Here is a 72,089-nt window from a genome sequence, read left to right on the forward strand (position 1 = left end):
TGTGGTCGCGGTTTGTATAATTTTTTTAGTTCACATGGAATCAAAACACTTCTGATCCTTGTTTTCTTTTCTGACTCGTGTTTACAATTCTCAATTAAGAAATAGTGAATACAAGAAGCAAAAATAAGTTTGCCTGGACTGTTCAAATGAAGTCCATCTGAATGAAATAGTCCAATATCTAAAAAGTCACTGTTTGAATCAAACAAAGTACAGTCTGGAAGTGTTTGACATAATCTTAGAAGTTCGGCATTAAAAAAACTAGATGTAATATAGATCATCACAGTCAAAACGAGGTAAAATTGTAGAAAAGATTTTAGATGATGTGCGAAATACCTCCTTGACAGTATTATACAAATCAAATGTTTTCTCTCTCTCTCCCAAACAAGACTTTCAAGATTGTTTGTTCCTACATGGATAAAAAACATGCGATATATTATGATCGTAAGTGGCTCCCTGCCCGATGTTGACTCGACACATTTTCAGCCCTTCTGTCCAAGACGACCCTCCAGAAAGTCTAGGTGGAAATGGCTTTCCACGGTTAGAGGTACAGGTGGCTTTGCAGTGACCTCTGAGAAAGAAACATGCCCAGCCTCCGGGTTAAGCCCATGGGTTCATTTCCTAAACGGGGTCAGAGCCGAGCCCATCGGTGACTCCGAGTAGCAAAGTCACACATTAAATCACCCACTGCACTCCAAATACGATAATTGAAAAAATGTATTTTCCTACCTTTCCTTCCCCTTGTCAAATAAGCTCTACAAACAATGATTTTCGTCCGAAAAATGAGTGGATATGTATCCTCTGATGCCTGTTAACCCTCGTCCCGGTCGCCTCTTGGACAATCCGGGAAGGGGCATTGGAAGTATGTCCATCTTGTTCCCGTAGGTGTAATACAAGGACTTTATTGGAAGCCCCGAACCTGCTCCAGGATGGTCATGAAGACCAGCAATTGCGTCGACCAGGTCTTGGACGGAAAGGAGTGATCCAAGCTGATTTCCCCAAGAGCGTTCATCTCAGAGTCACAGGCCAGTCGGCCCAGGGTATCTAAGTCTACTTCTTCAAAGTTGGAGGTGAAGCGGGGCAGTACCCATGGATCTATGCTCTTGAATGTGCTGCAGTGGAAAATGCTCTTTTCCAGCAGCCTCCAAATTATCAAGGATTCTTTCTTTTGTGATTGTAGGCCTACTTATAAAACTTTGATTTGTGCTTTGCTGCACCTTTTCCTCCAGTTGACTTCTTCATTCATTCCCGGTCTCTTTAAGGGGTTAAAAATTCATGAACAATGATTTTTATTGATTACCGGTAGTTTGTTTTGTGACAATTAAATGCAAAGAGTTTAGTAGCCTATCAAAGTTGTCACCCAACTTTAAAAATCCAGTTTCTAGTATTTCTTTCATTAGGTAGTTGTCTTTTGTTAGATCACTTTAGATCGATGTACCTCATTTTCCTTGCCATAAAATCCTGGGAAGGCGTCCGCCATTTCAGGAGTTCTTGCACCTATAAGATGTATAGATATGAACCATGAGTATCAATATGAATTGGATTGTAATTTTCACATCTTTCTCAGATAAAAACGAATCATTTGTAAAAAAAACTCAGGTTTCATTAACATTTTTCATCAAAATACAGCCAATTCAAATTGCGAAAATCACTACAGCTACGTGACTCTTGTATTGACAATTCATTGGGTTCTTACTTGTGCTTCATGGATGGCAAGTATTCATTGACTAGAACTGTAACCATGCCTGATATGCTATGGTCATTCTTCTCCAGATATTTGTACTTGAAGAGTTTGTTTTGTCTCTCCAGACCATTGTTAGTATTGACTTGAAGTCCTGCGTCTGCATGAAAGGCCCAGACCCAGCGCTGAAATAAAAAGGCAGTTTATTTCAGTCAGTGATTGACAATGAAAAAAAAATTATAGATATAAAGGACTTTGGATTCCCTAATGATGATTCTTGCGATACGGAGAATCCATCTCCAACAACAGTCTAACCAGATGGACCTTCCTAAAAGCATCTATTTGCTCCCCGGTGAATGCTTCACCTTTGAGTCAAAGCTAAAGTAGGTGTTGAGAAAGCTTTCACCGAACCTCCTCCTCTTGAGGTCTGAGGTTGCAGCAGTGGATATGTATCCTCTAATCCCTAAAGAGGAAAGTCCTTATTTACTGCTAGGGAACATAATTTATGCTGTATAACTTGATGTATTAGTAGTTAATAAGCACACTATCATCCGAGTGGGTCTACATTACAAGAATACTCTGCTCACAGGTGTAACATAGGAACGGGGGGAAGGATGCTGAGGGGCTGGTGGCGTCTGAAATCCATTTGTTCGAAGTGGTGATAGAAATTGCTACTGGACTAATTGGATGCAGTCCCTGTGACGTACCTGTGCTTGGTACATCCAAACCAAGTGGGTCTCTTGAACAGATGTTCTTCTCATGCACCAACATCATGTGGCGCCGGAGGTTGGAGGATCTTGTGGTTCTATATTTACATCGTTCACATCTGTGTTTCTTCTTGTCTGGCTCCTCTCGTCCCATGTCCTCTTGTCTTTCTCAGATGTGCTATCTCAGTTCTTGTCCATCATAGAATATTTTCCTGCAATCCCTGCAAGAGATTGCCTTCCTGCATGGAGTCATCTAGAGTAAAAGAAAGAAGACACAATGAGAAAATTAAGAATCATCATACTCCATCAGATATTTGGGTTTTCGTTGTAACCTTAAAGGGTAACGTCTCTCACTGTTTATATCAACATGTATAGAATCATTAAGGTTATTTGAAACTATGTCATCTGAATTTAAGGTAGTTGGAAGTTCATTGGTATTAATGACATTTGATTCATTTCCCCCCACAACGGTTTTCACTGTGCCTTCCCCCTCTACATCTTGCATTGTATCTTTATCATCAGTTATGTTCTCTGTAAGGACAGGAGTATCAGGATGCTTCCATGTCCACTTTGGGAGATCCAGTTGTGATATGGCTTAAGCCCGTCAACATGAACCACTGACGGCTTCGCCCGCTGACTGGCCCGTATCCTTAGCATAACATTCGACAGATGACTGACTATTAAAGGACAAGTCCACCCCAACAAAAACTTGATTTGAATAAAAAGAGAAAAATTCAACAAGCATAACACTGAAAATTTCATCAAAATTGGATGTAAAATAAGAAAGTTATGGCATTTTAAAATTTCGCTTCATTTCACAAGACGGTTATATGCACATCTCGGTCGGTATGCAAATGAGGAACTGATGACATCACTCACTCACTATATCTTTTGTATTTCATTATATGAAATATTTTTATTTTCTCGTCATTATCATGTGAAATGAAGTTTCATTCCTCCCTGAACAGGTGGAGTTCCATTATTTTAACATTTTGCGCCTCAGGCAAGGAGGTCCTAATCGTCAAATTCGTAAAAATTGAAATATTGTATAATTCAAACTAAAAAACAAAAGAAATAGTCAGTGAGTGACATCATCGACTCTCTCATTTGGATGTAACTGGCTCATTCATATAACTGTTTTGTTAAAAATAAGCGAAACTTTGAAATGTCATAACTTTCTTATTTTACATCCGATTTTGATGAAATTTTCAGCATTGTGCTTGTCTGATTTCTCTCTATTGATTCAAATCAAAATTTTTCTGAGGTGGACTTGACCTTTAAGTACGGGCCTTTCCAACGTAGTTGAAGTTTGGGTGATACACCCTTCTTCGTCAAAGGATCATGAAGCCAGACGAAATATCCTACTTGAAGACCATGATCTTGAGAAGTTTGATCATAATTTTTCTTCTGTCTGGCTGCAGACTTCCGCAAACATTGCTCTGCCCATTCATAAGCTTTTCTCATTCTACTACGTAATGTCATGGCATAATTTTTGTCTCACCTGCGAAGCAGAGTGAGACTATAGGCGCCGCTTTTCCGACGGCGGCGGCGACGGCGGCGGCGTCAACATCAAATCTTAACCTGAGTTTAAGTTTTTGAAATGACATCATAACTTAGAAAGTATATGGACCTAGTTCATGAAACTTGGCCATAAGGTTAATCAAGTATTACTGAACATCCTATTAAAGTTTCATGTCACATGACCAAGGTCAAAGGTCATTTAGGGTCAATGAACTTAGACCATGTTGGAGGAATCAACATCGAAATCTTCACCTGAGGTTAAGTTTTTGAAATGTCATCATAACTTAGAAAATATATGGACCTAGTTCATGAAACTTGGACATAAGGTTAATCAAGTATCACTGAACATCCTGCATGAGTTTCACATCACATGACCAAGGTCAAAGGTCATTTAGGGTCAATGAACTTTGGCTGAATTGGGGATATCTGTTGAATTCCCATCATAACTTTGAAAGTTTATGGATCTGATTCATGAAACTTGGACATAATAGTAATCAAGCATCACTGAATATTTTGTGCAAGTTTCAGGTCTCATGATTAAGGTCAAAGGTCATTTAGCATTTTAGGGTCAATGAACTTTGGCCGAATCGGGGTATCTGTTGAATTACCATCATAACTTTGAAAGTTTATTAGTCTAGTTCATTAAACTTGGACATATGAGTAATCAAATATCACTGAACATCCTGTGCGCGTTTCAGGTCACATGACCAAGGTCAAAGGTCAATGACCTTTGGCCGAATTGGGGATATCTGTTGAATTCCCATCATAACTTTGAAAGTTTATGGATCTGATTCATGAAACTTGGACATAACAGTAATCAAGCATCACTGAACATTTTGTGCAAGTTTCAGGTCTCATGATTAAGGTCAAAGGTCAATGAACTTAGACCATGTTGGAGGAATCAACATCGAAATCTTAACCTGAGGTTAAGTTTTTGAAATGTCATCATAACTTAGGAAATATATGGACCTAGTTCATGAAACTTGGACATAAGGTTAATCAAGTATCACTGAACATCCTGCATGAGTTTCACGTCACATGACCAAGGTCAAAGGTCATTTAGGGTCAATGAACTTTGGCCGAATCGGGGGTATCTGTTGAATTACCATCATAACTTTGAAAGTTTATTGGTCTAGTTCATTAAACTTGGACATTAGAGTAATCAAGTATCACTGAACATCCTGTGCGCGTTTCAGGTCACATGACCAAGGTCAAAGGTCAATGAACTTTGGCCGAATTGGGTGTATCTGTTGAATTACCATCATAACTTTGAAAGTTTATGGATCTGATTCATGAAACTTGTACAAAAGAGTAATCAAGTATCACTGAACATCCTGTGCGAGTTTCAGGTCACATGATCAAGGTCAAAGGTCATGTAAAGTCAATGAACTTTGGCCATGTTGGGGTTTTTTGTTGAATAACCATCATATCTCTGTAAGTTTATTGGTCTAGTTCATAAAAAGTGGACATAAGAGTAACCATGTATCACTGAACATCTTGTGCGAGTTAGAGTAGTATTCAAAGTCAGCACTGCTGCTATATTGAACCGCGTGATGCAGGTGAGACGGCCAGAGGCATTCCACTTGTTGTCATTAGCTTGTTGCTCGTCATCAAAGGTGGGTGTCTTCAGATCAACTGGAATCCTCACCTCCCTGCCCAACGTCATGATATTTGGGCTTTCTCCTGTTGACTCTTGTGGTATGGCTCGATAGGCACTTGTAGCATGTGCCAGATTTTGATCCCAATTCTTCTTTCCTGCATCGTCTTCAAGGAGCATGGAGACAATATTGATCAAAGTCTTGTTGAAGCATTCTACAAAGTCCATCAGATTTTGGATTATAGGGCGTTGTCCTAGTCTTGGTGACCTTTAAGATTTCACACTCGTCAGTAAACAACCGGGATTCAAAATTGGATCCTTGGTCGGAGTGGAGCTCCAGGGGAATTGTTGTCATTTGCATATCTGCATATATGAATCTGCATATATGAATCTGCATATAAAATCTGCATATAAAATCTTAAATAAGTGCCTTTGCTCCCGTCTCCACTCTAGCATCAGGAAGAGGGTATGCCTCCATCCACTTTGTGTGATAATCACTGACAACCAGTATCCACTGATTACCTGATGCCGTTTTGGGAAATGAGCCCATCAAATCTATGGTGACTCCATCGGTGGCCCTACACGACTCTGCTGCAATGGAGCACACCGTTTCTTTGAAGGTGATTATCTTCTCTTGCAGAGGGTACAAGTCCTCAGATAGGATCTCACATCAACAGCAACTCCGCACCAGTAAATCCTTGCTTTTATCTTTGCCAGGGTTTTCTTCAATCATAGGTGTCCTCCTAATGGGTTTCCGTGTATTTCCGCTATCACTTCCTTGCGGAGACTCTCAGGCAAAATCACTTGCCTCTTGACACATTCCCCATTATCTGACTCCCATCTTCGGTACAGAACGCCTTCATGAGTCTCAATCTGTTCCCATTGAGCCCAATATGTCTTAATTGCTGATTGCTTCTGAGCTATTGTACTCCAATCTGGTCGAGATTCCTGGTTATCCTTCATCACTAGCATCCAATTCAGCGTGTCATCTGCCAGTTGTGCTTGTCGCAACTCAGCAAGTGTTAGTGAAGGCCGAGAAGATATACCCCTGATGCTACATTCTTCCTTAGCAGGAGATATTGTAGGATCATTCAGGACACTAGTATCCACGTTTACTTCTTCTCTTCCACATTGCTTACATTGCATACGAGACAAACCATCAGCATTTGTATGCTTTCTGCCAGGGCTATGCTCTATTGTTAGATTGTACTCTGATATTGCTTGCAACCATCTTGCCAACTGACCCTCTGGACTCTTAAAATTAGTCAGCCATTTCAGAGTGGCATGATCTGTACGGACAGTGATTGTCCTTCCATAAAGGTACTGCCTGAAGTTCTTCAGAGATTCGACTAGAGCGAGAAGTTCTTGCCTGGTAACACAGTAAGCTCTTTCAGCACGGCTGAGTTTTCTATTGTGATAGGCAATAACCCTTTCTTGTCCTTCCTGAACCTGAGACAGGACTGCTCCAATGGCATTTGCACTTGCATCTGTGTCCAAAATGAAATCGTCCTGGGGAATGGGGTATGTGAGGATTGGTGCACACTGCAATTTCTCCTTCAGCTCCTGCAATGCACGCTCACAGCTATCACTCCATTCAAACCTAGCGGATTTCTTTGTCAAACTATGGAGGGGACTTGCTAGAAATAGTGTCAGGGCCAGCCAGAGGTGTTATTTATGTACAGGGACTGTTTGTGTACTCAGTTCAGTTAAAAGTTCAATCATTGCAGGTGGTTGTGTTACAAGTGGTCAGTGCATGCATGCTGCAGTGCATTCGAGTCAGAGTTTATCACATTGAGACCTCTAGTTCAGGGTGCAATTCCCACAGTTCTGCTTAATTTATATTTGTTGAAGACCTCGACTTTTGAGTAATAACGACAAGTTGAAAGGTATAAACTATTTCATACCGTTGCGCGCGATATAAAAGGCATGATAGTAATGGTCAGATCATGCCAAGAGGACATGCACCACTGCGTATTGATCAGTAAGATTATGCATTGCATATCATGTACGCATTGGCATTTAAGTGCAACTTAAGTCATACTTAAATCTTTGTGAAACATCCCCCTGGTCAGCTTATAGGGATTAACGATGTAGTGGTTGCGGATGAGAGTATATGGATAGATAACATGAGTTCCATGAATTTTGAAGAACTCATGAGGAATATAGAAAGAAGGACGAAAACGTGGGGTATTTTTCCCAGCATTTACCATGCAGGATGGGCAGTGTTTTGTACACCTTGGCCTCATGATAATAAAGCTTAACAAATGTTTTCTACAATTTATGCATTGATTATTGTGTATGATCAAATCATTAAAATCAGCTCCACAATCAATTACTAAGCTTTGTGTTGACATGAAGTCACTGTCAGGCATGAATTTACATAAATTTATTATATTACTCTATCGTACTGTATGTAAATATGGTATTATGAGAATGTATTCTTCTTTATAATTTCTTTACAATGTTATTTGTTTGCTTTAATAATTATGAAGTTGTGCTTTACAATATGCTACAATGTAAACAAATCAAAATGAATTTTTGAGGGTTGACGATTATACATCCTGTATTTTATGTTCTGATTCATGAAATTCCAAACTCTGATAGCAGGTTTAACTTAACCTCAAGTTTAAAGTTGTGGTTTAGGTATGGACAGCCAATTGTTACATAAATCACTAACGGTAGAGATATCATATTTCAGCTCATTTGGCTCTCAAATCATTCATAATTGTCTAGGAAGTATAAGTAGATCATTGTCTTCACCATCAATGAATCGGGAAAGAGCACAGTAAACATAACAAATGTACAACTTAATAAACAATTTTGATACTTTTGGCTTCCCATACTTAAACCACACCTCTTCAAACCTGAGTTTAAGTTAAACCTGACTTCAGAATACGGGCCTATATAATCTCATTACATCACGGATTGAAGATGCAAGGAAAAATATTCCACTTTGGTATTTAAAAAAAATTTTAAAAGAGATGTTGAGATGATGGTTTTTATTGTATGTTGAACATTTCAGAGATGAAAGAAAGGCATTAAAGCTACACGTTCCATGGTTAATGTACATAATGGTATAAGATATAAGATGGCACCTCATTGAATAATAACATTGTGTTAACCAGCTTCAGTTTACTTTTCCTTGTTAAGCAGTGAGCACCCAAAAAGATGTCCTTAAAACTTGCGAAACTTTTTAAAAGGTTTATGTATATTTTTCTCATTTTCTGTGCAATATTTATGTGAAAACTTAATATAACATTTTGTCAAATTGATGTATCTTTATTGCCAATTTTTGGTGATGTACGATTCTTATTCATATGTTGTAAACTGATTATAGTGTTCAGTATTGTAATAAATATTTTACTTGTACTTTACCTGCGATTGATTCTGTGGATGGGGTCACTTTTTACAAGAGATTGACAGAGGATGAAAAAACAACGAGCGTGTGTGAGTGACTATGAACCTGCAACAATAAAACTATGTACCTTATTACTTATCAAGCGGGGCATGTTAATAAAAATTCCATTTAAAAACAGATTTTGTCCAATAAACCAGTTTTATCCATTTAAATTCAATTATTCAAAGCTCTTTAAATATACATCTCCATTTATCTGCAGTGCTCCTAGCATGGACCCTACTACAACCTCGTTGTAGGGTCCATGCTCCTCTCTACATTATAGCAATCAATTTCATGACCAGCTAGATTAATATAGGGGAATTAATGGAGAGACACTGTATAGAATTTCTATTTAGAAAAAGGAACATTCTTGTCAATATTAATTTTATTCACTTGAATGTGAAGACTTGTCAGTTTGACTGTTTGACAAACAATTTGTCATTTTCTAAAAGAAATTCTATAAAGTTATGGTGCCTGTCTTAAGGTATCTCTTTGAAATTGAGGAGATAGTAAGGATATCTTGGCATTAATGAAGAGAGGGGAAACTTGCAGGAAAGTTGAATGAGACTATAATTGTTTTGTAGCCTTGCTGTTAGCTACACTTTCAAAACAATCTCCAATTTAAATGAATATATTAAGAGAAGGGCTCTTAATAGAATTTCTACTAGAAAGTAAAAAGTTTCATATGAAAAAGGCAAGCAGATCTTGAAATTTTGACGGAATAGAGAATCTACTAATTTTCAGATGAATCTTAAATTTTTCAAAATGGAAATTCTAATAAAGTGTCCCTCCATTAATAGGATCTTCCAATAATGCTGAGGTTCTATGACCCTATTTTTTGTTCTCATTAATTGTAATTAACTGCAACTAAGTCAAATGGCCCAGGGAATATTTAAGTTTACATTAAAGAATATTGGGTTGACGACAAGTCATTTTATTAAAACACCTTGCCAAAAAAGGAAGTATGATATGACAAAATTAATTGGCCTCATGAGCCCTCAGCCTTATGGATCCGCTCTATAGCTGTGGATTCCATGACCCTATGATGAGATAATGAAATTTGAATACATTTTGTGCAGAGAGATTTTAAAAAGTAGATTTAAGAAGAAATTGGAGATTTCAAAGCTGGGAATGGGGTAAAGAGGGGGTGGGGAGGTGAATGAATGAATGAATGAGAGGGAGAGAGAGAGAGAGAAGACTAAATAAGAGAAGAAAATGAGATTGGAGAACAAGGAAGATTGCGAAAGGCCCAGAATCAAGCGTAGGTGAGATAGATGGAGACAATCGTGGGGGGGGGATGACCTAATGATAGAAGGAATTGAGAGGGAGAAATAACATTAAATGAAAGAGGAAAGATTGAGATTTGGAATAGAAAGAGATAGGAAGATGGAAAGCTGGAGGAAGAGTAGGTGAGAGAGAGATAAAAGGATTAAAAGATGGATGAAAAGGTACTAGTATGTGTGTGTGAGAGAGAGAGAAAGATTGAAATTAGGAAAGTAGGTGAGAGAGAGAACGATTGAAAGTTGGAGGAAGAGTAGGTGAGAGAGAGACACACACATCCACATATAAAGGAAGAAGTGAAGAGAGGTCGATGGGGAAGGCTGAATGAAAGAGGGACAATGATACGTGTAGTTTAATTGTAAATGTTAGGGGGTCAATTAGTTTTGGAAATGAAGGAACTTGAAGACAAAGAGACTGGGAGCAGCGGCTGTCGCTGCAGCTAGAGATGGCAGCCCAAATTGTGTGAGAGAAGTGACTGATGAAAGTGGAGAAATAGGAAGTCATGAGAGAGAGAAAGGGAGAAAAATAGTAGCAACAGCTACTTTTTTCGATTTATCGTCAGAAAGGGAAAGTGATTTGGAAAAGTTTGTAATCAACGACAAATTCTGCAGCAAAATTGGAGAAAATCCTTGACTTATTTTGTATCATGCAAGATACCTTACGATTGGTGCTGCAGAAGAGTTTCTTTGTGACTGAGGACAAAAATCTATCATTTTTCAACATCAAATAAGGGTGTAAGGGGTGAATTCCTGTGAATATTTTGACGGGGTATGTGAAGACAAATCTCAATCTTTTATTATGATTTACTTTTGACTCCATAATATTATTTTTATGTCGTAAAATACGCCGGCAAAATGCCATTACCACACACAGATTGAATTTATGCAGTGCGCTCGTGCTGTTATGGCCGGCTGGTCAAGGAGCTCTGCAGTTTGCTCCACCAGCCTCGGCGCCGCGGCGGAGCTCAACAGAGCCAGAGGTCGATGCGATGTACTCGGTGGACACAGTCTCAGTCACAGACGTCAGTGAAGACGGAAAACTCGCGGTTTGGCGGTTGTATAAAAACTTGTAACTAGTCTTGAGGACGCAATGATGATGTTTTTTGATATAATGACATATACTTCTTCATCATTGACGTCTTGACACTGTTGTAATTATTATGGGTCATTCCATGCCAATTCACCCAATGTCAATGAATGTGCAATTTTGCACCCGACCGTCTCAGAACTCCATGAACTTGTTGTAATTTGGTATACGTAAAATTCAACATGGCCCAAGGCCAAGCACAAAACAAAAAAAAATTAGTCCAATTGGTCCATCAGTTCTCGCACTACGGCCCGCCCTTTTCTCCTTGTTTTGACAAAAATGGGCGTGACCTTCAACTTTCAATGGCCACTGCATCGTTACGTGTTGACCAATTTTCATGAAACTGGTACCATTTGAATTTGATAGGAAATTCAGAGAGGAATCCAAAACATGCATCGAATAATGTATTGGAGCAATTTATAAGGTCATGACCTTTGACCTTAACTTTGACCTTGAGTTTGACCCCCGGACAAATAATTTTTTAACTTGATTTTCGTATATGTTAATTATTGGTATGATATTGACAAAATATGTTAAAATCAATCCAATGATGATATTTGATTTCTTCACCTTTAAATTTAAAAACTCTTCCAAAGATACCATGAAATTTCACTCTAGTCCCACACACTGATATTCATGTTAGTAAAGTGTTTACCAGTTACATGATTTCTTCCAATCTTCAGTTACAGCATGCAAACACATGAAAAGAAATTAAGCTTAATCAGTTTACAAATAAAAGACTAAACCTTTATGCTAATGAATAGGTATCTGTTTAGGCATTTTATGATTCAGCAATATATATCATATACATATATATACATGTATATATTTTGATGATAAAAGTGAAGACTTTACTACTATGAATATATATGATATATATTGCCGAACATCAAAATGAATATATATTGATGAACATCAAAATGCCTAAACAGATACCTATTCATGAGCATAAAGGTTTAATCTTTTATTTGTGAACTGATTAAGCTTAATTTCTTTTCATGTGCTTGCATACTGTAACTTAAGATTGGAAGAAATCATGTAACTGGTAAACACTTTACTAACATGAATATCAGTGTGTGGGACTAGAGTGAAATTTCATGGTATCTTTGGAAGAGTTTTTAAAGGTGAAGAAATAAAATATCATCATTGATTTTAACATATTTTGTCAATATCATACCAATAATTAACATACATTTGTCCAGGGGTCAAACTCAAGGTCAAAGTTAAGGTCAAAGGTCATGACCTTATAAATTGCTCCAATACATTATTCGATGCATGTTTTGGATTCCTCTCTGAATTTCCTATCAAATGGTACCAGTTTCATGAAAATTGGTCAACACATAACGACGCAGTGGCCATTGAAAGTTGAAGGTCACGCCCATTTTTGTCAAAACAAGGAGAAAAGGGCGGGCCGTAGCGCGAGAACCGACGGACCGATTGGACTAATTTTTTTTGTTTTGTGCTTGGGCCATGTTGAATTTTATGTATACCAAATTACAACGAATTCTGAGACGGTCGGGTGCAACCACTGGGTGAATCCAGATGGAATGACCCAATAGTGTCTTAACCCTAAAAAGACTGGGGGGGGGCTGATTCAGCCCCCCCCTCGACATTTTTCGTGATAAATCCGCTGCGCAAAATTTTTTGACCGCGTCGCTCGCTGACTTTTTACTTTCAAGTCTCGCGCAACTTTTGAGACCAAAATTGTGACCCCCGGGTACGCGGTTCCAAAATTACGCAACATTTCGTAAGTGCATGCAGACCCAAAATTACTCAAAAACGTGAATTTGTGTACAAATCCAATGCAAATAGTGTTCTTAGCCAAAATTCATAAATGTTTCATTATTTTTCCTTTTACTGCTTAAAATCAATTGATTTTATCTTGTTTATGGTCAAAATAAAATTGTTTTTTCAATTTCCATTGAAAAAACAATAAAAAACAAAAAGTCGAAAAACAAAGAAATACATAAGAAATTTAGAAAACAATAGAATACATAAGAAAATAAATTTGATTTTGAAATTTTTTAAAAATCAATTTGATCAGATGCCTATCTAGAGTATGTGAAACAAAAATTAGCATTTCAGGGGCATTATTTTATTAATTAGAGCAAACTTATGATTTTACGCATAAATTAGCATAATTAATGAGATATGAGATTTTTTGCCGAATTTGATGTTATAGTTTTGTAGATAATGCCATGGGTAATGCGTGTGCCAATTTTCGTCGCGATCGCGCGATCAACGGCCGAGATCATAAGGGGGGGCTGAATCAGCCCCCCCAGTCTTTTTAGGCGTCGAAATAGCCCAGTCTATTTAGGGTTAAGCGAAAGACCTAAAGCAGCTGGGGTCAGTAAATGAACACCACTGCTCGATGATTATAATAATTAATAGAAATGGGGGTGGGATCGACAAACTCACCAGGCAAAATATGACATCTGAGGAGCGTTGTCCTAGTTCAAGTTCTGCCAGTCAGCCATATCAGTCAAATCCACGGCAGCATGGCCGGTGACGTCACAAGTAGACATTTGGGGGTGGGGTAGGGAAATACGTCGCTACTACAGGCCCCCCCGTTTTGAAAAATTTTGGTCATATTTTCCAAAATAATTAAAAATCTGGACAAAATTCGGCCACCCAATTTGGAGCGACTATTTCCCGTTGTACCCTCCATAAATTTCCACTGGAGAGCACTAAAAAAAAATATTTTTTTTTATTTTTTTTTTTAAGAAAAACCTTCCCCCAAGAACACAGGGTCCAAAAACTTAAAACAAATGTGGATCAAAACGATCCAATAGGCCATATTAAAACAAATTTGAAAACCAAAACAACACCAATTTAGTATCCAAAAATGGCCAAAACACATTGGGAATTTGGCGAATGAATAATATTTTCGCCTAAACATTCCCTCATAAAAGGGAAAATTTTCTAATGGGCAATATTTAATCGACCGCCAAAAACCAAAAACCTAACTTTATCTAGGCGGTTGCCCTAATGACCAGATCACAACGCCCGGTAGCGTTGCTCCGAGTCTCCCAGACAATTTCCGGGTATTTTCCTCAGAGATAATCTATCTCCGAAGCAATCCCCGATCCATGTCAGGGTTTCCCAAGGATTTCGTCTTGGGAAATCTGCTAATTCCAGGATCCCATAGCCTCCTCTGCCGGGTGTCAGGCAGTGCCTCTGGCTGCCCCTTCCAAGAAGGGACTCCTGCTGAAATGCAGGACGAATGCATATTGGCTATAGCAGTATGTGCTGATCCTGGATTACAGAAATCTAGCTGTATCATGGGGTCAGCTTGACCCAACAGCTCCAAAGCTATGTTCTTATGCTTAATGAGCCGCCTATCCTGGGAAACCGCATCCAGGTTTTGTGGGGCGGACCCAGGAGTTTCTGGGCTAAGCATACAGCTTTGTTCCTGCCCTACATTATTAGGCATGCTTAGAGGAAATTCCTCCAAGTCTTCACTTCCGGATTTTCCAGAATGGCCTCCTGATGACATAGGAATAGAGGCCATGGAACTGGTACCAAGGCGGCAGACAATTATGTCTTCTAGATCCGCCTCCAGTTCATTCTCATTCTCTGACGTAACCGCCAAAGATTCACCGGCTTGTATACTCTGATTTAGAGTAACCGATGGGATTGATTCGAGAACTGTTGAGAGATCCATTAGATCACCAAGATCTGTATTGAGATCTATGAGATCGTTCAGATCTGTTTGGAGATCTATGAGGTCTCCAGGATCTGTCTCAAAGTCTATGGGATCTCCCAGATCCGTCTCAAGATCAATTAAGTCGCCGGCAAGCGTATGTTCTTCAGGATTGCCGGGGCTTGTGCACCATAGTGATACTTCAGCCACAGCATCAATACCCTGTTCGTCGCTTGCTGGTGTAGCCGGATTTATTCTTGACCCGGATTGGCCGATCTGTTCCTGGGTCGAGATTCGGCCATCATTCCCGACCCCACATCGTTTCCCTCAAGGTCAAGGAAAGAAACTGAGGGCGTTTTATTCCTCAGTGAATGGTCTCCGGAAAGACACGTCTTCATTGCCTTGATGGATTCGCAGAGCTTGGCCACACTACTGGAGATCACATCCAGTCGGCCTTCATACCCATCCAGTCGTTCGACCAGATTCCCCATGCCAATGGGGTTGAACTGGTTAGTTCTTGTACCAGTACAAGTAGATTTTGAGAGGGCATTCCCTGTATTGCTCTGCGGATGGCTAGGAATTGGATGGACCTGATTTACCATCCGATTACAAGGATTACCTGCACGAGTTGCGGCCACTCTTGCAGGCTTTGATCGGCCAAACACAGCGTTATGAGAATGCTGGGCCCAACGGATTGCCTCAGCTGCCGACTCCACCGACTTGGGTCGGTGATTCAGGGCTTGGTACCCCGCATTGTGATCATGTGCTCCTTGACACATGCGAAGTACTAGCTGCTGCTGGAGAAAACTCTCCGGACTACCCGGGAATGCGCGAACCGCAAGATCTTGAAGGCGATCCACCCATTCCTCCAAAGACTCATTGGCCTCCTGTTTGGCAGCCATAAATTTTAATTGGGAGGACTCAGGTAGTTCTGAAAAGTTGAACCGAGCAGCCATCTTCCGGATGGCAACGGTGAAATCCATAGCTGGATTCTGTGCGGCCAATCTATCATAGTAAGCAAGAGCTTTGCCCTCAAGGCACCAACAGAGATAGGCCAAGCTTTCCTGGCCATCCCATTCTTGATCTGCTGCTAGAAGTGTGAACTTCCGAAAGAATGGGTCCCATTTTGTATTGCCGTCAAAAGAAAGGTCTTTCGGCAATTCTTGAAAGAATATGCCTGCCCGTGAGCGAACTCTAGCACTTGCTGGTTGGGGCATGTGCCCAAAGACTGGGGCACTTGAAGGCACCGCTTGAATATCTGGATAATGCAGTGAATGCCCCGGGTTACGATAGCGGGGGAGATCTTCCACCGGAGGAAGATCAGGCCTCTCATTCTGAGGTACTGACGAACTCTGCATGGATCCGAAGTTGTCACCTGATAAGGGATTGTCCCGCCTCAGGAAGGAGCTCAGCCTTGCGCTGGCCCGTAAAACATCAACAGCTATGGCACTGTTGAAACTTGATAGATTACCACCTCTAGTATGTTCAGGAGGTGAGTGTAAGTCAAAGGGAAGTGCCTGCTGATTGGAGGATCCACTAGGAGTATTAGCTACCACCGGATTAGGTTCCGGGATAGTTTGAAACCCTGCCGAACTTTCAGCCGGTTGAGGCGGAGTGGCTCCGCTTGTAGCTGTGGTCGGCACAGCCGGAATGGAAAAATCAAACCTTTCCACCTGGACACTTCCCAGGCTTGGCACAGACGCAAATAGATCTGGGGTAATTACCCCATCATGCGTCCGGGTTTCCGCAATGACCGCGAGACCCGCTGTAGTCATACCGGGTACGGTCGCTATCTCCAAAAGAGAGCACGAATTAATCGGTATATAGTCTGATTCAGCCATGTTGTGGGCTACTGCAAAGCCCAGCGAATTTACCCAAAGAAAATCAATTAACAGTGATCACTGCAAACTCAACCAAATTAACCCAAAGAAAATCAATTAACAGTAACCACTATTGTTGGAGTAGAAGGTACACCAATGCTTGAATTACCTCCTGCCTATTAAGAACTCTAGCACGGTATGCTCGTAACAGAATCCTTAATATCCTTAACCTGCCCTGTATTTCGATCAGAAACTGTTGGTTAAGATTATCATTCATTTATTAAAACAAATAAGTATGCAGGTTTAATTTGCTATCTATAAAATTCCAAACTTTAATTAGCGAGTTAATCGGGTTCGGATACCCGACAATTACCGGTTGCTCAGCCGTAAACAGAGGGCTCATACAATGAGTTATCCTCTGATATACAAAAACTCCCGATTAAATTCCCCAAAATTATTAATCAGCAAATTTAATATGTCCAATAAATAATCCAAAGTCTTGGGCCTAAACTAGCAAGTTGTAATGTAAAATAGTAATACCCAAAAGAAACTAGTTCAGCCCTGTAAATATTTTGTGCAAGTAATTAAAGTAATATCCCAATCGATAATTGATAAAACAATAATTATTTTAAACCGGATTGATAATTGTCCCGATTATAAATCCCCAAGCCTAAATCAAGGCTAACACTGGCCTGATTATACTGTTTGGTTTGCCAGTTAATTGCAACAATGTCGCTATGTGTTGGTTAAACACTATTAGTAATAATTCAATCAATAAAACAATTGTTAATAAATCATCAAGCCTTTATCAAGGCTAACACTGGCCTGATTTAATGTCAGCTTGCCAGTTGATTTAAATGTTGTAGGTAAGTTTAACGTGATTATTCTGATCAGACTATTATTTGCGACGATTGCACGGCGCAGCTTTGCACAACTAGCCGACGCGCAACTTCCGTGAGTTAGTTTTCACCCAAGCATGCACACAATCACCTTTAATAAAACACACCGCAAAATAATAGAAGAGCCTAAATAAAAACTAACACCCTAAATTAGAAACTAATTAGACCCAGATCTAATTATTCCGAAGAACACCAGTCAAAATACTGACAAAGATTAACTGCTAGACTTCAGCAGTAGGTTGCTCCTGGCCACACCGTCCGACGGGAACACAACCTAAAACTTTAGCCACCGACAAATAATCAGTGAAACAACGATAACTATGCCGGCCTCAGTCCAGTCTAAACTACTTCTGGGTCCCAACCCATCGGAAGTAATTCACACCACTGCCAGGCCACAGAGTCGCGCAAGAAACACCGATAATTCCTTCCGAAAAAGGCAATGTCAATATTCTATAATTCTTCAGTTTTACCAGATCTAAATCTAAGTGTACTAAAATATATTGTATTAAATAATTAATAAAGTCTAAAACCAAGACTAAACAAACACACTAGTCTAATCACTCTGCAAACACACTTTGATTAATTTAAGTTACCCAATAATAGTCTGTAAAACCCCTAAAAAGTACCAGAATTTAATATTTGAATCCCGATTAATATTTGATCAAGGTCTGCGGTGAAGACTAAGCCCAAAAATCTTGGTCACCGATTCCGATATCGGTCTTACCTGAATGAATTCAAGTCACCGCAATAATACCTAAAATTATAAAAACCAATATCAATTTCCGAAATTGTATTTCAAAATGTTTAAGTCGATGACGATAGTCACCCCCTCCCCTCTCCTAAATTGACAGGAGATATCCGCGGTCAAAAACAATCACACCCACTCACAAAACAATCACCACAAAATCCACCAAAATCACTGCAATCCTTAATAAAATTGCACTAAAAACCAAGGCTAAATAAAATGTAGATTCTAAACTGTCAGATTGGAAACAAAATAATATCAATCACAAGAAAAGAATCTGAAAATAAAAACTTCAAAACTTACTCTAAACACCACCCGAAGAGAACTCCGCTACCGGCAAGTCCGGGCGCCCTCGGTAGAACCGGCCCGCGCGAATCCCCACCGCACGAACAATCCTGCCTGTTCCCAGCCTACCTGCCGTGATGCACCGAAGCACTCAAAACCCAATGTGGGTCCCCGAAAATAATTGCAAAATTACGGTTTGTCCATGACGCCAATAAAGCAGCTGGGGTCAGTAAATGAACACCACTGCTCGATGATTATAATAATTAATAGAAATAGGGGTGGGATCGACAAACTCACCAGGCAAAATATGACATCTGAGGAGCGTTGTCCTAGTTCAAGTTCTGCCAGTCAGCCATATCAGTCAAATCCACGGCAGCATGGCCGGTGACGTCACAAGTAGACATTTGGGGGTGGGGTAGGGAAATACGTCGCTACTACAGACCATAACAAAGAATGAAAGATTAATGTTAAATCCATCTTTTTTATTAAAAATCACGGAGCCTAATTGGTTGTGATTTCATTTAACTCTACACCTACACGTTTTACATGTATTTTTAGACAAGATTTCATTAAAAAATGACAAAAATATCATGAAAAGAAGGAAGAGACTAGCCCGATGTTTACGCCGCCATCTTGTTTTCTATTGTTCTTCACCCACTTGCGTCGCGTAACATGGGTGAAGAACAATAGAAAACAACATGGTGGCGTAAACATTGGGCAAGTCTCTTCCTTCTTTTCATGATATTTTTGTCATTTTTTTAATGAATTCTTGTCTAAAAATAAAATCAATATCATATTCGGAAATAGACAGCTGGCAGCCGTCTGTTTCGAGGAGTTTTTAACATTTTTTTTATATTTCTCCTCGTACACAGACGGCTCGCTATCGTGCAGCCACCATTAGGGAACTTGCAATGCAAAATCCCCCCGTCGGGGCTCTTCAATTTTTGTCTTTAATGAATAAAAATTTTGAAAATATACGCTACCAAAATGCAAATTGTTGATATTCCCTCTTGGCATTAATTGCTAAAAAACAGAGAAAAATCAAGTTAAAAGAAACAGAAACGGTGACTTACCACGGCTGTTGCGCAAATTCACTTCCCAGGGGAGCGTTTCATCAACATTTTTGTCCGACAAGTTGTCAGATCTGACATCTTTCCTTGATTTTGATTTGTTGATAAGCAATGTTACTATGGTAACTGTCAAAATAAAATAGGACTTGTCGGATAAAACGTCTGACAAGTCCTTTCATGAAATGCTCCTCTGTTTTATCCAATCTTAAGTACATAAACATATGGCCATTGAGTCCCCTGTACAGAGCGCGCTAGAACTTCGGTCTCTGTATTTGGTGAGTGAAGCCAACGGAGTTCAGCTGAACAACCAACACAACAGAGACCGAAGCTTTTGGTCTAATTCGGAAATAAAGTTGTATCCCATGTACATGATTTAGAGCTAGATCTTTTAGAGAGAAAGTAGAAATCTCGGGGGCGAAAGTTCCAGGTTTTTTGGTGGTACACACACATGTATAGAAAAGAAGCCCTTGCTTCGTACGAGAGTAACCTTACATGTACGTTAGTAAATGATTTTTACTCTCTAGAAGCCTCCTGGCTAGTGTGGATCCCTCGATCCATTTGTAAAAAAGGCATACATTAGGCTTGACCCTTGTCTTGAACCGCTTCGTTATGATGTACCTTCGATATAAAGTGAATCAGTGTTACAAAAATGCTGCCTTGAACAATTTTTTGATAAAAAAATATTGTTTAACAAATAATAAATTTAAATGTGATTATGAATGATTATAATAATAATAATAATAATCATGTTTTAAATTTTAATATTTGATAACTAAATTAAACTCTGGTTTAAAATTTTGGTTTCAGTATGGAAAGCCAAATGGGGCACAAATCACTAACAATACACATCCAATAAATTAACTTATTGGACACCAAATTGTTCATATTGTCTGGGAATGATAACTAAAGTTTTTGAAGTATTTTTCTTCATTATGAAAGCAAAAGGAAACATAGTAAACATAAAAAATATATAATTTAACCAGATTTTTTTTCAATTTTGGCTCCCCATAATTTTAGCAGGGAGTTATACTGTGGTCGAAGTTAAACCTGACTTCAGAATACGGGCCTATAGATCTAGATCTAGCCTATTCAGTGAATTATTTCATATCATAGTTACGTTCTGATATATTTTTTGTTTCATTTCATCTTAAGATCTGTTTGTTGAGCCATGGAAGGCAACTACCCTCCTGGTTTCTACTGCCCCGAAAGAGATCAACAAGACAGTCGACAACATCAGCAACCTCAGCAACCGCCACCACCACATCAGCAACATGTCGCACCTTACCCCATTGACTTGCCTTACCACTCAACCTCGCATTCACAGCAACCTGATTTTGTCATGGATCAGCCCATTAGAGCGTTCCCTGCACCACATCCTACATCTATATTTCGATCAATGTTTCCCGGTAATCCCTTCTGATCAAACAAGTTGCTGATCTTTCTTTTTTTGTTTAAAGAGAAATTCCAGTTGTTGCAGTAAACACTGATTTCATGAGAAAGTCTGTAAAACAAGGCTTAATTTTCAGTATATCATCGAGGATCTAGATCTGGTACAGTTACATTAACTGAACTTTGTGAAATCTTGAAATCTACGCTGAAAAATGTTCACACAGAAGATCCCAACACAGATAAGTGCATATGGGACAATGTATAATTATTGCTTAGAGCGTCGTGCCCAATGCTCTACCCGAATCCTGTGCTTATTTGCTGATTCCTCAGCAATTACACAATTTCTTCCAGAATTCTTTGGCACATGCGTTTTATTTATACCAACAGACACTTTGGTGGTCATTTTTCATTGGATTCTATACGAACTCATTTTGATTACCAAAACTAGCATTTACCTTTAATGCAGGACTTTTTTAACTTCAGTTGTACATAATTAAAATAGGGCAATTTTTGTGATCTGGAATTGATGTCTCATGAAAGATGTAATTTGTTTTTTCGGCAAGTACATGGCACATTTAGCAGTGGCATGATTCTTCTTTAAATGTACACTTATTTCATCTCAGACCCATTCCATCGGAAATTCAAACTTTAGTGTGATGTACACGTACTTCTAACAGAGGTAAAACCAAAACTTGTACATGTATGCAAAAACCCTTAAATGAATTTGCACTATAATTGAGGATTTGAATTTCATCTTAAAGGTATAACTTGCTTTATTGTTATAACAACGTGTAAAAGAAAAGCATGAGGGACAGGGGAAAGAGAGTGATGTTCATGCATCTTATAGTATATTTCTACAGATTTTTGAAATTTGATATTTCAAGGACAGTGCCATTGTTTAATAGGGTACATTATGTCAGCAAAAATGGCAAAAATGAAAAAGGGCATCAAATACATGTATTTCCAAAGCTTCATGTGGGGAGCATCAAGGCTTTTTCAGTGGGGCATCTGAGCCCACAGCCTAGACAACCTTGGATTAATTTAAGATGTTTCCAAGCAAATTTTATGAAACTTATTTCTTTTTAAAACAGAGTCAACTCCAATGCTTCCAAGCCCGAATCTCATGCAGCCGACTCGAGAGCAGTCACCGTACAGTGCCAGAGGTCATGGGGTTAAATCTACTGCACTGAGCGGAGAGTTTGCCCCACATATCACAACTCCTGAACCAGCGATTATTAACAATGCATCACAACCTCAAGGTAAGTAAGAAACTCACCTCAGAGCTATTCTGTGATTATTCCTCTATACCTCGAACTTGAATTGTTTTCTAAAATATCATCTCAAACCCTTTGTAAACTTTATTTTAAAAATGCATTAAATTCGGGTAGACTGCTATCAGAGAAGTAATAGAAGAATACTGGTTTCCCTTAAATATGGAATTGTGTAGACTAAGCCATGGTCAAGTTCCTTGTCCATTTTTAAAATGATCATTATGTTGATGGCCTTGATCCCCCACCCTTCCATGAGGCCATCAAAATAATGATCATTGTAAATAGCCTGGCCTGATTATGATGATCAATTTGATTAATAACAATTCATTTTTCCACCACTCTTCAATCAGGCGAGATACCTGCACCAGCACCTCCCAAGAAAACCCAAGCTAAAGAGCAACGCAAGCAGGTTCCTGCATCCTCTAATAAACCAAGCACAAGTCCCCCGGACCAGAACGCCTCGGCCGCTGATCCTCAGCTTCTCTCAGCCCTCAATCTCAAAAAGAATGCAATCATATCGTCCAGTCAGGAGCTTCCAAAGGGACTCATATTCAAGGTGGCATCGGCGGACAAAGTAGAGGGGGTGGTTGCTAGGGATACGATGGAGAAAGGGGTGGAATTTGGACCCTATACCGGGACGTTGTTGGATGAGGAGCAGGGCTGGTCCAAGGAGACATCGTGGGAGGTATGGTGTATCTCCGGATTATATTCAGTTGGTCTACAAGTACTTGATCTACATTTAAGATGTATTACCACATGGAATGAACCATTTTGTCTATCATTTTGAGCTAATTGTCATTGATAAACATTTAAAAAAACATGGAGCATATATATATTCTTACTTGAATGAGGCATTTTCAACCTGAGATTTAAGCATGAATTTTGTCCGTCTAAATTTATTAAATGTAAAATATGTCTCACTGGTCCAGCCAGGGCTCAGCTGTATTTCTCAGAATCCTATTAGCCATACACCCCTCCATGAATTCTATCATTTTCCTATTGTGCCTCTGTATTTAATTATTGGTCCATTATACTCATCCTAGCTTTTAAATATCAAAGCCCAGCACAAGATTGTTAAAGTGTTATTTTTATGTACACTTCAATAGTTGACATCACAATTACTATGTGAGGATTGAATTTTTATTCGTGAATAACCTGAAATGTGAGGTATCGACAGGCAAACGCATATACATGTATGAAATCACTACTAATAATAGTTTGAGTGGTACATTTAAGTGCTGTAAGTATTAATATCATTGACTTGAGTTGGTTTGGGGAGATACTGAACATTAGACCGTCTGCAATCATCATGACTGGATAATATGAGACTTCTTCAGGAAATATATATAGTATCTCCCTCGAGTTCATTCAATATTATAATAATAAAATAATTAACATTTATATAGCGCTTATCTCAAAGAATGTCTCTAAGCGCTTAAGGAAAATAAATAGAAAGACAAGAAATTATTATTATGTACCAACAATTCTGAAAGTCATGCTTTGATTTAGAAACTTAAAACTAAGAATCAGGGCACAGGAAGGAATTGATGACAGGATTGATTTGATGATTGTAATCTCTTAATCCATCATAAAAACTGGACTAATGATCAATTATTGAGTTTTGTGTCACCAGGCTCATGTTTTTTCACTGTGATTACAGATATGCAATCCAGGGGGAGTCTTCTTGTATATCGACGGACGCAAGAACTGGATGTCACACATCAGATGCGCAAGGAGCGAAGAAGAACAGAACATGGAGGCGTATCAGCATTATGGCAATATCTACTTCAGAAGCACAAAGGTCATTCAACCAGGAAGTGAACTGAAGGTTTTCTATGACGAGGAGTACAAGAAGTGTGTCGGGATGGAGGCGAGGTTTGAGGATCTCAAATTTGATCAAGGTATGTACGACAAGTTAACAACAGATTTAAAATATAAATCAAGAATTTGTCTTGGTTGGGCTGATAAATCCTTGTATCTCAAGATTTAAATATTTTGATGACAGCTCACAATAAGATAGATTTTAGAGTTATAACATGTGTAGCAACCTTCTTTTGCCTCAAAGAGTTCTTCACAGGCAACAGGAGACTGTTTTCACACAATATGAGACTGCCACCATTGCTATATTTTCAAAAATACAGTCTATTCTAAGCTGCCCTCAATTTTTTTATTATTTTCAGATAGAAGGTTTTATCAGCAGAACCAGGTTATACGATATCCCACAACTGGCATATTGGTTCAATTGGTGGAGCCCACTGGGCACACCTTTAAAAAATGGAAGGCCATGGGTTCTATTCCTGGGCCCTATCTTACAAAGAGTTACGATTGATTGGATCAATCATAACTCTATGGATATCCATCAGTGTCAGAATTTTTTCTCCAGAAAATTTGCAGAATGTCCTTTGTAAAAAAAGAGAAACACAGTGAATCTTCAAGAAAACAATAAAATGCATGAATATACACTTTAGAAAATTCTCTGAATAACCATGTATAACAGATGTTTACATTACTGGCAGTCCATAGTTGTGATTGATTGGATCAATCGTAACTCTTTGTAATGGCGCTGTCACACCTTGGCGTTTTTGACAGCGTGTGCCCGACGTATCAAAATTTCCCTAAAACGTCGGCATGCGCTGAACTTCGATTTTTTTTTTCAATTCTAGGCGTATACTTAGCATATTCATAACGAGTTGGACGTATACATAACGTTTTAGTAACTTATATCGAACGCTTCGTGAACTTATAAGGAACGTATTCCAACGAATGCTTAGCGTATTGCTGGCGTACACAACTTATGCCCTACGATAGCCTAACTTATGCATAGCACGCGGCAGCGTATCACTGACGAACACGTGTCGTAGCCTATAAAAAGGCTGCCGCTCGACTATTCAAATCATAACCGCACGATACATCACCGTATCAACACCACAGCCATGCCGAAGAAAACTCCTGTGAACCCCACCTTTATATATCAATTCCTATAAACGTTGTCAATACGCCATTATACGGTAGCTGTAAGTTATAAACACGTTCAGTAAGTTTTGTGGTCGTCCGGAGCACGTATTCATACGTCAATATACGTTGGAGTAAAGTTACACATACGTTCAAAGCACGTTACTCATAGGTTAGAAGTTTTAGAGTACGCTGGACATTATCTCGACGTACATCGACTTATGGATAACTTACGAGTAACATGTGCATGTCAACGTGTATCAACGATCGCGTTACTTGCCCACAACTTATGGCCGGCGTATGCGGGACTTATGAGCCATACGCTGGCATACGTCGAAAAATTTTGTGCTTGCACAAAATTTTTCGATGACCTCGCCGTATGACGACGTATACCAGCGTATTTTAGCGTACTCTTAACGTATGCAAAACTTACCCGTAACGTATTCGACGTACGCCAGTGTATTCGCCAAATTCCTCATACGTCGGGCATACGCTGTCTAAAACGCCAAGGTGTGACAGCGCCATGAGACGGGCCGCCAGTCTAGTCATCCCAAAGACTGACTTCAATTTCAGGGTCCCATGTCAAAGAATTTTTGCAACAACGAATGCACAATTCCATAACAAGTCTACTATCAACTAATCAAATTATGTCAGTAGCATAACAATGTTATTAGAAATCTATTATGAAACAGGCCCCAGGCCAGGGGACTGCCAGTTGGAAGATTTCTTTAACAGTATGGTGGTACCCTTACTGCTTAATCATAGATATGTTCATAGGTAACTGGTTTCTTTTCTTATAAATCACTGATAATTCCTTTCTGACCTAAAGCATTGCAATTATAATGGATAATGGATATAATCACCATTTTGATTTTTGTTTTTCAATTTTATAAAAATTATCAATTTTTCATAGTGTTTGACACAGAATTTCTTACAATTTCTTGATTTCATTGATTTACTGGTGGGCAGGATAATTCACTTGTGACCGACAACCTCAGATGACACTATACTAGAAAATAAAGTATACCTACTTCACATTCTTGGGGAACTCTCAGTGCACTTGCCTGTTAAGGTTCTTAATGGCAATAACAAGAGACCTTATAAACAAGTTTATAAGTTCATATTATCTCATCATTTTCAGATTCTGACAACCTTGGACGTAGAAATAAAAGTGGACCTACAATACATTCTTGGGGGAACTCTCAATACACTTGCCTGTTGAGATTTGTACTTAAAGTTTATTGTCATATTATCTCACTATTTTCAGATTCACAGAAGTTCCAATGTAGCCAGTGTGAGGAGCTGTTCACATCAACCAAACTAATCCTGAGACACATAAGATGTGAACACACCATTGGGAAACCAGATGAGATGATAGCTGTACTCACATGGAAGAAGAAAAAGAAGAAATCAATAGAAACGGACGTCAACGCCAAACAGCCTGTCCGAAAAGAGAAAGTGGATAGTGACAAGAAAGAGGTAGTCAGTGAAACGAAAGAGGTAGCTAAGGATGCAAAAGTGATAGAGTTTAAATGCGGAACCTGCGGAAAGGTCTTTCCTTCGTGTGGGAGATTGAAAGCTCATGAGGTGTTCCACGATGACTGTCAAGAGCATGCCTGTCCTGTGTGTGGTAAAGGGCAGGCCAATGCAAAGACTCTCGCGAATCACATGATCATACATGAACCAAAGTTCCAAGTGTGTAAGAAATGCAACCAGAAGTACAAGACAAGGGCATCCCTTGCGAAACATGAGATGGACGCCCATAGCTATCAATGCAGGTTTTGCTCTGAACGGTTCTTGAAGAAAGGTCATTGTCTGAAGCATGAGCAAACCCATCAAGCCTTCAAGCCACCCAAGACTTCGGCAAAGAAGGTGGCGCCGCCTGCAAAGGCAAAGGAATCACCTCCCAAGGTTCATCAACCATCAGAACCATCTCCAGATGAACCTAAGGACATGCTTGGTAAAGGCACTCACTACTATCTCCAGCAGCGACCCTTCAAGTGCCGCTTTTGCCCCAAGAGGTACGTCTTACGTAAGAAGGTCAGTGAACATGAGCGGGAACACCACACAGGAGATGCAGCCTACAAATGCAGTTACTGCCCAAAGCTGTTCATCAGCGAGGCTAAGATGCTGGTCCATATTAATAGCCACGAGCAGAACCGCATCTATCGCTGCAAGCTCTGCCCTCGGACCTTCGCGTCGGAGAGCGCGCTGAACAACCATCAAGATGAACACACCGGACTGAAACCGATCAAGTGTGAAATCTGCGGCAAAGGGTTCCGCGTCAAGAAGGCCGTTGCTGCGCATAGGAGACGCATGCATCAGGAACGGCCGAAGCGGTTCTTCTGTTCCGTCTGTGACAAAGGGTTCTGTGATAAAGCCAATCTCATCAAACACGAGAGACGACACAAGGGCATTAGACCCTATGTTTGTCTAGAATGCGGGAAAGCGTTCACAGGAAATGCCGCCCTCACAGCTCACAAGAAGGCATTGCATACTGAAAAAAAGGCCTTCTCTTGTGAGATTTGTAATAAAACATTCTCTTTGAACCAGCATTACACTTATCATATGTTCAAGCATAGAGTGAAAGAAGATAGTAGTCTATGTAACAACACTAGCAATACAAAGTAAGTTTAAAATTTCAACTCTAGTTAACTGTTCATGGAATTTCCAGCATGTTTATTTCCAGAGCCATCTGAACTATTCCAGACTCTCTGTGTTTATTTTGAAAAACTTCTAAATGCTATAAACAGGCGGTTAGGGTTATCCAGCAGGAGTGAAAAAGTTGCGGAAAGTTTGCATTTCATATCTTTTCATATATGGAAAGGCTATCTATTTCATACATTTCCTTGAAATTATTTTGATAATGTTGGAAACTTTCAAGAAAGTGAAGATTATTCCCTTCTTTCTTGCCTCTGAATAAATGTTTTCAGTTGATGTCACCCTTACATATACAAAATGATTTTTATTGTATATGTATTACTTTTTCTGAGTGAAAGGCATATATTTATGATTTTGCTCCTTTGACTTTTAAACGCTCAGGTTGACGTTTTTGTCCATCTTAAGATCTTGTATTCAATAGTGTAACTCAGAATAAATTGCATTATCTTGCCACTTTTCCTGACAAATCTAATTAGGTATTACAATGCTATTCTTGTCCTTGTCATGGAGGAAAACAAATAGTGACGTGCTAAGGGTAATAGCCCTCAAGTATTTATTTATTTTTTTAAACCTGTAAAATAAGTTCTTGTATTGCTGTTGATCACGAGTTCAATTTAAAATTCCGTTTAAAATGAACATAAATTGAGTTGCGTTGTAAATCTAAATGCTCTAGGTAAACAATGAATCGCAATATGTTAAATGTTTTTAGTAATCATGTACAACTTGACTGACATTTAGCAATTGACTTTGAAATGCTCGTTGGAATGCTCCCCAGGGAGTGGAGAAAGGCATACAGTTGTATGCGGGCATGCCATGATCCAATGACCAGGATAATATATCTGTAAAGCGCTCAGAGACGTTCCGTTGTATGATACGCTATGTAAAAGCAGATTATTATTTTTATTGTAATTATTATCATCATCATTATTATTATAAAGATCATTATCAAACTCATTATCTTTGATCAACTCAAAGGTTTATCAACTCATAAAATCTCCAGAAAATGTGATCTATGTTTTATGTCGTCATTTTTATTGACCTCCCCAAGAGAGCTAGCAAGAAATGCGATAAGCATAATTAAAACTTAGCTGTTTTCTGGCTCTTTTGGAAGACCAGAAATATTCATTTGTATTTTTCAAACCATGATGGTACAATGCATGAGGATTTAAAGACTTTTGTACAATTAGTCTACTCTGTGGGTAAAAAAAAAATTAACACCTTTCAAATTATTTCCTACCCCCAAATAAATTGACAAGCAAAAAAAAAGGTCTTCAATAAAATATGAGGGGGGGTGGGTTGTTGGGTATAAACTAAAATTAAGGGGGGGTTGAACCACTGTAACCGCCCCCCCCCCCCTCCTTGCGTACGCTACTGCTACAACAGCTGCATTAAAATCCATTTCAAAACACCTTTTAGATAATTCACCTTACAATTGTTTAGTAAACACTCTAGTAAAAATTTCATTGAAATGGGATTTGCAAATATGTTTACTCACTCATGTGGGATTATGACATCTGGGGGTCATTTATTCCATTCATGCCTTACCTTTGCGCAAATAAAAAATTACATCACTGCAAAGAATACCTATTGATTATCCAAGTCTGCAGACATACCACATGAATATGGTATAAATTATTTGGGAGAAGTATGTGTTCATGACATATTTTCCTAAATAATGGGGATTTGTGAGGTGTCAAGTTTTTTTATACGGTAGTTGATATATATATTTTCATAATATAGATTTTGCTCTTAGGGCACTTCATGAAAATTGAGGAAAAAAACATAAATGAAGTGCAATTTAACAAATTCAACATAGGTATAGAGATATGCTGGCCTACTTTTAGTTTTGGTTTTATGTGATAGTGAATAGAATGAAGAGTATGAATCATCTAATCGCTGTTATCTCTTAACAGAAGACTAGTAAGTCCAATTCTTTCCCATGATTAGGCTCTGTTCATTTGACTCTGAATGAAGCCAACATTGTCAAAAACTCAATTATTATCAAGTCTTAATAATATTCCCCATAACTATGTTGTATATAGAAGTATTTAGAATTAAGTATTTTTTCCCAGCTATCTTGAGGCATGACCCCATATTCCAGAGTCATCAGTAATGAAGTATACATCTAGTTTTTATGTTTTCCATACATGTATTCCTCATTGAGTATTAAGAGGAATGATTATGTCGCATATCGTGTAGAGATTTGTAATGTACGAAATATTTGAAATATGCAATATTTCAGATGTACTGTACTTGTATTATGGTGTTGGTATGTTGTGAGAAAGCAAGGTATTGATTATAATGATGCCCGAATAGGAGGGTTTGTCCAAGGCCCTGTCTTACAAAGAGTTGCGATTGATCCAAGCAATCATAACTCTATGGAAATCCGTCAGTTTCATCATTTTTTCTATAGGAGATTTGCACAATGTACTTTGTAAACAAAGAGAAGCACAGTAAATTTTCAAGAAAACAATGAATTCATGAATATACATCATAGAAAATATTTTGAACAAACATGAATGATACATGTTGACATTGCTGGCTGTCCGTAGTTGCGATTGATCGGATCAATCGTAACTCTTTGTAAGACGGGGCCTAGGATTGAATGACAGAGAGGGGGAGGGAGAGATTGTGAGTGGCAGAGAGGGGGGTAGTGAGGGTGAGTATAAGAGAGTGGGGGATGGTAGTGACAGGAAGGGGGAGAAAGAATTTGAGAAGTAATGAATTATGTCTGCAAGGGGGTGAGTGAGGAAAGAATTAGGAGAGAGAGAATACAAAGAGGAAAGTGGAAGAGAAAGGAGAGAGAGAAAGATTGGTTGAGGAGAGTGAAGATATATACAACAATGTACAGAAAAAATATTTAGAAGCCCCGCGACCCCCTCCTCCCGTTCTCCCCCCCCCCAATAAATACATGATGAATTTATACTATACAGAGTGATCAAAGGGGAGGGGAAACATGAAATGAATAAACGATTTGGTAAAATTCATCAGTTTGTGATGAAAGTGAGGTAAACTGATGCAGAAGGCAGGTCGGGAGGAGGGGCGTATATGAAATCAGACTAAGATCAAATTTTGATGTGGAAATGAGTGGGATGCTCAGATGAGGGAGGTGGACAGAAATCTTACAATTTACATCAGGAATATTTTGGAGATTATATTTGTGGAAATAGACCTGGTCTACGCAATATTTATATTTTCCTACGAATACCCCTCCCCCTGCCATTAGCATTTTTTTCTCTTTCGGGGCTCTTGTATTTGGAGACATTTTTTTTGTTTATGAATTTTCTTATTGGTCGCTACCCACAGTAATTCCGGCCGTATCTCGTTATTAGATTTTGCTTGATCTTCGTAGCACTTATGGGTCGCTGGTTTCTACCGCATCCATCTTGGAAAAGTCGAAAGGGGATCGGTCGGTGAGTAGATTGAATTTACCCACTTGCTCTACTCTGTTTTGTATAAATATGATATTAAACAGGTTTTTTAGTAAATTTGCATCATTCCCTATCGTTTGAATATTTGGTAAAAGTTGTGTAAATTCTGAAAACGAATGTGTTATGTACCCCAATCCATACTTGTAATTTTGCTTTTGTTCCACACTGGTCCCATTAATAGATTTTCTTGTAAGCGAATTATGAGCCTAGCAATAATTGGCCAAATCGTGGTTTTGGGAACCAGTCGTAGATTTGTGTACGCGCACTTGTGTACAAAGTGAATGGAGGTGGAAGTAGGGAACCGTGTGTGTGACTGAATAAAGCGCTGCTGTATGAAGTGAACGGTGGTTCCCAATATCACGATAATGCCCAATAATTGATAATCTGAGTCTACGGTAAGAATTTTGGCCGTTTAGACTAAAGAACCTAAAATTTTTGCGGCCAAATCGTGGTTTTGGGAACCACTTGTAGATTTGTGTACCGTATTTGTGTACAAAGTGAATGGAGGTGGAAATAGGGAACCGTGCGTGTGACTGAATAAAGCGCTGCTGCATGCTGTATGAAGTACTGTGGTTCCCAATATCACGATAATGCTTTTTTTGCATTATGCTGGTTTCAGTCACCAGTCCATTCACTGCTGTTTTTTCGTCAGCGCTGCAGAGATGCCAAGTTCAAAGACCAGCTGTGCGTGAGATTTTCTGTGAATCTGAGTGAGATCAGTGTACAATGTATATGGGGATAGGATGTGATGATAGTTGCGTGAGACAGAGATTTGAGGGGATGAACAAGAGTCCAAAATGCTTGAGTCTCACGCGTAATGCGTGAGACTTGGTAGCTCTGGCGCTGGTAGGCACTGCCACTGGTAACTTCTTTCAACTCCCAATTTGGCATTGACTTTGTAGACGTATTTTGTACACGTCACAATGAGTGCACACACACTGACAGTTGACACACGAGAAGAGTTTAAAAAGGGCCAAATTTGTCAACTGTATTCTTGTGTGTGAACACAAAAGAGAATGGGAGTTGAAAGTACTACTACTGACTGTCTCTGCCATGGGCATAACGGGCATGGCGAAATACACCCATCATGCCACTGCCCAGCCATGGCCATGGGGGCATTATGATGTGTCGCTGTGAGAGGAAGGTGGGAGGCACAATGCCATGGGATTTTGCACAGTTTTCGGATTGGGTTAACGAAAAAACTGTTCAAATTGTGCTTTAATACTTACCAAACAATATATGTGAGCTTCTGAGTATTCTGTTAGAAATAAAATATCTTTTTATGTTGATCTTGATCTTGACGTTGGGTGATATCATGAGAGTGATTAGGGTGACTAGAACCCTTGTGCCAGTAATTTTTAGCCTGAAGGGGGCGCACGATTTATATTCATATCTACTTGTAGGGCACTGCAAGAGAAAAACTAGGCACTGAAATAATTATACACGTAAATCAATGCATAGCGTTAGGCGAAGTCCGCAAAGTGTCAAATCTTTTTATTGAATTCGATAAAACGTTTGTTGACATACATGTATGAACAAAGGCTCCCACTGCTGGCTATGTTTAAGGCACATAGAATTTTCTCTTTTTTTTGTTTCAGCGCTTCGAATGTTTTTCCAACAATTGTTATCATCAGCAATAATCACCTGAAAGTATTTTTTTAATTACTGCATTCATTGGTGTCTATATTTTATCAAACAATCATAAGTAGGGTTCCATAGAAAGTTTCAGGAATTTTCATTTTCTCACAAAAAGTTATAGATTATGTTTTTAAAAGCAAACTTATGAATTGACATCCTCGAATATCATAATTTCCAGTTGTAATAAAATATTCATTCTTTAAATTGCCCTAGGTATAAAATATTCATCAAACTGTATAGAAATATTATAGTACATGTATGTATCCAGTAACATGACGGAGTATAATGTACAAAATGAACTGCTCTAGGACTAGGATCAACGATAGCTAAAAATGCAATGCGCTGGAATGTCACAAATCAAATGTGTTTCTTAGCGTTGCATGAATATGAAATTGATCATGAAGTTTCTCCACCGTGAACTAATCAGTGGTCTCCTAATTGCTGTGCGGAGCTGTCCGTTGAATTCACGTAGTCAATGGCAATTTGCCTTTATGCTGTGCTGAGTCTTAGCCGACTGAGTGGGCACTGGAACAAGAAATCACAAATTGGAGGGTCGAAGTAGATTGAAAGTGGCAAGTTTGTTGATGTTATTAAACATGTAACTATCTGAAGTTCATTTATTACAAATAAAGCAAGCATGCTATTTTTAGTTTACTGGCTGCACTCCAGTAGGTCTAACCTGTCACCTCATTCGTCTACTTTGACATTTTTTCTTGTTCAAATGGATTACCAAAATTTATAGGCAGTGGTTTTATATCTAAAATTGTGCTAAATAGTTTTCCCGTTATTTTGTTCTTTTAAAAGTGACCCCTTCATCCATGATGGATCTTAGCTACAGAGATCGTCAGGGTTACTACAATGAGCAAGATCCTCAGCAAAACATACGGCACCACCACCATCAGCCGCAACACCAGTTACAGCAGCCACAACTCCTACCACACTATGCTCAGCAACTCTCTCACCACCAGTCTCTGTTGCAGCCACACCTGCCGCAGCATCAGCTCCACCACTCTCAGCCGGCTTTTGTGCTGGATCAGTCGGACCAGCGGAGGGCCAGAGAGGAGTGCTCTAGTTCTAGGTTGGCTGGGCCTCCTAGTATGCAGCAGCTGATTTCAGGTCAGTTCCACTTGCAATTTGTTTAATGATTTTAATATCCTTTTCTCACAGGCAGAATTTTCCTTAACCCTGTACTATAGGTGGGACTAAGTGGCAAGTTAGCCTCACCTATAGTCCTGGGTAAGATTATCCCCTTTTCTTTTCTCGCTGAGTTTTTGCAAAATTAGGTGAACCCCACCTATCGTACAGGTTTATTTGGCCCAGCAAAATAGGGTTAGCTGAGTAATTGAAGTGTTGAGACTGAGAGTCCAGGGTTAAGAATCACTGTGAGAAAAGAAACCCGGCCAAGCCAAGGACAGTGCTTGATGTATGCCCTAGTGGCAAGAGAGTCAGTGCTGATTTCCAATCAGAGATAATTGCTCATGAATGGCTTTCATATAGTCCAGGATTCCTGATTTTTTGTGTGAAAAATTGTCCTGTGACAAAAGGATAAACTGAAGTACAGGGTGGAGGATAATATTGGGTTAAAGATTGTCTGGATTCAAGCAAACATTGTGAGACATGAGCATAACAGTTATATTCCCATTACCATGATTTAGTTTACAATAAATTAACTTCGTGTTACACCACACTTTCGTTTAGGGTTGATTTTCATTTAATTTGCCAAGTACAAATTATTGTAATCCTGATGCAAAAGGATGCAAAAAATTAAATGAATTGTGTTGTGAAGGGCAAAGAATAAAAAGAGTTCATTGTATTCATGATTATCACCAGATTCTTCTTTCAAAACAAGTGGCACCTGTAAAGCTTTGCTAACCGCTAGAACTTAATTTTGATTGAATAATCAATTGAATGATTAAAATTGCTTTTGTCATTTTTAGGTCATGGCACTCATAACCATCAGCCGCAGTATTCAGATCACACCCATCCTCTTCTTGCTCAGCTTGGTCTGACCTGTCAGTCCGGGTACCCACCACAGACCACCACCAACACCCAGTCCATGGTCGACACCACCCCAAACAACCAACCATTCCTATCACCGGACTCCCCGTCACCACCACAGCCTCAGGACACCAGGGATGAACCCATGGTTTCTGAGGCGCCCCTGGTTGAACAACCCTCGGCGGAACCTCCCATGCCAGAACCGCTGCCAGAGCCACCCATGGAGGCAGAAGCCATGGCTGAATCTCGGAGTGCAGTTCCTGCTGCGATCACAAAGGTGCCACCGACAGCTGCAGATTCTGCTGAATCTGCAACAGAAGCTCAACCTGAAGCAGAAGATGCACCACAAGCTCTTGTTATACCAGAGGAAGATACTCCCTCGGATGCTCCCAGTACCAGCACCACCAAAGCCAAGGAGGACCCAAAGAAACCTGAACCAACTGGCCCAACCACCAGGTCCAGTAAGATCTGGAAGCCAGACTTGCCCCTTGGACTTTCTCTCAAGTACATGCAAGGTGGCAAGAAGATAGCAGGTGTCAGATCTGAGAAGCCTCTGGAGAAAGGTGCTACCTTTGGTCCATACAATGGAAAGCTGATTGCTGAACCTGTGGGTAGTCTCAAGGACTCAGCCTGGGAGGTATGTATTAGTGGACGGTAGCACTCCTGTCACAGTCATGAAATTAGTTTGTCACTTTCGACCATTTGACCCACACCATCTCCAGGAATAAAAACCATCAATGATGTGGAATGTTTTCATAGGGGTATCCTATAATCAGTACATTTTACATTCAGGCATCTTATTACCACAATAAAAATTAGAAAATTAACCCTAATAATACTGGGGGGGGAGCTGATTCAGGCCCCGCCCCCTCAACATTTTTTGCGATAAATCCACTGCGCAAATTTTTTTTGACCGCGTCGCTTGATGACTGTTTGACTTGAAAGTAAAAAGTTTTTACGTTCAAGTCATGCCCAAGTTTTGAGACCAAAATTGTGATCCCAGGCTACGCGGTTCTAAAATAAGCAAAATTGCATAAGCAATGCTTCTGCATCAGGTGACAACATAATTTGGCCAAAGACTCAGACTGGCTTTGGAAGAATTTGGATAAAACTGCAAAACTGTCAAATATTGTAAGTTCAGGAGACGATTAAAATATGTTTGATATTTAAACTCAGAACTTCAAGGATTTATCAATCAGGAAGAAAAAATATGTTTTCTTTATGTGTCGTTGCAGTTGTGTTTGCGAGGGAAGGTTTTTGTGTACGTCGATGGTCAGAACAAGACTTTCAACAACTGGATGGCTTTCGTTGAGAGTGCCAACTCCGAGGAAGAACAGAACCTTGAAGCATTCCAATCCTACGGGGATATCTACTTCAGAACCACTAAGGTCGTTGAACCAGGAAGTGAACTGAAGGTGTTCTACAGTGACGAGTATGCTAATCATGTCGGCTTCAAGAAGAAACTCTGTGATCTGGTGTATAACAAAGGTATGAGATTCTGTAATTTAAACAATTATTTGTTTTGTGCATCACCCAGTATTTCACCGTAATCTGGCATGATTTTTACAGTGATTCAAAATTCGGGTTGATGTGCAGTCATGTGAGATATCCCTGAAGTCTTAAAGTCATAAGGTTCTTTATCAGGCCACTCACATACTGATCTGCTCCTTGCAAATGCACTCTGATGGTCAATAAATATTCATGCATGCTCTCCAAGCAAAAAAGCAATCCTGGTAGGAACATTTTGTTGCCTTTTCTACTAAAACCTTACCTGTCTTGTCCCCATATCGACCACCACAAAAAGTGGCTCATGAACCATCCTCGTTACCCCATATCTCGTAAAAATCAGTAAAAATATTTCATTCAAAATTTTTCACAAAAATCCACGCAATTGAGATCCTTCAGTTTCAGAATGAATTTGCTAAATATTCTAAAACAATTGACATCCCCTCTTAAATTTTTTTTGTGATTGCGATTGGAGATATAGATTATATGCTACACAAGAATGATCTGTCATTTTCTTTTCTCAATTATATTTCAGATACAAAGAGCTTCCCATGCAGTTCATGCTACCGAACCAATGCTTCCGCCAAGCGGATGTTGCGTCACATGAGAATCAACCATGACCCTGATAGGATTGGTGCGATGCGTCCGGTCATCACCTGGGAACCTTGTACCTCAACAGAGAATGCGGAGAACGAGGATCCAGAGATGGCTTCAACTGCAAAGACAGTCAATGAACGGTTCATATGTACAATCTGCGGTAAGAACTTCCCTACGAGTCGGAGGCTCGCAGCCCACGAATCTACACATGCTCAAAGCGCAGACAAGACTTGTACGATTTGCGGTGAGACGCATACCAGTTCAAGAAGTCTTTCCAAGCATATGAGGACGCATAAGCCAAAGCCCTTTGAATGCCAGTCTTGCGGGAGCTCGTTTGCATCGCAGAACCATCTGACCCGTCACAAGAAACTGTCGCACACCTACAACCATAGCTGCAGGGTGTGTGGCATACAGTTCATCAAGAAACGGGAGTGCAACAAACATGAGAAGACACATCCGGAATGGACCGCCTTCAAACCTCTCCGCAAGAAGGCGAGAAAAACGAGGAGGACCAAGAAAGTGCAAAATAATGAGATTGAGGAAGAAGTCCCAGCTGAGGAGGAGGAACCGGAGCCTGAGGAAGAGATCGAGGAGCCAAATCCAAACTTGCCAAAGGATATGCTTGGGAAGCGAATCAATTACTACGACAAACCAAGACCATATAAATGCCGTTTTTGCCCCAAAAGATACCTCTCAAGGAACAAGAAACTTGCTCATGAAGCTGAAGCACATACGAAGGAATGCGAGTTTAAATGTAAGCACTGCCCTGCTGTATTTGCCACCGAGTTCAGGTACGTGGAACACTCCAAGCGCCACATACAGAATCGGCCGTTCCAATGCCAGTTCTGTCCAAACTCATTTGCCTCAGAGAATGCACTGAAGAACCACATGGGTGAACACACAGGCCTGAAGCCTGTCAAGTGTGAGGTATGCGGGAAGGGCTTCCGGACGCGGCACATAATGAACGCTCACAAGCGACGCATGCACAAAGTCAGGCAGATGCGCTTCTCCTGCTCCTACTGCAACAAACCTTTCGCCGACAAGGGCAACCTTGTCAAACATGAGCGCCGCCATAAAGGCATCCGACCGTACGTCTGCCTGACCTGCGGGAGGGGCTTTGCTACCAACTACAGCTTAACGCAACACTCCTACACGCACACCAAAGAGAAGAAATTTGGTTGTCCGCAGTGTGACAAGCGCTTCACCCTCAATGAACATTTGACAAACCACATCTATAAGGTGCATACTGTAAATCAGAAAGAACAGCCGCAGAGTATTCATTCCTTGACGATTGGTCAACGGAATCCTATGCCTCCACAGCCAATTCAACATCCAAATCAACATCCAACTCTACCATCTACAACTCAACACTACCAGATGCCACATCCACAGTGATAGTGAATGCGAAATTGCCAAACCTGTCGTAGTGGCCATATTGTTATGCATCTAGCCATTTGGTCTAATATTCCTACTAGAAAGAACTGAGTGTCACAGAGTATGTTCATATAGTGGAGTCTGTGAAGGTTTCATTCACACTGGATATTCAAAAGTGTATAGATGATTTCACATTGTGTTACACACTGCAGGACACTTGTGTTCTTTGATGCAGGAATTAGCGAGTCTAATTCTAAGATTGTCTAAATGGGGCATTGCTGGAGACTTCATCTGAAATTGGTTGCTCATTTAACAAGCAATTCAGCACAAAAAGCATACCAGCAACAAATATTAGCATTCAACCCATTGCCTACTGGAACCAGGTGATCCCTGTATAGAGTCTATGGAAATCACATGATTCAGTAGTCAAATAGTTAAATGGAATGAATGACATATACATGTATGTATTTTTTTTCTTTCAGTTGATTGCAGGTTTGTTGCAACGCCCGATATGATCATCATCTTCACTAATCAGTCCAATATCACTTGGTTTTATACTCACTTGGGCTACCAGACATTGTCTTTTTGTTGACATTTTGATTGAATGTCATTTTGACTAAGTGTCAAGACATGATTAACTCCATTTATATGTAGATTCTTCCCACTCCATTTATTCATATAGACAACAAATATAGATCGACCAAGTGTGTTAAAAAAAATGAAGTTTTTTTTAAAATATATATATATATTTTTTGGGGGGAGGGTGTAGGAAATGGTGATATGTGCCTCTTGCACTCCATTTCAAGGGAGAAAAATGAGGATCAAGGTTTAGAAATGAAATTTATTCTATTGAAAAGCAAAGGAATAAATTTGAAGTATTGATCTTAATTCGGCTGCTGTTTCCCCAAGAATATGGACATAGATTATGACACAGGTGATGCATACCCCAGTTTTTGACATGAGCTTATGATTGTTAGCCTATTAAACCTGGGCCCTGTCTGACAAAGAGTTGCGATTGATCCAATCAACCACATCTATCGACAGCCAGCAACATCTAAAACACATTTTTGTTCAAAATATTCTTTAAGATGTAGTGTAATGTTCATACATTCATCATTCTCTTGAAAATTCAGTGCAATTCTCTTTGGTTACTAAGGAGATTGTGCAAATTTCCTGGAGAAAAAATTATGGTGTGGATGGATTTCCATAGAGTTACACGATTGGTTGGATCAAACGTAACTCTTTGTAAGACAGGGTCCAGCTGTGTCTACCCACACTCCCTGGATGGGAGATGAGTCAAAATAACTAGGTTACTTATATTTACATGTGTGGTTAAAGGTAAATGCCAGTTTTGGTAATAATATCAAATGAGTTTGCACAGAATCCAATGAAATGACCACCAAAATGTCTGTTTGTATAAATAAAGAATATGTGCCAAAGGATTCTGGAAGAAATTATGTAATTGCTGAGAAATTAGCAAATAAGCACAGGATTTGGGTCAAGCGTCGGGCTCGACATTCAAAGCAATAATAATACATTGTCCCACTTGCGCTTATCTGTGTTGGTGATCTTCAGTGTGAATATTTTTCAGCGTAGATTTCAAGATTTCACAAAGTTCAGTTTATGTGACTGTACCAGATCTAGATCCTTGATGATATACTGACATTTAGCCTGATTTTACAGACTTTCTCATGAAATCAGTGTTTACTGCAACTACTGGCATTTCTCTTTAACCTAATATCACAATAGATAAGGACAGCCAACAGTCTTGCCCTCTCATGGTATTTATCCATTGATATTTTATTTCAAGTAACAGACACATCTAAGTTTATGTGGAACGTTCATGTCACTTATAAATATAAAGTAAGAAAATGAAAAGTCTCAAAACTTGTAGAATTAACTCCTCTATGAAATATAATATGTATCACACTGCCTAGATTTCATAGACATGTATGGATGAAAAGAATAACTAGCCATTGTAAAAGATTGAATCATGTTATATATGATGTTTAAAAGTATTCTTGTAGGAGTGTACTGTAAATACAGGGGAAGCTGGTTTCTTGGTGAAAGTAAGTCACCATACCCTGGTGTGCTGATGGCCTACTTTACAGTCACTGTTAAGGCCACCGCACACCTTACGACCTGACCGGTCGCCGACTGGCTTGCGACTGGGTGAGGGGAGATGTGACGTCACAGCCCTTGTCAGCTTGAGCGTCGCAGACCGGTCAGAGACAAGTCGCAAGGAAAATCGGAAGGATTTGACATGTCGAATCCTTATGACTGGATCGCAAGCTCAATCCAACCTCCAGCCAATCAGACAGCAGAGTTGCATAACGCGTATTATGATAAACAACGCGCATACGCAGTAGTAAGCGCAATTTCTCAGATGCTATGCCAAAAAGCAAAAAGTGCATGCCTGAGTCGCAGATTGGATCGCAAGGTGTGCGGTGTCGCGGCTTATGACTGCCTTGCGATTCATCGCCCCTCACTCATTCGCAAGCCAGTCGCTGACCAGTCGGGTCGTAAGGTGTGCGGTGGCCTTTACAGGTACGCTTATGAAGCCGAATCCAGCTTTTAGTTCATTTTAATGCTGCAGCCCCATTTCCCCTTCGGCCGCCGTTTCAACATTTATTGTACCAGCTACATATAATTAGTTTGAATAAAAATGAATAAAACAGGTGTTTTCGACTTGCCGTACAGCCGTGGTAGGGGAAATGTGACTGAAACATTAATGGCATACCATTGGTTGATTTGGAGTTTGTTTTGTGGATGTGACTTCAGCCAATCGGGCAGAGTTCCCCTGTATTTACAGTGCATGTATTTATCATGTACATAACAATTGATGTCTGAATATGAACCTGTTTGATGGTATTGGTGAACTTTGCATGTTGGCTGTATCAGGCTGTATGTATAGTGAGTGTATTCAGATGAATGTAGGGATATTTACATACATGTGTAGATTACATTTACATAGTGACTATGAGCCTAGGTTCCAGAATTGAATGTGTTTTTATCCTAGTTATTCCATCATTGAATGCTAGTTAGATTACTGCAATATTAGCTACAATTCAATACCAATTTTTATTTTGTCTGTTAAAAATTCTCAATAACAATGATAATCTTTGTTTGACTACAATGGACTGGATATGAACTTGTGATACTTGTATAGATGTACATGTTTATGTAGAAAACTAGAAATATTTTGTCAATTCAATTCCTTGATATTATAATTACATTATTTATTTGACAGGGATGTAGATTTAAAAAGCTGCAAATGATGTGAAATGTGTTGTTTTGTTTTTTAATGTGATACATTTAAAGGTTTTTGCCAGTATTTCTAGTGTCATGTTCATGCCAATATAGACATAGTTCTTAGAAACTTTCAAAGTGCCAAATTCTAAAGATTGTATAGCATCAGAGTTTATAAGCAAATTGGTACCATTATAAAAGCTATCTAAACTCCTCAAAATTTTTTTGGAAATCTGACTTTGATCGATAATCCCTCCTCGGTTTTAGTAAATATTGATGTGTGATTGATACCAATGAATAGATCATTTAATTGTCTTTAAAACGATACCCTACATGATATGATTATGGTTCACATGGAGGTGCAGTGCCTTGAAATGTGGGGCAAGGTCAAAATTCAAAAGTTGCAAAATGACACAATATTGAAAGTCACTGTTCTTTTTTTCCATGGTGATTAGTGAGTTTCTCAGCAGTTTCTTTTGTATGCATGCACCTTAACCATTATCATTTTAAAGAGAATGAAATGATCTTTGAATGATATCAAATATATGCATTGTGTAAAATTGGGAAATGGGAGAAATTAATGGCCAAACTCAGATTTCCAAACTTTTTAGTGGTTTAGTAGCAGATGTACCTCACCAAAGGAGTGTTACAAGGAATTTGCATTTCAATTGCAAATCAAGCTCAATCCCAAACTCGAACATAATACAGAGCTGTTCGTTAGGATTTCATCCCATTTAATATTATTTTTAAGGAGAAAGTGACAGTAAATAGGATTTTCCCCCTAGAAATAGGATTTTATTTTCTGAACAGTTGACTCATGAATGAAATAGCATGCTTAAAGGACAATCTACCCCAACAAAAAGTTGATTGAATAAAAAGAGAAAAATCCAACAAGCATAATACTGAAAATTTCATGAAATTTTGATGTAAAATAAGAAAGTTATGACATTTTAAAGTTCTACTTAATTTCATAAAACAATCATATTAACACTATGGTCGGTATGCAAAAGAGGAGACTGATGACGTCACTCACTATTTCTTTTGTATTTTATTTTAGAAAATATGAAACATTCAAACTTTCTCATTATCCTGTGAAACAAATTTTTGTTTGTCCCTGAACACATGTAGAATTGCCATTGTTCAACATTTTATGGTTCAACTAAGTTGGTCCTTATTATCACTTTTGGAAAAATTGAAATAATTTATAATTAAAACGATTAAAAGAAAAAATAGTGAGTGAGAGACATCATTGACTCTCATTTCTATATCACTGAGTTGACCATATAACTGTTTAATGAAAAATAAACAAGAGTTTCAAATGCCATAATTTTCTTATTTTACATCCTATTTTGATGAAATATTCTGTGTTATGCTAGTTTGATTTTTCTCTATTGATTAAAATCAACATTTTCTGAGGTGGACTTGACCTTTAACCATGGCAACTACCATAATCTTGCGCACTGCAGCAAAAGCGCGCTTTAGCAGTGGACATTTTTCATTATATCAGGTAGATTAAGCGTAATTTATACAGGAAATCTACATAAATCACGGATAATCCGAATTGAATAGAGTGTCTCTTTCACCGAATGCGAAGTGTCGCCCCATTGCACCAACATGAGTATTCGCCATTTGTGTTGTACAACGCCTATGAATTTAGCGGAAATATGACAAAAAATTGAGTTTTTCCTTGCATTAATCTATGAAAAAGGAGCAAAAATATTGAAAGCGAAAAGCAAAATCCCACAAGCGTGCATGATATCAAGGGCCAATAGTGTAGGGCAGTATTGTAATTTATCCTGCAGGCCATACGTTCATGTATATTGCAACTTCATTTTTTACTGAGCGCAATGAACTGAATCAATTGTAAGCCATGCAATGGTATATTTGGACGGTGTGAAATGTTGCACGTTCAGCTTCTCATTTGCTTGTGTACAACCAGCTACATTTGGACGGTGTGAAACGTTGCACGTTCAGCTTCTCATTTGCTTGTGTACAACCAGCTACATTTGGACGGTGTGAAACGTTGCACGTTCAGCTTCTCATTTGCTTGTGTACAACCAGCTACATTTGGACGTTGTGAAATGTTGCACGTTCAGCTTCTCATTTGCTTGTGTACAACCAGCTACATTTGGACGGTGTGAAACGTTGCACGTTCAGCTTCTCATTTGCTTGTGTACAACCAGCTACATTTGGATGGTGTGAAATGTTGCACGTTCAGCTTCTCATTTGCTTGTGTACAACCAGCTACATTTGGACGGTGTGAAACGTTGCACGTTCAGCTTCTCATTTGCTTGTGTACAATTAGCTAAGCAGGCGTTTTACAATATACATTATACCATGTTAAAAAATTAAAACCTTGTGTGCTTAAAGCAATCATTTCTGAATATTGATGTAAATTGTCTTGGCATTGTTAAATAAACAAGTGCAGACTCTAGTATTGATTCTTCGCTTTATTTTGTTTAGTGGGATATTAAAAATGTTTATATTTTTCAGTTTTATTTAGGCATAATCTTTATTCACATCAAGTTGAACTGTTGGAATTTTTCTAAAGCTATTTGTAAATTATGAAAGACTATGCACAACGGGTGACCCCCCTTTTGTGATATATCCCTATTTAGCTGGATAGCATCTCAGAATTTTTTTTTCCATTTGTTTGTAAATTCATCCTGAACTTTGCGAACAGCTTCATGAAAGACCTATGATTTCTTGGAGCCTTGCTTTCACATGAACAATTCAAATGATTTATATAATACAATAGTTTTAATCGAATTTACATTTATAAAGAAGATATCAGTATTAAAAACAAATAACCAAAAAATAACCTTACCAATCACAATGGGGGGGGGTTAAAACAAAAGAGAGGAAAAAATTTACTCTAGCAAATATATGCAAGAACAAAAAATGTTTAAACATACGTTTTACAAACTTGCAAAGATCTACAGTTGTACATATTACATGGTACATCTTTTAGCAGTTCCTTCTATTGTTTTTTTTTTCTACGAGTCATTAATTATCATCTTTAAAGGTCAAGTCTACCCCAGGAAAATGCCGACTTTAATGAATAGATAAAAATCAAATTAGCATAGTACTGAAAATTTCAACAAAATCGGATGTAAAATAAGAAAGTTATGACATTTTAAAAGTTACGCTTATTTTTCACAAAACAGAGATATGCACAACTAGGTGAGTCAGTCGATGATGATGATCACTCACTATTTCTTTTTTTTTTATAGTTTGAATTATACAATATTTCATTTTTTTAGGTTTGACGCTAAGGACCAACTTGTCTGAATCATAGAGTATTAAACAATGCTAATTCCACATGTTCAGGGAGGAATTAATTGTTAAATCACTTGGTAATGAGGAGAAAATTAGAATACCGGTATTTCATATAATAAAATACAAAAGAAATAGTGAGTGGATGACATCATAGTCTCCTCATTTGCATACCGACCAGGATGTGAAAATAACTGAAATTAAGCGAAACTTTAAAATGTCATGACTTTCTTATTTTACATCCGATTTTGATGAAATTTTCATTGTTATGCTTGTTGGATTTTTCTGGGGTGGACTTGTCCTTTGAATCCTTTTCACAATTCATAAACATACATAACCTACGCATTCTGGGTTTCTGTTTTTTTTTGTCATTTCCAGGGCTAGCTCAATGCAACCCTGCAATACTAATGACCACAAATGAATACTTATTTCATAAAAACATTTATTCACCTTTGCATATGATAGAACCAAAATACATAAAAATGGTGTAGGAACAACAGAAAACATTTACTTTGAATAAAAATGACCCATCTGTGATATTTTAACCTCAATTCAATTCAATTTATTTCCTTTCACGAGAGTTGGAGAGTAATCATAGTGTCCATCATACTTCATGACGGTCTAGATGGCAAAGATTTTAAATAAAACAAATAATCAGAAATAAAATCAAGATAGGTGGGCCCAGCTGCTCTTCAGTGGTAATTAGCTATCTTCATGCTCATCAATAAACCCGATTAATGTATTCTTCCTTTCTCCCTTTTCGTTTAAGTACGGAAAGAATTTAAAAAAATGCCAATAACACTTTTAATCAGCATGTATTTGTATTTTTCCCTCCGATGTGATCTAAGGGGGAAATGAATGAAGACAAAGGAAAGAGGAATGTAAATATATAAGAAAAAGAGAAAGGCAAAAAAGAGGAAATAACAAAATATCATTTTTTTTGCTTTCTGTCTTCTATTAAACTTTCATCCATCATTCTCTCCCATCTCTTTCATATTCTTTGTTTTTTGTACAATTCTTTCCTTTTTCTTTCACCTTTTCCGCAGAATCGCATTGCAAATTTCAAAAGGTTGAATGAACATCCTTCCAATGCTAACTTAATTTTTTTTTTACTATCTCCACCCCCCCAAAAAAACCCCTACCTAATTATAATAATAACAATAATATATATACGTGGAGCGTTGTGGCCCAGTGGATTAGTCTCCGGACTTTGAAACAGAGGGTCGTGGGTTCGAATCCCAGCCATGGCGTAATTTCCTTCAGCAAGAACTTTATCCACATTGTGCCGCACTCAACCCAGGTGAGGTGAATGGGTACCCGGTAGGATTTTTCCTTGAACGCTTTAGCGCCTATTAATATGGCGGCTCAGCTACAGCCGGGGTAATAATATGATACCAAGTATCAAAGCGCAGTTGAGTATATGCACATAGTAACTGCGCTATATAAATGGACATATTATTATTATTATTATTATTATATTGATCATAAGAAGAAGAATGAAAAGGAGAAGAAGAAGGGGAAGGAGAAGAAGGGGTAGAAATGGAAGAAGATGGACAAGAAGAAGAGGAAGATGAAGGAGAAACAGAGGAGGAAGAAGTAATAAAAACAAAAATAAATGTAGCAAATGAAAAAAAAGAGAAGTAGGAGGAGAAGAGGAAGAAGAAATAATAAAAATCAAAATGAATTTAGCAAATGAAAAAAAAAATCATACTTAAAATTAGTTCTAACACTCCTATCAAAATGTTCAAAAGATGCCCTTGCATCAATATGAAAGATGATTAGACCTCAGCTGTTCTTCCACATCTCACATGAAGGTAAATCACTATCTTTAGGCTGATCAAGGAAAGTAAGTGAGCAAGAATCGTTCTTGAGAACCTTTTAATACTCGTTGAATCACCATGTTTAACCCTCTCATATTGAGCAATATACCCAAAGTTGTGATAAAAAAGATAAGCAAATTGTAAGTGGATTGTACATAGGGTTATGTAAAACAATGAAAATAAGAAGATAATGGTGGTGGTGCTGATAATGATGATGGTAGTGGTGTTGGTATGATGGTGGAGGTGGTGATGATAGTAGTGGTGGTGATGATGATGATGGTGGAGGTGATGATAATGATGATGGTAGTGGTGTTGGTGATGATGGTGGAGGTGATAATGATATTGATGATAGTAGTGGTGGTGATGATGATGGTGGAGGTGATGATAATGATGGTAGTGGTGATGATGATGGTAGTGGTGGTGATGATGGTGGAGGTGGTGATGATAGTAGTGGTGATGATGATGATGGTGGAGGTGATGATGGTAGTGGTGGTGATGACGGTGGAGGTGGTGATGATAGTAGTGGTGATGATGATGGAGGTGATGATGGTAGTGGTGGTGATGATGGTGGTGATGATCGATGATGATGTTGACGATGACACACCTCTCTCCCTCACTCCTCTCTCTCTCACTCTTCTCTATTTCCCACTCTTTTCCTCTTTCTCCAATCTCTCTCTTTCATTCTCCATCTCCAATCTCTTTCTCCATTTCTTTCTCCATCTCTCTCTCCATCTCCAATCTTTCTTCATCTCCAATCTCTTTCTTTCTTTCTCCATCTCCAATCTTTCTTTGTTCATCTCTAATCTCTTTCTTTCTCCATCTCCAATCTCTCTTTTTCTTTCTCCAATCTCTCTCTTTCTTTCTTTCTCTATGTCCAATCTATCTCTTTCTTTCTCCAAACCCAATATGAAGTCACCGTGATTATAGTGATTACCAATATCTACAACTTTAAAAATCCACAACTTTCTTACTGTTCAAACTTCTATGGTAGAACTTTGAACAGTAAGAAAGTTGTGGATTTTTACCTATCAGTTTGTTGGATTTTTCTGTTTCCTCTACACACAAGTTTTTATTTGGGTTGGATTCCCTTTAATAAAGGAGAGCCATGTTTTTATCCTGAGGGAGAACTATCATTACTGGTCTGATATCATGCTGTAAAGAAATACATAAAAAAGGGGTTGTTCTTCGAAGGCAGAGCAAAGTATCGCATACAGTGAAAAGGGTATCAATTTGTCAAAATCATGAGAAAATGGAATACCTTCCAACCAGGGGCAGATCCAGCACTTTCAAATGGGGGGCACACTTCTGTTTTAATGGCATTTTTACATTACAAATTTCAATTTTGATTTACAAAAGGGGGGGGGCACAAGTAGGATGTACCCCCCCCCCTGGATATGCCACTGCTTTCAACAGCCTGATATGCTCAAACATGTAGAAGGGGTATTTATATTTTCACACTATCAAGAAAATGAGATATTTCAAGTTTTCTAAGGTGGAAGGATAATTTCCCACTTGCAATGACAGTAAACATTTCAGTATTCCATTTCAATTGTAATTGTGTTTATGATGGATTTTGTCTACTGTTTTGTTGGAAATGAGAAAAAATAAAACCGAACTGAAACTGAAACCCTCCCGAGCCGAATGGAGCAAAGAGGAAGCGGGGAATCCTGACCTTGCATCCAAGAGTTCAAGGTTCAAGCCTCAGGACACAAACTCATTTTCCCATAGCATCAATCTACATGTTGCTACTCTAAACCCAGGGGCCCGTTTCATACAAAGGACTTGCAACTGTTGTAACTTTGCCATAATGGCAACTGCCATGGTAACAGGGCTCAGCAGCCAATCAGAATCAAGGTTTCCATGGTAGTTGCCATAATGGCAAAGTTACAACAGTTGCAAGTCCTTTATGAAATGAGCCCCAGGTCTGTTACAAGATTTGAAATGAAATAAATACAGAGATCTATACTCAAGTTGTTGCATGAATAAAAACAAGTTAGTTTTTTATCTTGGCCTTTGTTACACAGACATTGACAGCATGAATATTACAATCATAAAATTCTACAAGTTAAAGTAGAATAAAGATGGCAAATGACACTAGAATCTTTGTACAGAACAGAACATATCAACAGGACATTATATAAAAACAAAAACAGATACAGTGGTGCTCAAAGCTTAGTGACCCCCTGCAGAAAATGGACATATCTACAGTGTTCAAGTTCTGCCATGTTTTACATACATGTATATATCTAATTGCATACTTTAATGTTCACCTGAAAATGACCTTTGACCTTACCATTTGACCTCCGCCTACACCAAACTCGATAGACTTCTTCGCTATACCATACTCAACCTTCATGCCAAATTTGAAGACGACTGGAGAAGAAATGCAGCTGATAGAGCGCTCACAAGGAAATCTCTGTGGCAGAAGCACGACGAGGCCAAATCCATAGTATCCTCCGAACTCTGTACGGGGGATACTATTAAAATTTGTTTCTCTGGGCATGTCGAATGTCAAAGTGTTGTTGTTTCCATTCAATACTCAGCATAAAGGAGTGCATTTTGTGGTGGGATTCACTAACTTTTGTGCACAACTGTAACTTAGAATCATCTCAGGTGAGAATACAATCAATTGTTGAGTTTCTCAATCAAATTACAGTACACATAATATAAATTATGTAGTCATTACTGACATTACATGATTGTAAAGTAGGATATAATTTTCCTGGTTTAGCAGGACAATTTGCTATGTACCCTCACATGCCATACATATATAATGTATGTATACTGTCCAATGTAAACAATCTATGACATATAAAGAAGTGAGTTTCTATTGACTTTGTGGTTCATTATTTGAGAAAGTGGGCAGCGTACAACTCCCTTTTAAACCAAAATTACCGCCACATGAGACGGATTTAGTTCAAAATATTGCAAAAATTCATCAAAGAAAGATCATTAAGCAAAAATCAAGAATATATAAAGCCCAGCGCACACTATGCAATGCGATTGCACCGAGATTCCATCGCAACAAAATGACAGAGTGTGCGGCAACATACAACGTGCTCCAACTACGACCCACTCTGTTGCAGTAGCATCGCAGACCAAACCTTAGACGTTTGACATGTCAAATCTTTCAGCGATTTTTCTATGATTTTGCTAGTTTCAGCCAATCCGATTTGCCTTAGAAGGTGACGTCATGGCCACTTCGCTGCGCTGCCGAAGCGCTGCCAACATACGCATAAAAGAGGCGCCATGGAGACAATTAACTGTCATTGTTACATAGCAAATTGCAGAGCTGTTGCAATATGTGCACTAGCTCAGTGCAATAGTGTCGCATAGTGTCCACTGGGCTTGCAGCATGTGAGTGCATTTTGTATGAATACTACTCAATGGCTCGTATTCTGAAGTCGGGGTTTAACTTAGACCATGGTCTAACTCTGTGCTAAAATTATTGTAAGCCAAATGTTTCAAAATTTTGTTTACAGTGAATGCTTCTCATGCTTACTTTGCTCTTTACTACTTCTTAAATAGTGAAGGCAATTGTCATACTTATCCTTCCCAGGCAGTTAATAATGCTTTGGGAGTCAAATGAGCTGATACATTGAACCTCTACTGTTAAGAGATTTATGTAGCAACTGGCTTTCCATAGTGAAACCACAACTTCAAACTAGAGTTTAAATCAAACCCAACTTCGGAATGCGGGCCAATATGTCTTTAAGGTATCTTGTCAAAAGTCAGAGCCTTTATCTTTCCTGTAGTAAACCTAGCAAGTCGTAAAGTGGTTCCTTATGTAGACGGAATTATACAGAATACTGGTGAAATATTTAAATTAGTCTCTATAAAGATCAACTTTAATTCTGGGCGGAGGGGAGTGGTATTTCATAAAGCATCTTGTCAGTGATTTTCAAAGAATTATTTGCTCTGAGCCAATCAGATGCAAGGATTTCAGTAGCTTTTAACATTAGCCAGTGAAAAATCACTGAGTTTCTTTCATGAAAGGCTCCCCTGGTCATATGAGAATGAATTATGAAATACCAAAGAACTACTAAGCAATTGGATAATATTAATCAGAAACAGAGACATAATTGAGGGAAAGCAGACAAATTACTGATCTGGGTGCACTTTCTTGGAAATGATTATATGAGGAAGCCAAAGAATGGCAAGATAGGGCACTGTTTCCTACAACTAGAGAGAAGGGTAAAAAAACCGGATTGTTTGACGCAACACGAACAACCCTAATGAAACCATCCGACTTTTTTGTCTTCTTTTAATTAAGATTTGCAGTAACACATGTAAATAAAATGGACCTTAATTTTCATACTTTATAAATTTGCAATAGTTTGGAATAGATTGTTAACATTTGCGTTACTGGGTCTGGCTCAATTAGCTAATGGATTCATTCATTCTTGATAGTGATTTTACAAATCTTGACAGAGCAACAATGAGGTAAATGAACATAGAGAATATCTTCTCCACCATAACAAACGATACTTCTCAGTGCTCATCATAAAGAAGCTAGAGCTGCATTTGTGGCTGCATTGGAACATTGACAAGTTGTGTGGCAGGAATGGTGGCTGCATTCTGAGTTGCAGGAGCTTGGGTTTTCTGTGGTTTCCCATGCGACGTATGTTCCTTGTACATATGGTTCGTAAGATGCTGGTTAAGAGTGAATTTCTGGTCACAATGTGGGCACTGGAAGGGCCTCTCTTTGGTGTGGGTGTAGTTATGGGAGATTAAGCAGTAGTTGCTGGTGAAACCTTGACCGCAGATGAGACAGACGTAAGGTCGGATGCCCTTGTGGCGCCGTTCGTGCTTGATGAGGTTTCCTTTGTCAGAGAAGGGTTTGTTGCAGTAGGAGCAGGCGAATCGCATCTGTTGGACCTTGTGCATTCTACGTTTATGGGCGGTCATGAAGTGACGCGTCCGGAAACCTTTCCCGCAGACGTCGCACTTGACGGGTTTGAGACCAGTGTGCTCTCCTTGGTGGTTCTTGAGGGCGCTCTCGGATGCGAAGGTCATGGGACAGAGGGCACAGTGAAATGGACGGTTCTCGATGTGCCGCTTCACGTGCTCTACATATCTAATCTCAGTTGCGAATACTGATGGGCAGTGCGTGCATTTGAAGCGGCATTTCTTGGTGTGTCTCTCAGCTTCATGATCAAGCTTAGCCTTCTTTGAGAGATACCGCTTTGGACAAAATTGGCATTTATAAGGTCTTGGTCGATCATAATAATTAACTCTTTTCCCAAGCATGTCTTTTGGTAGGTTTGGATTGTTCTCTTCTTCTTCCTCCTCCTCTTGAGCCTCAACTACCTCATTTGCTTCATCAGTGTTCAGGAAATCAAACTGCCCTTCTTCAACATCATCATCTTCATCGCTTTGAACCACTTTTTTCAATCTTGACCGTTTTTCAGGTTTAATTTTCACAGACCTGAAGTTCCTCCAATCTGGGTGAATCTTTTCGTGCCTATTACACTCACGCTTCTTCACAAACTGCATCCCACACACCCGGCACTTGTGGTTGAACGAGTGCGAGAGCCTCTCATGGCGGCTCAGCATATTCCTTGTTGTGAAGGCGTTCCCGCAGGATTGGCACTTGTAAGGTTTGGCCTTGTGGGTCACCATGTGCTTGGCAAGAGTGTTGGAGTTGGTAAAGCTTTCGCCGCATATATTGCAAATGTGTTCCTCGCTGTATTCGTGGAAGGTTTCATGGGCAGCAAGCCTTCCACGGGTCGGGAAGTTCTTGCCACAAGTCGTGCAGATAAACCTCTCTTCGACCATACTGGAACTGTTTGTGGTCAACACCTGGGTCTTCTTGCTGGTTGGCGAAGAAGACTTGACCGGTTTAGCAATGACAGGTTTCTCATTCTCAGCATTCTCTGAATTGGTACGTGACTGCCACGTCAACACAGGACGTAAATCATTGGCCCTGTCAGGGTCATGACTGATCTTCAAGTGCCTCAGAAGTCGTTTAGCTGAAGGGTAAGATTGGTCGCAGGAACCGCAAGGAAACATCTGAGAATCTGTGGAAAGTGTGAAGAAATCTCCATTTTAAATCTCTAATAGTTCTACATTTATTTTCTTATGGCAATGTTTTCAAATTCAGCGCTTAACTCAAAGTAGTCGCTGTGAGAAATTACAGAAATTTTATGAAATCGAGGTCAACTGTTACAAAAACATCACAGAACATGATCTTGTAAATTTTGGAATACATACAGCAAAATTGTAAAAACAGATCAGCATATAAGAATCACATGCTTCATTAACTGACCTTAACAGTCCTGACGGTGACACGAGTGATGAACTTTCAAATGAGGCAAACCTCCCTGTCATCGTTCATTCTTTCATATTATCAAAAGCTCCCTTTTATAAATACAGTACAAATAGATAGCAACAACCAGCAACGTGAAACACAAAACACCAGAAACTCTTAAGAAACCTACCACTTTTTGACTGCAGATCACTCAGTTTCTTCTTGAAGCCGACATGATTAGCATACTCGTCACTGTAGAACACCTTCAGCTCACTTCCTGGTTCAACAACCTTAGTGGTTCTAAAGTAGATATCCCCGTAGGATTGGAATGCTTCAAGGTTCTGTTCTTCCTCGGAGTTGGCACTCTCAACGAAAGCCATCCAGTTGTTGTGACTTTTGTTCTGACCATCGACGTAGAAGAATACCTTCCCCCGCATGCAAAGCTGAAATGACAAAGGGTTTGATATTATAAAATATATTACGACAATCTATACTACAATGACCTCATTCAATTCATCTTCAACCAGCTTCTTGATTCGTTGCAGTTTTCATTCACTTTAAACATATATATGTATGTCATCCACTGAAAATTGTAATGTAATCTCTGAAAATAAAACGGCTGATATGGTGGGTAAGGTTCTGACAAATTGTGATTCTGCCACAATCCCAAAAAAGTATCAAGTTACAAACCTCCCAAGAGGAGTCCTTTTGGAATCCCACTGCCTCATCGACCAGCTTGCCATTGAAAGGACCAAATCTTGCACCCTTCTCCAAAGACCGCTCTGAACGTAGCCCACTGATCTTCCCATCCAGAGAGAACTTCAGAGACAGACCAATCGGGATATCAGGTTTCCATATATCCTGGTCCACAACTTGCAGATCCCGCCGTAACAAGTTCTGTGGAGCAGTCAGAACGTTCTGTTGCGTCTCCGCGAGGGCTAGGCGCACTGCCCGTTTCTTGGGAGTGTCCATGTCTGCACTGCTTGCCGAAGTCAAGACTGGCTCACACTGGGGTTCTGGGAGTGTGACAACGCGGGCATTCTGCGGTTCAGAGACGGTGACAACACGGACATTCTCGTTAAGGACCATGCTACCAACTGGTTCCTCCACCACTTCTTCTTCCACATCATGTTCGTCTGACGAATCCTGCTGTGTGGGGGATTGAGGGGACATGAAAGCCTGGCTGCCACTTGCCGGAGCATCTACAATCGACTGAGTTGATGTGGTTGGTGGGACATAGCTTGCCTGGCTGGTTAGATGGGATAGCTGAGTATGACTGTGTTCAGTGAAGTGGGGATGGCTGCGATGCATACTACTCGCAAGCACCTGTCCACTACCTGCAAGAAAGAAATACACCATGAACACGAGGGCAATATCCTTTAGTCAGGGTCACCAACTATTTGTTATAAATCTGGGGTGATGTAACAAGTTTTTTTTTTTTTGTATGGTCAGCCCATTGGACTGCTCGAGACCCAAGGCATGCATATGAGTCTAGTGTTAGTGTGCAAGTTATCGAGTCAGTCTACAGTACAAATGTTCAAATGATATGATTCTACAATCAGTAAATATAGAGGAAGGACAAAATATGAATTACACCAGATCTATACTCACTGGGCAACATTTGTTGTAAGACAGCCGATCCTGTCAGCCTGCCCGCAAAGTCTTCACGACCTCTGACCTGATCACCCTGGTCAAGAACAAAGGCTGGCTGTGTGTGATGCAACTGATGCTGCGGTGGCAGGTGTGGCTGCAACAGGGACTGGTGGTGGGGCAACTGGTGGGCATAATGCGGCAGGAGTTGTGGCTGTTGTTGTTGCAACTGATGCTGTTGCTGTTGGTGGTGGCGGATATCCTGTTGTGGGTCCTGATCCCTGCCGTAGTAGCCCTGTCTCTCTCTGTAACCTGGATCCATGACTTCAGTCGAGGACCATTCGCAAAATCTGCAGCAAAGGATGAACATAACAAGTGAAACACCTCTCGCAGTCTCGAACAATCCAAACATAGTTCATTGACCCTAAATGACATTTGATCTTAAAGGGGTACTCTGGGCTGAAAATATTTAAATGCACAGAGCAAATTCCTGAAAGTTTCATCAAAATCTGATATCAAATACCAAAGTTATCAAAGTTTAGAGTTAAGCATTATTTGGTTCTCATGAATATTCATTAGGTGGGCTGATGATGTCACATCCCCACTTTCCTTTTCTTTAATATGTTTTTACATGAAATCATAATTGTAAATTTTTCATACATGTTGGAAGGATAGGTCATCCTTACAATGAAAGAAGATGCAGCAATGAATATGTAATGCACTAAAGTTTAACACATTTTTGTAGTTCTTAAGTAGGGAGTTCGGTGACTTCTTGAAATCTTGAAGAAAGCTTGTGAAATAAGAAAAATGGTGCCTCAATCAACTCATTGTCTGATATATTGACAGAGATATTCCAATTTACAGGGGAATATATGCAGATTTTTAGTCTGTCAAAAAAAAATTAAAGGCTTGTTTTGAAATCTTGAAGGAATCCCAACAAATTTGGTACCATTGGAAAGCTTGTGAAATTAAGAAAAAGAATGGTGCATAAATCAACTCATGATGTCAAATATTGACAGAGATATTCCTGTTTAAAGGGGAGAATGTGCAGATTTTTTACAGCAAAAATAGATTTTTCATAACTTACACAAAATGCAATGAATGGGACTATGTAATACTTTTTTTAAAAGTGCAATGCGCTGCTATGTGGGGCAAGGCATGACTTTGAATTACACATCATTTTAAACTTCAAAGTTTCTCATGGTATAGGTTTCTAGAAGGTTTTTCTTCCTCCTTTAATGGCTTCATACTTGTTTTATACATGGGTGCACAGACAGATACAAATTCTAAAAGTGGCATTTTCACCGAACTCCCTATCTTAAGACTAGAGGGAAAAAATATGAATAAATACCATTTCATATAACAAAATACAATGAACAAGTGGGCGTAGACATCATCAATTTGCTCATCGACTATTCCTGATGATCAGTCAAGAATTGTTTCACAGGAATAATGCAAATCTTTAAATACCATAATTTTTATGTATATTCCTTGTCTGGTTTTGATCAAATTCTCAATTTTCGTTTGTCTGATTTTTCTTTATATGTTCAAATCACATTATTTTCAGCCTGGAGTACCCCTTTAATCATGTGACCTAAGCCCCTCCAAGACAATTGTTCATACTTGATTACCCTTGTGTCTAAATTTATTGAAATAGGTAGATATACTTTCAAAATTATGAGAACATTCAAAAACTTAACCTTGGTTAAGATTTCAATGTTGATACTCCCAAAAGGGTCAAAATTAATTGACCCTAATTAATTGACTTTTGACCTCAAACTCATGCAAGATTATCAATGATACTTGACTACGCTTATGTCCAAGTTTCATGACATAGGTCTACATATTATTTTCTCCAAGTCATGATGATCAGATGACATGACGTCTGTTTGTTTTATTTGTTCCAATCAAATCATTTAAGCTTGGGGCAGGTCTACCCCTTAAATTTACAAATGAAATTTGGCATTATCGTGATATAGGTAACCACCATTCACTTCATACAGCAGCGCTTTATTCAGTCGCACGAACGGTTCCCTATTTCCACCTCCATTCACTTTGTACACAAATGCGCGTACACAAATCTATGAGTGGTTTCCAAACCACGATTTGGCCTGAAATTTAAGTAAACAATTACACTCTGAAGAGTCTACATCTGTAGAAAAAAAATCCCATGCCTTTGATGGCATTGGCCATTGCCATTCATTGTCTTGATCACTCATCCAAATTGATATATTCACACACACACAAACATACAGGTGGGAACACAGCAAAGTGTCGCCATTCTATTTCAGGTATACAACTTCGCAAAAGATATGCATACATTCGTGGAATCGTGAGACACAAAAACACAAAATCAACACTAGACCTCTTCTAATATACATATAAAGAAATGAAAACCGGGAAAATCGAAATACACAGTGCTTGAAATTTTGATACATCCGTAGCCTTACCGTATTTAGTCAGAAGAAGTCGCCCACACCCTTGTTCACTTTCCAAAATGGAGGCTTGTGAAACGATAGCTGTCGATCAAATTCTATGTTGTCTTTGTATTATATCGTTTGAGCTCCGATAGCACAAGGTCGTTAAACTTGTGAAGTGAGTGAACACACACACGTATGGGGCATCCCCTGCGAGCTGCTGCGAGCTGCGCCAAGAAAAGAAAAGAAAAAGAAGCTTTAAGCCTTTATTGGGGCCGGGGGGGGGGGGGTTAACACTACGATGTTGAATGTTGATAATGGCTGTGATGGGGTGAGTGGTAGCAGTTTTTTGTGCAAATAAGTTTAGAAATTTTACAAGGTAATTGAAATCCCGGGGAAATTGGGGGGCCGGGCGGAGTGGACATAGGCCTATATATACACTGTTTAAAAAAATGATTTTACGGGGGGGGGGGAGAAGATTTTGCAGAAAGCAATAACAGAATCATGTTGTGAATTCATTTTTTCTGCAATTTAACAGAACAGGTCTGTTTAAAAGGGGAAAATGGTGCTTTATGTTAAAGGAATTTTTTAAGGTTCCATATACAAACTATACTAGTCCAATTTCCTGACTGACATGATCTGCACAAGATTACAGCGTTCTCGATACTCTGCTACAGGAACTTCTTTTACTTTATAAGGATAAATTTTCTAACATTGTACGTACGTAGTAACGTTAGGCCTCAAGATCGGGTGGCTAGATCGAGCCTCACCTCTTCACCTAAAAAGGGGCCAGAAAACATGAAGAAAAAATCGTGATTTAAGAGGAGAAAAGGCACTGGCGTAAATCCCGGGGGATGGCCTGTACAAACATCCCCCCACTTTTTACGAAAGATATGAAAAAATAATCAGAGAAAATTGTTTTATAGGTGAAAATTCTTCCTGAAATACCGCTTAACAAATATAACAATATTATTGAATCATAAAATACAAATAAAGAGCCAGATCACCATTTCCAAACGAAATATACTTATGTCCTTATTAATTTATAACATTGAAGAGAAACTCCAGTTTCTTCCAATTCATCAATGTTGGAGTCTTTGGGAAGGGATTAAGATGGAATGTCAAACATTTTTGAATGCAATCTCTAATAAAACCATTAAACTATAATGGGGTAAAAAGATAATAATATTGCAGGGGTATTTGCCATATGGGCATACAGTGGCGTAACTACGGGGGCATGGGGGGCACGTCCCTCTGACTAAGCATTGTCTGTTTAACGAGATATATAATCCTGTTGTACTTAAACATACTTGAGTTATCATTGTTTTATGTAGTGACATATGCTTCTTTTTCATGACTCAAAAAGTGATTGCCCCATGTTAAGGTCTTCGTATGAAACATTTCCTGTCCATGATTACGTTCGCATTACTGGATTGTTGCTCTTCATGAATTATTCATAAAATCAGTCCTTAAAATGTCCATTCTGATCTGAATATATCAAAAATTTTCAGCTCGCGCTCTTCGCACTCGCATCACTTGGTTAATGAAATACATATGGCCATAGTTAATTCCTACAAAGAAACCTTTGAATGCCCAACTTCAGGTCTGAATTATCTAAATTTTCAGCTCACGCTTCGCGCTCGCAATATATGATTATAGTGAGATGCGTAATCATGATTGCAATGACTACAAAAAGTGTTTCATGTGTTCAGATGTAATTGTGGTAAAATCAGCAAGCGCTTAATTGGCTATTGCATTAGATGACTATGGTGAGATATGCATACTCTTAATTGATTAAAATATATTCCTTAAAATCTCGCTGTTTGGGGTTAAAATATACGAAAACTTCAGCTCGCGCTTCGCGCTTGCATTGTTCAGCTAGCGAGACAGGTACCTATCATAATTACACAAATTTGATTATGATGTCCCTTTTTAGGTATGCATACAAAAAATCAGCTAGCGCTTCGCGCTCGCATTATTTGATCAATGAGATACATATCCGTTTAATGACATTGTCCTTAAAATGTCTCTATTAGGACAGTATATCTGGCACCTGAGCGCGCTCATTCAGTGATTCAAAAATTTTGCTGGTGTCCCCCCCCCCATGCCGTGACCCACGGCACGCTACTGTGGACATATCAATGACAATTCCTTGTATATCTAAAAACATGATTGAAAAAAAAATGCCCAAATATTTTAGTCGCCACCCATCAACATGGATTTACGCCAGTGAGACAAAAAGATACATAGGATATAAAGTGAATAAAAAGAAAAACGAGAAGAGGGAATTATAGGCTAATTTGGAAAGTAATCAGAAAGTATTTTGGAAATAAAAATTGATTATAAAGTAAAAAGAAAAAAAAATTGCAAGTGCAAGATTGGCCATTTCACAACGGGAATATGAAAATTTTCAACTCACGCTTCGCGCTTACCCATCCTGATGAATCAAGATTTTAAAAGTGTTTAAGAAATAGCATTTTTATGTTTAGGTCTAGATCAAAATTTTGTTTTTGTCATTTATAGAATATATAATAATATACGCTATTTTTTAAGCATTTTATCCTTACACAGTGTCGTAACTACGCGGGGCATGGGGGGCACATTCCCCCTCCCCATCAGGTGATAAAACAAGGATAAAAAGAGGGAGAAAGGAAGAGAAACGTAGTGGGAAGGAAGAAGTTATTATACATTATGATATGATTTTTCACAACTTTATAAAACATTATTTGCTCAGGGCTTATATGTGTTCATGGTTCCCGGTTCTCGCATTATTTTGTTGAACGGTCCCCTTTTCAAGTCAATGTAAACCAAATATACTTCCTCGCACTTCGAGTTATTATTGTTTTGTGTAGTGATGCTTCTTTTTCATTAGTCTTGACTAAGGCATAAAGTGATTGCTCCTTTTTAAGGTCTGAATATAAAACATTTGCAGTCCGAGCTTTTGTTCGCATAATTAGTGGATTGGTAAAATATGTCTGCTCTTCATGAATTCCTAAAATCAGTCCTCAAAATGTTCGTTTTAAGATGTGAATATCAACAATTTTCGGCTCGCGCTTATCGCTCGCATCAACGTTGGTTATTATTATTATTATTATTTATTTTTTATATGAAAATTTCCAATAATTTATCATTTTCATGATTTACAAAACATGAATAGAGTGTCCAGAATTTTTCCACTCGCGCTTTGCGCTCGCATCAATAATGTTTAGTTTATACAGTGCGTATCAAAAAAAAGTTTACACTTTGAAAAAGCCCTGGGAATTAAAAAATATACAACATGCGGGTAATTTTTTCACATATAATCTTGGGATTGGGTCTCATCTATCCAATGAAAGTAAAAGTTTTGTCAGAATGTTCCATTTCTGTAAAGCTCGCAGAAATCTGTTTGCGCAGAAATGCTCGTTTTCATGCTCTGTCAAGGGGAAAGGGCGAAACCAAACTTACACTACGAAAGATTTATCATACATTTCCCTTGCACTTTTAGTCAATTGGAATAAAACGGATAAATTCAAGCATTTTGTGACAATTTTGCCACCCAAGTTGAAATTTCAACACTTAATAAGCACAACCTTTTCCCTATTTCTGCTAGCTGGATCTGCATGAGGACATAACTGAATCTGAACAAAAGTTTATATCAGACATCTCCAGCATTTTTTTACTCAGTTTTTATCATTGAAAGTTTGTTTACATTTCATTCTCCATTTAATACTTGTTTCTCCACACTTTTTCCCAAGCTTAGCAATGATTAACAAAATGAAAATCAAGCTTAAGCCATTCCATGCAAATCACAGCTCAATGTAAAGTAAATATCGTCACGATGGCCTCGGTGTGTGGAGGAGTGGGGTGGGGCGAAATGCACTCTTCGAAGTGTTTTGGGGCAAGGAAACAAGTCAAACAATGTAGAAGATATCTTCAAATCAATTTTACTAGCTAAATTCCATGTGTTCTTCATAATTAAGGTCTACTTTTATTCGCATAACTATTTCAAATTTCTGCGCAAATCATTTTTCACTAACTTTTCAAAAGTAAGTGGTGCTCACTCAAGCGGAAATATTTTTCGACAGTTATATCGTCATTTGCTTTAATGGACCTGTACCAATGTTAAAATGTGGAACAATCTTCAGGATATTACAAATGTATAATTTTACAGGATTTTTTCTAAGTGTAAACTTTTTTTTGATACGCACTGTATATTTATTCTTTCCACGATTACAAAAAGTGCTTAAAATTTCATTCAGGTAGAAATGTAAACATTTTTAAGCTCGCGCTCGCAATATTTGAATGTCTTCATTGCTAAGTGCAAACAGGTACGTTTTCGATCAGTTCAAAACGTATATAAATATTTTCTGCTCGCGCTCTGCGCTCGCATTATTAATGTAAGGAAGATCCCCACTTACTCATCCTTTTCATGATTTACAAAACTTGAATAGAGTGTCTCGTTCAGTAGGTTAAATCTCGATTTTTTTTTGCTCACGCTTCGCGCTCGCATCAATTGTTTAATTACATACCTATTCTGTTAAGTTACAAAAAGTGCTTAGAATTTTCATTCCTTAGGTAAAAATGTCCAAAAAAATTCAGCTCGCGCTCGCATTATTTGATTGAAAAAATATGTAACGTCTTCACGGCTAACTGCAAGCAAGTCTTTAACGGTTCCCTTTCCATCACTTCATTTCTGCTCGCGCTTCACGTTTGAAGTAATTATTTACTTGCATACACATCTTTTTTCAGGATAACAAAATTAAAAGAAATAATACATAAGATTCCCCCCCCCAAAAAAAAAAAAAAAAAATTAGCTCGCGCTTCGCGCTCGCATTATAAATAACGATTATAGTATCACATATTTATGTTTATTCATAAGAATAAAGCTAAGAAGTAACTATTAGGACTACCCCTTCAAGGAAACCAAAAATCCCGGCAAAAATCATATTCGAGCGGCCGATCGTGAAAAATATGGCTGAAGAAAAAAAATCCGCCCCCCCCCTATTGGCGAAGGCTGGATCCGCCCCTGTTAATAGAATTTGGTCTGGATTCAAAGCAATCTTAAACATACACAGTATTTACGCTGTTTAATATTATACAACGTACATCTGTTTATATGTATTTTACATGTTAATAAACCAAAGATACATCAGCTAAGCTAATACCATAGAGATATAAAAATACTTTATCTCTATGGCTAATTCACACATAACACAGGGACTTGGGTAAATTATGTATATGGCCAACAAATTACCCAATCAGAATGCGAGAGTGTGTTGTCAGACTTAATTAGTACGCACAAGAACTGAGGGGGGGGGGGGCTATAGGGTCTATAGGGGGATAAGACCTTTCGATGCGCGGCTTAGATGAGAAAAAACTCAAACTGACTTGTTCAACCCTTCGAGATCGAGATCGTTATCGCACTTCTGTCTCATATATATTGAGATGTACATTGGGAGACGATACGAATTCACAACAAGTCATGATGCGAAGCGTTTATTCAATTTCTCCAGTTCGTTCCGAGATGATGGGTAAGTTCACTATTTTTTTTGTATTTTATATGTGATATGACGTATTATCTCTTCCGTCCTTCTCAACATTATCAATATTATTTTATTTAATGATTGATTTTCATTTTATTTCTTTTATTTCATTGTTTATTTCACCATTGTATTTATTTGCATTTTTATGCAATTTCACATCATACCATGTCATATCATAAAATATCACATCATAATCATTATCATAATCACGATTTGTGATATAATATATATTTTTGTTCTTCTCTTTCTATTTCATTGATTAAAAGAAGCAATGTCAATAATAATTACATAATCACAACGCTTTCCAATCAAGAATCATTTGACACAAATCTCTCTATCACTCTTTGTAAATACAATAAAATAAAGAAAGTTTTTCGGATAACACACATGCGTGTTTGTATTCAAAAGAGCAAAAATGTATCATGTTTGTAGGTAGATAACTATGATAGGCCTATTAATAGGTAGAAAAAATTCCTTACGCTCAATTGGAAACTTTCTTTACCTAGCCACGTACATATCCTGAACCACATAATCGAATGTTTTTATACCGTGGGGCCTCGCAATTTAATTAATTATCCTGCAAATTGTGAATATTATGTAGTTAATCATTTTTGTCTGGAATTATCTTTTCAGTACTCTTTATTCATAATTCATGCCAAAAATGCTAACATATTATGTTTATTATGTTATGAAAAATGTATTATACGAATGTTATGGTTGCAGAAGAAAACAATAAATCAATCAATCAATTGTTTATCTCCTTCTATAAAATCTTCTAATTGTAATACATTCATTGGAAGGACACTTAATGACCGAATCCTGAAAACTATTTCCCTTTAAACCCGGGGGGGGGGGCACTTCCATTTACGAGTGGATACCATGCGCGACCATGGGGTCTCGAAAAGCACCCTAAACACGTAATTTCAATATTCTGAAAATGCACCCCTTAACAAGTATTGGCGTGTGAAACCCTACCCTTAACAAGTATTGGAAACAAAACGATACTCTTGGCAAATATTCCCTGAAATGAACCCCTAAACAAGTACAGGAATGTTTTATTGTTACGGGTCCTTTGGTTGTCGGCTTTACCTCATTTGGTTTAGTACGACCCCACCTTCTACACCTCGCGCAAATAGGACTCTAAACACGTAGTGTTGGGGCCCCCTTTAAACCAAAACTCAAAAATATAATTTGGGGGTACTTTTTTGGGTGAGTGGTGGGTGGGGTTATTATAGGTGCTCGGTTTTTACTAAAGGGTGGGTTTGCTGTTCTTTCTCCCTTGATGTTGCTCTTATGTCATGCAAATTTATTAATGTCTTTATTTTTGTAATATGAATTTCATCTTGTTTATTTAATATAGCTAGGCCCCTCGGCAGAACATTTGTGCTGTAATGGCTCAGCTGAATTGGGCGATCAATCCAATGTTTTGTATTATATTAGGTTAAAATGCATTGTTATTATATTGGTAAATCAAATCATATCAATCCACTTCCGAATTATAATCAGAACAAAATGAATAACGGAAATAAAAGATGAAAGAAATTTAAATTAAGAATTTTGAAGGCAATATTGTACACTCTAAAAATAAAAAATCAGTAAAAAAAAAATGACTAGGTAATTGGGTCAGCTGCGGGTGCAACTGTTATTCCAGTCATATTTTACTAGAACATAATTATTTCTGACTAGAATATATTGTCAGAAATGTGACTGTATCAGTGATTGTCATAATCAGTTGCACCCAGCTGACTTCTGGTCTAGTCAATTTGACTGATATGTTTGTTTGAACAAGTCAAAGTCCGCACAAAAATATTCTGATGTCTGTGAGAGCGATTTTTCATTTTCTAAAAAAAGACTATCAACAGATATTTTTGGTCTTACACATAATTCGGAAAGAAGAAACTTTGGATGTGAATGCCATTTTCGACAGGGCCGATGAGACTGACCGCTAACATGAGGTTAGCTGAAAATGTTTACATTCCAATTGGAAAAGCGGGCATTTAAAAGCACGCGGATTTTAAATAAAGAACTGGTGGCTCATTGGTAGAGCGTCCGCCTCATGAACGGGAGGTCGTGGGTTCGATCCCCGGCCGAGTCTTATAAAATTGGGACCTTCTGCCTTCTTGCTAGGTGCTCAGCATTTAGATTGGAGAAGGGTAATAATAATTATGTTATGCAGGGCCCATTGGAAGAGCAGTGTTACGATTGAAGTGCTGGCTACCCTGGGTAAATAAAACGTTATTATTATTATTATCATATCATGATAACTTATACATGTACAGGGCGTTCCCGTTAATGTATTAAAAGGTATGCCTATTAGATGGCCTGCATTTGATTATGATTTTGGGGATGTCATACTTCGATTAAACAAACAAAACCATTACATCGCATATATTGCATCTCATTTCATGTGTAGGATTCAAAAGTGTTGGATGAGGTCTGAATTGAAAAGCTGCACAACGAGCAAAAAAAAGTTTGGAAATCTGACTTTGGCCATTAATTTCTCCCAACCCCCAATTTTACACAATGCTTATTTTATATCATTTAATTCTCTTTAAAATTATACCATTCTTGTTAAGACCATGCCATCACGAAAAGAGCAGGATTCAAAAGTGTTGGATGAGGGTTTGAACTGAAAAGCTGCAAAACGCTCAAAAATGGTCATGAAGGGTCAATTCAGAACATGATTCTTTGGTCTGTGTCAATAGAGATGAAATACCATTCAAATCAAGCCCCTGCTTCTTTAGTGATGGTTCTTTGAGATAAAATACCCATGCATGTTTGTTTGTTGTGTGTTTGCCCGTGCACAGGTGTACATGTGGTTGATTCCATGAAATCCATGTTAATGTTGATGTTAAGGTGCATGAGAATAATTAAAAGAAACCGCTGAGAAACTCACTTATCACCACTGAAAAAAGAACAGTGGCATTCAATACTGTGTAATTTTGCAACTGATGAATTTTTTACCTTGCCCCGCATTTTAAGGCACTGCACCTCCATTTGAACGATAATCACATCGTGTAGGGTATCATTTTAAATAAAATTAAATGATCTGTTCATTGATATCAATCACACCTAAAAACCGATGTGGAATTATCGATCAAAAAAGAAACCGCTGAGAAACTCACTCATCACCACGGAAAAAAGAACAGTGACTTTCAATATTGTGTCATTTTGCAACTTTTGAATTTTGACCTTGCCCCACATTTCAAAGCACTGCACCTCCACGTCAACCATAATTATATCATGGAGGGCAATGATGGAGGGTATCATTTTAAGGAGAATTAAATGCTTCATTTCTTGATATTGATTATACATTGATATTCACTAAAACCGAGGAGGAATTATCGATCAAAGTCGGATTTCCAATTTTTTTTTTTAGTTTATATCATATATATAAGAAATGCGAAACAAATTCATGAGTAATGCAATTTTGCAATGACAATAAGCTTTCCATTGCAAAATTGCATTACTCGTGAATTTGTTTCGCATTTCTGATGTCTTATTATTGCCAATACGTGGAAACCAAGATGCTATATATATATATATATGTATATATATATAAATATATATATATATATATATATATATATATATATATATATATATATATAAAATCTTCTAATTGTAATGCATTCATTGGAAGGACACTTAATGACCGAATCCTGAAAACTATTTCCCTTTAAACCAAAATTCAAAAATATAATTTGGGGGATCTTTTCTCAACTTTTTCGTTGTGTTCATGACCAATTAACATGCTTCAATGATTCAAAGGCGTTTAATTAAACATTCACGCTTGGATGAACATGTGGAATGGGATTAGCTCTTTTTTACGTTATTGGAAAAAATGCAATTTGTAACTATGGATATCTGTCACAGACCTCCTTGCATAGTTCATTTGATTTGATTTTTATGAAAATCCCGATGTTTAACTTTAATGCATCAATGAGCATACTCGAAAATTATGCAAATGAGAAGAAAGTTCAAGGCCTTGGCCCCACTCTGTGCCGTATCGAATGGTTATTTTGGTGTGCGCACCTTTTGGATAGTGTTATTCTGAAGCCATGTGCGAAGTTTCATGAAATAACTGTTGCAGAAGTAACAAAAATCGTCCATGAAACAAACCCTCATTTCAAAATGTTGACTTCCTCTCTCATATACTTGTGTACATTATGGGGGCATATGTTTACGAAAGTAACCCCTTATTCAATATGGTGAAACTTTTTTCAAGGCTGTCTTTAGCAATGTCGTTTGGCAGTAATGTTTATCAACCTATGGGCAAAATTCTGTGCAAAAATGAAATCGATTTGTTTATTTATGGATGAGTGAGCACGCATCAAAGTGGGAAAATTGGTATTTTCAATGTCACAGACGTCTTTTAAAGGATAATTAAGTGATTGTTGGGGGAAAATTCGGTTTCAAATGTGACCTCAATTGGTGTTGTTTTATCATCCATCATTTCTATCACCACACACTTTCCGAACTTTAAACATTTTTATGGTTGAACAAGCACAATGGAAAACTTAGGAATGAATTCTCTTTATACTGCATAAATGTATTATTTTCCTAACAATTTCTCAGGATCAGTTGAATGTATGGACAAATCAGTGGTGGATCCAGAATTTTAAAATGGGGGAGGGGCCTATAATCGGGGGAGCCACCAACATTTTCCAATTTTAACATGATCTAACAAGTTGTAGGTGATACTACCATAAACCCCTATGATGATACGTCACAATTTGGGGGCAACGGAACGGTTTTCAAAGTTGGGGGGGGGGGGGACTGAGCCAAAAGTGAGGGGGGCTGATCATGCAAAAAAAATCAAAATCGTTTGGTCATTTTTACATTTTAGTACATGCATTTGGAAAAAAGTTTGGGCTCTGAAGACCACCCCCCCCCCCGCTTCCGCAGCCCCTGCAATACATTGTGCTCACTCAACCATGAACATACGATATCAAAATCTGGTCTGAAGTTGTTGAATGATGGATAGTAAAACAGTATAACACCATAAAATTCACCTGAAAACAACATTTGCCCAACTTTGTATTTGAACAAACTGAAAGACGAATCTTGTGACTTTCAAAAATGGTCATTTTTAATTCAATCTTTAATTACTCATGCATGACTGAACCGATCAGTCTCATTTTTCCTCAGGAGTTGCGTAATGAGTGAAGAAAACCACCTATGAAATATCATATCTCAAACTAATTCGGTTCAAAAGTTACAGCAATTTGATTTAGGGGGGACTTACTTTTTTTGTTGTGTAGATATTTTGATTTAAAAGCATATTGTGAATGTATATTTTTTTAAATTTCAGATGTAAGAGCATTCCATAACTTAGTACATTTAAAGATGATGGAGTTACGCTGAACGAGATATATACGACAATGTGGCAAGATAGCGTTATTCTTATTGAATTGAATCAAATTTATTTTCATACTTCACAAGATAACAAAATAATAATACAAGAAATACATTTAATTGCATAGAAAATACAAAGATAATGGCAGTAAATAAAGTGAAATATGAAGGAACCTGCATGAAAAGCAGAACTTGTAATGTCTGCAGGTTCCTTGAAATAATTACTAGTATGAAGTTCGTAAGGAGATAGGACACTAAACAAGAATTAGACTACAAAGGAAAAGACATCGATTAGCGCAAAAATCACGGGGTAAAGAATTAGAGGAAAAGTGGACAATGTGAAGGGGGATGAGCGAAGAATGAAAAAAATATATACCACATTATACCTGTAAAAAGGTATAAATCAAATACATTATATATATTCAGCCACCCAGCCGGGGTCCGATTACTTGACCGAAGGTCCGCGAGGCCGAGGGTCCGCTAGACCGAGGGTCCGCGAGACCGAGGGTCCGCGAGACCGAAGGCCCGCGAGACCGACTTTTTTCCCATCATCGGTTGCCGCGGTCGAGTGGTTTAAAACGCCTCGTTGCAGCGGCGTAACAGGTGCCTGTTATCGAGGAGGGGGTCAAATAATTCCCTGTTACTAAATAGAATCAATAGATTTCGTAGTATTATGAAAATCATTTTTGCAAACTATTCCCAGTCTAATAATACTAATTGATATGAAAAAAGGGAATCTATTAGAGAATAGTTGAATAAATGAATAAAAATGAATTATATGTACTTAATTGATTACAACTTTGTAGCCAAAAAAAGCCACCCCCCAAAAAAAAGGGGGAAACGTGAGCGAGAAAATAAAAAGGTATAGGAGAACGTAAGACGAGCGAGAGCAGACAAGGAACAATTCGAAGAAAACGTCAGAGCTTCCATGCTTCGCGCGGGAAGGGGGAAACTCCCCTTAAAATATGGATCGCCTTTCGCGCGCTCATTATTAAAGGTCAAGTCCACCTCAGAAAAATGTTGATTTGAATCAATAGAGAAAAATAAGACAAGCACAATGCTGAAAATTTCATCAAAATCGGATGTAAAATAAGAAAGTTATGACATTTCAAAGTTTCGCTTATTTTCAACAAACTAGTTATATGAACGAGCCAGTTACATCTAAATGAGAGAGTCGATGATGTCACTCACTCACTATTTCTTTTGTTTTTTATTGTTTGAATTATACAATATTTCAATTTTTACGAATTTGACGATTAGGACCTCCTTGCCTGAAGCACAAAATGTTGAAATAATGGAATTCCATGTGTTCAGGGCCGGGGGGGGGGGGGCCGGGCCACTTACATTGACGAGTGGATACCATGCGCGACCAAAAAAACACGTGTCTTTTTCACGATGGGGCACGTTACGTACGTAACGTGATAAGGGTATCAAAAACACAAAAATAAGGAAAAAAGGGTATCTATTTCGCTAGGAAAATTACGTGTTTAGGGTCGAATTTGCGGGGATGATAAAACAAAATTAAAATGTTTTATAAAGGATGTCATTTTTGCCCCAACACTTCGTGTTTAGAGTCCGATTTGCGCGAGGTGTAGAAGTGGGCTCGTACTAAACCAAATAAGGTAAAGCCGACGACCGAAGGAACCGTAACAATAAAACATTCCTGTACTTGTTTAGGGGTCCATTTCAGGGAATATTTGCCAAGGGTATCGTTTTTGTTTCCAATACTTGTTAAGGGTAGGGTTTCACACGCCAATACTTGTTAAGGGGTTCATTTTCAGAATATGGAAATTACGTGTTTAGGGTGCTTTTCGAGACCCCTTGGTCGCGCATGGTATCCACTCGTGAATGGAAGTGGCCCCCCGGGGTTCAGGGAGGAATGAAACTTCATTTCACATAACAATGACGAGAAAATAAAGATATTTCATATTTCATATAACAAAATACAAAAGAAATAGTGAGTGAGTGACTCATTTGGATGTAACTGGCTCGATAACTATTTTGTTGAAAATAAGCGAAACTTTAAAATGCCATAACATTCTTATTTTACATCCGATTTTGATGAAATTTTCAGTGTTATGCTTGTTGAATTTTTCTCTTTTTATTCAAATCAAGTTATTGTTGGGGTGGACTTGTCCTTTAAGTAATTCTCCACTTCGCGTGCTCATCACCGCACATGCCTAAAATGAAATCCTAGCAAAGCCACTGATTCTGGACTTAGTTACCGGAAATTTTTTTTACACTGCCACCCCCCCCCCTGATAACAGGCACCTGTTACGCCGCTGCAACGAGGCGCCTTAAACCACTCGACCGCGGCAACAGATGAAGGGGAAAAAGTCGGTCTCGCGGGCCTTCGGTCTCGCGGACCCTCGGTCTCGCGGACCCTCGGTCTCGCGGGCTGTCGCCATTCAGCCAGTGCGTCTTAACGGTGTCCATAACTGGACAAAAGAAATGATTTCAGTTTACATTTAAACATACTTAGGAATAAACAGCTAGTTATTTCGTTTGGAAGATTATTCCAAAGCCTTGGTCCTTCGAATACAATTTTTCTTTGAGCAAATAACGTACGAGTACGTGGAAGGTGAAATGAGTCCCTTTTGCGTGTAGGGTAAGAATGGATGAGGTTGTTTCTTTGAAACAAGGAAGAAAACATTTCCGGTAGATCATCTTTAGAGAGTTGAAACATGAATGTACCCAAATGAAATTCGTAAAGATCATGAATTTTCAGGATTTTATTTATTTTAAAAAATAATGGATTTGTGTGTGCATAAAAGTCAGATTGGTTAATTATCCTAATTGCCCGCTTTTGTACATTTCTAATACAGTCTTGTTTCTATTATACCCCAAGCCAATATACCATAATTTAATCGTGATGAAATGAGAGTCAAATATAAGTTTAATAATATATAATCAGGGAAAAAGAATTTTAGCTTGCTTAAATGCCAATACTTCTAGGAGTCAATTTACTCAAGTAATTAATGTGACACTTCCAAGACAAATCATGATCAATATAGAGCCCAATAAAGTGGTGGATTCAACCTGTAATAAATTTACATTATCCATGACTACTTGACCAGGTAAACTTTTGAGAGAATTACTGAAAATCATAAAATTAGTTTTCTTAACATTAAGTGACAACTTTTTAGCTCTGATCCAAGACTGAACTGATAGAAGTTCTGTATTCAAAGTATTAAGTAGCGTATGTGGGTCACGGTGAGACAGAAAAAGATTGGAATCATCAGCAAACAAAACAAATGACAAAATATTGGAAGAATTCTTAAAATCATTATTGTAAAGAATAAAAAGTAAGGGACCAAGGAGTGATCCTTGGGGTACTCCGCAAGATATTGATTTCAAACTAGAATTTATACCTGTATAAGAAACAAATTGTTTACGAGAACTGAGGTAGCTCCTGAACCAATCCAATTATTACGTGTATTAAATGACTGCTTGAATTTACTGTTAGAAAATAAATCATCTAAAATAGGAGGTAGTGAGGGAAAACATAAAGATTGCCAATTTCAGGTTAATCAAATCAGAGAGCTTTAGTGTATTGAAGTTTTTGAAAAAAGAAGTAGTATGAGCAAGGTAGTGCGAGTTTGTCCACAGCCGAATTGCTTTCCTTTGCAAAACAAATAACCGATTGATGTTTTTTTTAAGTAGTACCTGACCAAACTATTCCACAATAATTTAAATGTCAAGTCCACCTCAGAAGGTTGTTGATTTGAATCAATAGAGGAAAATCAGACAAGCACAATGCTGGAAATTTCATCAAAATCGGAGGTAAAATAAGAAAGTTATGACATTTCAAAGTTACGCTTATTTTTCACAAAATAGTTATATGAACGAGTCTGTTACATCCAAATGAGAGAGTCGATGACGTCACCCACTCACTATTTTTTCTTGGTTTTTTATTTTTTGAATTATACAATATTTCAATTTTTACGAATTTGACAGTAGGACCTCCTTGCCTGAACCACAAAATGTTGAAATAATGGAATTCCACGTGTTCATGGAGGAATGAAACTTTATTTCGCATGACAGTGACGAGAAAATCAAAA

The 72,089-nt window shown here is 38.4% G+C and overlaps 4 protein-coding genes across 4 annotated transcripts in view; 3 read left to right on the top strand and 1 right to left on the bottom strand.

Annotated features, from left to right (window-relative positions):
- Positions 1-10,828: 10,828 nt before the first annotated feature.
- On the top strand, positions 10,829-29,279 carry LOC121420349 (zinc finger protein 431-like). Its single transcript, XM_041614944.1, has 6 exons — positions 10,829-10,949; positions 20,882-21,135; positions 22,210-22,377; positions 22,740-23,074; positions 24,050-24,290; positions 26,609-29,279. Exons 2-6 carry the CDS (start codon positions 20,898-20,900, stop codon positions 27,970-27,972), a joined length of 2,346 nt encoding a protein of 781 aa, XP_041470878.1. The 5' UTR covers positions 10,829-10,949; positions 20,882-20,897; the 3' UTR covers positions 27,973-29,279.
- Positions 29,280-31,310: 2,031 nt separating this feature from the next.
- Positions 31,311-39,685, top strand: LOC121420350 (histone-lysine N-methyltransferase PRDM9-like). The gene is made up of 5 exons (XM_041614945.1): positions 31,311-31,415; positions 33,876-34,187; positions 35,009-35,706; positions 36,305-36,557; positions 37,111-39,685. Exons 2-5 carry the CDS (start codon positions 33,890-33,892, stop codon positions 38,565-38,567), a joined length of 2,706 nt encoding a protein of 901 aa, XP_041470879.1. The 5' UTR covers positions 31,311-31,415; positions 33,876-33,889; the 3' UTR covers positions 38,568-39,685.
- A 9,725-nt stretch (positions 39,686-49,410) lies between these two features.
- LOC121420351 (histone-lysine N-methyltransferase PRDM9-like) lies at positions 49,411-57,287 on the bottom strand. The gene is made up of 5 exons (XM_041614946.1): positions 57,182-57,287; positions 54,753-55,081; positions 53,832-54,478; positions 53,332-53,584; positions 49,411-52,911 (listed from the first exon to the last, which is right to left on the bottom strand). The coding sequence occupies exons 2-5, from the start codon at positions 55,051-55,053 to the stop codon at positions 51,404-51,406; spliced, it is 2,709 nt and encodes a 902-aa protein (XP_041470880.1). The 5' UTR covers positions 55,054-55,081; positions 57,182-57,287; the 3' UTR covers positions 49,411-51,403.
- Positions 57,288-62,592: 5,305 nt separating this feature from the next.
- The window catches only part of LOC121420352 (allatostatin-A receptor-like), a 25,860-nt gene continuing 16,363 nt past the window's right edge, over positions 62,593-72,089 (top strand). Inside the window, exon 1 of the mRNA XM_041614947.1 lies at positions 62,593-62,658. Coding sequence (XP_041470881.1) covers positions 62,610-62,658 — 49 coding nt within the window. The 5' untranslated portion in view covers positions 62,593-62,609. The remainder of the gene's footprint in view (positions 62,659-72,089) is intronic.

This window comes from Lytechinus variegatus, chromosome 8, assembly GCF_018143015.1.
Source record: "Lytechinus variegatus isolate NC3 chromosome 8, Lvar_3.0, whole genome shotgun sequence".
Taxonomy (NCBI): domain Eukaryota; kingdom Metazoa; phylum Echinodermata; class Echinoidea; order Temnopleuroida; family Toxopneustidae; genus Lytechinus; species Lytechinus variegatus.

Coding starts and splice junctions, on each gene's coding strand:
- LOC121420350 (XM_041614945.1), top strand. CDS start 33,890: ATGATGGATCTTAGCTACAGAGATCGTCAGGGTTACTACAATGAGCAA. Junction 35,707..36,304: donor TCAAGGACTCAGCCTGGGAG/GTATGTATTAGT, acceptor GTGTCGTTGCAG/TTGTGTTTGCGAGGGAAGGT. Junction 36,558..37,110: donor TGATCTGGTGTATAACAAAG/GTATGAGATTCT, acceptor ATTATATTTCAG/ATACAAAGAGCTTCCCATGC.
- LOC121420349 (XM_041614944.1), top strand. CDS start 20,898: ATGGAAGGCAACTACCCTCCTGGTTTCTACTGCCCCGAAAGAGATCAA. Junction 22,378..22,739: donor CAATGCATCACAACCTCAAG/GTAAGTAAGAAA, acceptor CTCTTCAATCAG/GCGAGATACCTGCACCAGCA. Junction 24,291..26,608: donor GGATCTCAAATTTGATCAAG/GTATGTACGACA, acceptor CACTATTTTCAG/ATTCACAGAAGTTCCAATGT.
- LOC121420351 (XM_041614946.1), bottom strand. CDS start 55,053: ATGGATCCAGGTTACAGAGAGAGACAGGGCTACTACGGCAGGGATCAG. Junction 54,479..54,752: donor CTTACAACAAATGTTGCCCA/GTGAGTATAGAT, acceptor TCTTTCTTGCAG/GTAGTGGACAGGTGCTTGCG. Junction 52,912..53,331: donor TGATCTGCAGTCAAAAAGTG/GTAGGTTTCTTA, acceptor CACTTTCCACAG/ATTCTCAGATGTTTCCTTGC.